Raw genomic sequence first — 72,089 nt, 5'->3', positions numbered from 1 at the left:
CGAGCACTGTTGCTAAGAACGTTGTGGCTTGGCTTGACCGAACTGCGGACGCCAAATAAATAACTCCCTACCAAGGGGGCTCTAATCTATCTTGGATGGCAACAGGAATGGCAGATCGAGACAAAGCTCCACTTGCAGACGCCCAGTAAGAGTAGCTTTGTGGTCACCGCCAGCGTGCCAGCAGCCTTCTCTCTTCCTGCTTTTCCTTCCACGGCAGCTGTGTGTCTCTTCTCACATTCCCCCCACATTAAATATCCTTTGTGTTAAAGCTGCCACCTGCCTACCTCATGGCCCAGATGGCACATGAAATCAGCTCGGGGAGCCAGATGCTGATCTCATGTACAGCGGCATAAATCTGGAGTAACGCCATGGAAGCTGATCCGGATTTTATCCCCCCCCACTTTTATTTTCTTTGTGGGATCTCTCTGTAACTAGCTGCGCAGCTTAGAACCTCTGTGACTTTGCTGTGACGCTGGGGCTTTCCTGCAGCCGGCACACGATCACATGAACTGCGTTATCTCTGAACAGCTGCACAGGGTTCCGACGTGAACCGCAGAGCTCCTCAGTCAGTCGTAAAAAAAGGATTGGGAGGAGTCCTCCTTCAGCAAGCTGTAGGCGAAGGCTGCTCACCCAACGCCCTTGGCTTGGCCATGTCCCTTCATGTCCACTGGCGGGCACTAATAATAGCCAGGTTTCAAAGCATCCCTCATGATTTATTGAGAATGAAATGACTTGTCTGACAACGAGACGGGCTGCTGGCGGGGTGCACGGAGCAGGAATTTTAATGGGGAAATGAAGAGAACGAATCGTTTGTAATAGGGATACCGGGTTTTACTAGCCCATATAAACAAGATGACAACCAGTCTGTTGAAACATAAATCTAAATGTAAGACAGATAAATAAAGTGATCCCCCAGGGCAGCGCATGGCTCAGGGATTTAATTCTGGGCGATGGAACCTTTCGCCTCTCTGGTGCTAGTCTGGATTTAGCCCAACTTGCTCATGGGCAGTTCTTGCTGGAAAGTTATAGGAAATTAGGTGATCTCAGGCTAGCTGTTCTTATTGGGTCAGATCCTCAGCTGGTGAAAAATCAATGGACAAAGCTCCATTGACGTAGTGGAACTACATGGATTCACACCAGCCAAGGCTCCCCCGGTAGATGGCCATGGTGCTTTGTGGGTATAAAATAGGAGCATCCAAATCACAACATCACCATCAACGCTGGCAGAGGTGCCAAGGAGTGAGTGGGACGTAGACATGGAACTACCCTCTCCTTCTGTGAAACTGTCAGGAGGAACAGGCAAGACAGGGAGGGGTGGGAGGCTGCCTGGCTGCTGACCAAGCTACTGTTCTATATAAGTAAGAGCGCGAGAGCAAAAGTTAGAAGAGATGTTTTAGCTCAATAACTTATGATAATCTTGTACCAACTCCAGTCACCTATGGCTGTCACCATCCCGCACACCATGGCCTCAGTAGAGATGAACTCGGAGCCTCCCGCGACAAAGACAGTGGCCGCCACCCGTGAAACAAAAGGAGAATTCTCTTGGCAGCAGGATGTCTAGGAAAACACAGTCCAGCAGTTTTGATTCCATCCAGTGTGACACTGGTGCTCATACAGACGCATTGGCTACACTAGCTGCCAGTATAGTGACACTGGTAGAGCAAACACTCCTAGTGTAGACACAGCTTTTTCCAGCACCTGAATAAAACAGGCTTTCCTACAAAAGCATTTTTAAGCAGCTACACCACTTTTGCACAATGGAACATAAGAACATAAGAAAGGCCGTACCGGGTCAGACCAAATGTCCATCTAGCCCAGTATCCTGTCTACCGACAGTGGCCAATGCCAGGTGCCCCAGAGGGAGTGAACCTAACAGGCACTGATCAAGTGATCTCTCTCCTGCCATCCATCTCCATCCATCTTTCTCCTGCCATCCAGGAGACCACATCTGTACGCAGTATTCGAGATGAGGGCGTACCATCGATTTATATAAGGGCAATAATATATTCTCAGTCTTGTTCTCTATCCCCTTTTTAATGATTCCTAACATCCTGTTTGCTTTTTTGACCGCCTCTGCACACTGCGTGGACATCTTCAGAGAACTATCCACAATGACTCCAAGATCTTTTTCCTGACTTGTTGTAGCTAAATTAGCCCCCATCATATTGTATGTATAGTTGGGGTTATTTTTTCCAATGTGCATTACTTTACATTTATCCACATTAAATTTCATTTGCCATTTTGTTGCCCAATCACTTAGTTTTGTAAGATCTTTTTGAAGTTCTTCACAGTCTGCTTTGGTCTTAACTATCTTGAGCAGTTTAGTATCATCTGAAATGTCATTAAAAAAATAAATAAATAGATTGCCCCCGCATCCGACATTGCAATACCAGCTAAAATTTCTAGAGGGGACCTGGCCTAAGGAACTCCAGGCACCTTTACAAACTTTAAGCCTTACTCCATGTCTGCAAGGCACAGAGAGGCTAAAAGTGACCAGCCTCCCCAGTAGAACCCACCCCTCCCAACATCCAATCTCATGGTTTGAACGAGATGAGCCGTTGTCCCTGGCATTATGCCATCGTTACAGGGCTGCCACCAAGACAGTGATAGCTGAAACTATTTCTTTTAAACAAAAGAAAGGGCCACCACAAGCTTTTCTAAAGAAAAAAATCCTTGCCCACATTAAAAAACAACACCCCATTACCTGAACTTTGCAAACAGACAGAAAAAAAGCCAACAACTAAAAGGGTGAGCAGCTCTTGGGGCTATAGCAAACCCAATCGATTTCATTCCATAAGTTTTATACACCTTAGTATATTTCCTTCAGAAAAGTGGAGTGTATTCACACACACACACACACACACACAGTCCCCTTAAACTCTGCCGCTGGAAGGACTTGCTGGAAGAATGCCAGTGGCGAGCCTCTTGCTTTGCGTTTCATGTCCTCATGCAGTGTGCAAGATGTAATTATTTGTTTGTTGCTGCTTTGCCTTTGTTTGGGCAAACTGACGCCACAGGGACTTTTCCCGAGGGCATTTTTCAGCCCAACAAGATTACCCTGTATAAATACATTGAAATAAATAGATTCCTCGCTGGAAGCGGTTCAGGCTTATCTGTCTATCTCGCTGTCAGTCTAGCTCTCATAATTATAGCGTGCCAATCACCGTCCTCTCTAGGCACTTAGCACTGACTAACACAGACATGTTTAAATATACATTAACTGCTTCACTGCCCAAAGGTAAGACACCCTTGCATGGCAGATATCCTGGCCCTCCACTGAACTTGAGAGCAAGAGTTAAAATTAAAGTTGGGCTGAGTTAAGCAGACAGACCTGCCTCATTGTATGTCTTAGCAACCAATTTTCAATGCACACCGTGCCGCTACATTTGCAGGAACCATCCAGGACAGGAGGGAAGCGGTATCAAAAGGAAGGATCGTCCTGTGTGTAGTGTGCTGTTCTGGGCTATGGGCTTTCTAGTTTAATTCCCTGCTGTATCACTATGTGACCCTAGGCCAGGCAAGGGAAGTTAGGGAACTAAATACCTTTGGGGAACTAGGCCGCAGATCCCCAGCTATGAAACGGGGTTAACTGCAGTTCTCTACCTTGCAGGCATGTTGTGAGGATAAATACACTGAAGGTGGTGAGGCGCTCTGACAGTACGGTAATAGGGCCCATACAAGTACCTTAGCTAGAAGGCAGTTCTTCCAGTATTTCTAGTCCGGCTGGAAGCAGCGAGAGAGGAAAATTTCACAAGCAGAGGATTTGGGCCCCATGAAGCCTGTACCAGCAGAGCTCCTGATATGGGACAACGCAACGGGAAATTTAAAGGCGAATCCAGGCTTCCAGCGCTGATAACAAGAGACAATACCTTTCAAGCCTTTCTCCTTGCAAAGGCAACAGTGACCGTTTTCAATGACTCTGACCAATTGCTAAAAGTTAAAAGAAACAAGGAGCTGGGCTCAGCTTCAGTTAGAGAAGACCGGAGGGAGGGGAGTCATAGAATCATAGACGATCAGGGTTGGAAAAGACCTCAGGAGGTCATCTAGTCCAACCCCCTTCTCCAAGCAGGAGAGTCCTAAACAGCCATCCCCTTGCACTGCCCCCAACCCGCATGCTTTAAGTAAACCAAGTCAGTTAAGTTTGGTGAGTATCCCATAGCATCATCGGGCATGTTCTGTTTGCACAGATGGGTCTGAACCATATTAAAGATCAGGCCCACCAAAGAAATAAACATACCTTTAAAAAAAGCCCACTTTGGCTACCCAAAATGGCAAAAGCTGCCCTAAACTGGCTGGGACACATTACCCTTGTTCCCTCCCGGGTGGAATGAGAACGGCTCGAATGTGTTTCTTAGGTCCCATCCAGCTTTTAGAGAGTCTCTTTTAGCACAAGTGGCGGGCCTGGTCTTATAGCTCACCTGAAAGACAGCAAAGAGGTTGGGGCCTGTGATTTTTTGGAAGAAAAAGTCATCAGAAGTCTACCACTGTAAGAGGTATGTTGTGATCCAGCAGAACCAGGAAATTCAAGGTCCCGATTTTCCAGATTTGAGGTTTAGGTTGTCCTTGGGCAGGTCACCTTAAAATTGTTTTTCCGGACCCACTTTTTGTGCTCCTCACTGATTGCCAGGGAAGGGATTCAGACAAGAAGAGGTTAGAGCTCTTCTTACCACATCCGCCCCCATCAGTCTCCTGCAGGTACAGCTCAGTCGGAGATCCCAAAGGCGATTAGCTATTGCTGATGATGCTGAAGTACAGGGGTCTGTTTGGTGCACTGTAGCTTATCTCGCTCATTCAGTTTGTGCCTGAGATGAAGCACCAGATAAGGGCAGAGGATTTGTGCAGGCAGAGCTCTGCCTTGGCATCGTTAATAATCAGAAAGGAAGAACTGATGTTTTATTTGCTCAAACATTCATAAACAAAGAATCGTAGAAATCGGTCGTTTTCAAAGTGAGTCTTGGAATGGGAAAGGCAGCGGGGTCTGGGGTGGGTCCCACCTTGGACAACTGGCTTCCAAATCCAGAAATTGGAGGCAGAAGGGCCAAGAATTCAGCGGGCCAAACCAAGGGATTAGCCATTTGTTGAACTCAATCTCTTCTGTATGGGCAGGATTTTTTTTTTCTTCCCCCTGATTTAGATCGCATGGGGGAAAGATTGTGGTGGCCTCATTGCGGTCTCCCCCGAGCGAGACATGTTTCTTCAGGGGATTCCATGTATGTAGAAGGGGCCTGGCTTGAGGTGACCTGGGAGAACTGTGCAGGGAACCCAGAGCTGGAGCAGCAGTGATGCTACAGGTCAGGACCGAGGGGCATCTATGTCTTGATGTAGCTATAGCGACAGCAAGAAAACAGTTACTCAGGGGACTGGACAGGAACCAAGAGAACTGGCAAAAAAAAAAAAAAAAAAAAGGCAGCTTTGATTTACTTCTGCTCTCTGGGTTCCAAGTTTTGCTCTGCAAAGGGAGAGTAGGAGAGACATAGGCTCTTGCCTTGTGCAAACTATAAAAGCATTCTCATGTCTGCAAAGCCCTCATTGCCATATGCAGCAATGGGAACCCGGTGAGCAATCAGTTTGCACATGTTCTTAGAAACAAAACCCCACAGGCAACTTCTTTTGTGTAACAAATGGTTAGGACCAGTGATTCCCGGTTCATCCAACACAGGAGAGAATGGGCAACCTGCTAATTACTGAATTTTCTGCATTTGTGACCTATTACCGCAGCTGTGGTATAACACCTTAGGCTGTGAGCTTGTTAGCTGTCACAAACTAAGCAGGATTAGACCTCTTTAGGCTTGAAACCCTCCAAAGAAAACTCAAGTGTTTCAGGAATGGGTGTGGGGGCACACTCTTCCCTCTCAGTACTGAACCAGTGCCCCAGGGAAGGGCGCTGTCTTTCAGATGAGATCGAATGCAACAATCTGTCATCCAGGGATCGTTACTCTAAACTCTGTGGTTCAGTTTCATTTCAGCAAAATGCATCAATATGCCGATATATTTAGAAGACCCGAAACTGCAAGTTCTCTGTGTGGAAATCCCGCAGAACGCAGTGGGAATTCCAGATGTAGAGGTTTTGCGGGTTACTCTCTCAAAGTCATATGTGTAAAAACAACAATGACCCGCCCAGACCTAAGCAAGGGATGGTGCACAAATTACACAACTCGTGCTGAATGCAAGTTCTACGGTAGGATCTCATTTAATGTTAAATGCAGAAGTCTCTGTTACTTTTTCCATGCAAGTCTGAAAATTGCACGGAACATAAAAGACAGTTGTAAAAGATTATATCGTTGCGTCTATCCCATTGCAAGCGCAGGCAGTAAAGGGCCAGATATACAAAAGTCGTCAGGCATGTAAAGATGCAGCTAATCACCTAGTGGAATTGTCAAGAGGTTCCTAAACTCCAGATGTTAGATGAATAGATATTAAAGCGCCAATAGAAAAACAGCTACCAATTTCTCTTGGTATCTGTCAAGAGGGATTTTAATGCTATTTTGTGTTTTAAATCTAGCAGTAGCAAGTAGACTAAATACCTCTTAGTGCTGTAGCACTTCAGTATAGACACTAGGAGGATTCTTCAGTCAACCTAGCACTGTCTACAGGGGGCTTAGGTCAGCTTAACAATGCTGTCAGGGGGGTGGATATTTCATACCCCTGGCCAACGTGATTAAACCAACCTAATTTTCTAGTGTAGACCAGGCTGAAGCGAGAAGCCAAATTCCTCAATAACCTACACCCTGATAATGTCCATAGACGTCAATGGAGTTGCATACCATGTGAGTACAGAGGTTGGTCCAAGCATCTAAACAGTCAAACCTAAACTAAAAGCAACTGCTCCTGATTTTATGTGGGACTCTCTCACGTGTTTCACTGATGGGCGTCAGTAGAAACTAGATGTGGTCAGAAATTTTCGGACAGAACATTTTTCCGTCAGAAAATGCCGATTAGTTGAAAGCGAAGCATTTTGTGTTGATTTTGACAAAAGTTCATTTTGAAAGAAAAAAAAAGAGGGGGGGGGGGGGGGGAGGGGAAGCATTTCAATAACGTCAAAACATTCCATCTGGGAACAGCACGGTTCCAGCGTGAAGCAACTTCTGGTCATTTCAAAAATATACAACATAAAATAAAAATGTCAAATCAGAATGAAATGTTTGGATCCACTCGAAATGATATTTTCCCCCAGAATTTTGTGTTATGGGAAATTTCAAAATGATTTTTGCTTATATTTTGTTTTGGAACGAACCTCCCGAACTTATGGCATGCCCTGGGAAATCCAGTGCTTTATAAAACCCCTGAGATCTAAAACATCGTGTCCTTTCCCAGTATTCATGGAAACACCATTATTGTAGAACTCAAACAGGAATATTTCCTTCACTCTATTACAAGTAAGTGCTTACATTGCTTTTAGATGAAATAACGTGGCATGGAACCATTGTTCCAAACGCTTTAAGTAGGGAGGAGCACTGAATCTTTTAAAAATTATTTGACCGACGTGATTTAAAAAGCCACCAATTTAGATGAGGCTCTAGGCAGCAGAGAGGCTGTCCTGACCTGGAGAAACTGACCAATCCAAAAAGATGAACCCACAAAATATACTGCAGTGACCTCAGTCATTTTCTTATACCAAGCAAAGCAGGAAACACAGCCATGTAACAGAAAGATTTCACAGTGGCAAAAACTAGTTAATACACCAACAGTTTCACAAGATCAGAGTTAAAAAATTGGCATAGATATATCACTGATTAAAGAGCAACCAAAGACATTGTGTCAGCAAGTTCACTAGTGTTAATCCTTCAGTACTGAGAGATGAATGTATCCAGTCAAAGGACTACCAAGAATGGAGCACTGAAACTGCCAGCATCAGGAAACAAAGCCTATTCTTACCCTCACATCCATTTTTGTGCTATTTGGGGTGCTGGGACGGACGCCGAGCCCTGAGCAGGGGGCGGGGCTTGGCTGATCAAGGGGCCCATAAAAGCGGCCGCCCAGCCAGGCAGCCAACAGGGCGGCTAACAGGGGAGTTTGAGAGGGAGTTTGCAGGGGGAGGTAAGGGGGGAGGCAGGAGGGCACGGTGTGGTGTGTGCTCTGAGTCCACAGGTGCTGTGGGCAGGGAGTGCAGCAGGCATGAGCCAAGCAGCAGGAGCAGACAGAATGCAGATGGTGGCATGTGGAAGCTGTGGTATGTATATGGTCCTAGCAGGGGAGCTGGAACACAGGTATGTGTGTATGAAGTGTCGCCTGATAGTGTTACTGGAGGAAAAGATTAAGGGGCTAGAGATGCAGGTAGATACCCTGGTGGAGTTTAGGCGGGGTTTGAGCAGCTGATGGAGGACAGGCAAGGAGGGGCTGAAGGAGAGTGTCCTGCAGCGCAGGTAGAGGCAGAGGACGGTGAGAGGGGAATGGAAGGGGGAGAACATGGGAGGTGGAAGCATGTGACTGTGAGAAGCAGGCCAAGGAAAAGAAGGGCCAGCGAGGGGGGAATAGAACTCAGGAATAGGTTCGAGTGTTTGGATAGCGAGGTGGAGGGGCAGCAGGTGGCGGCTGAAGGTGGGAGAGTGAGGAAGAAGAGAAGAGCAGCTAGTCCGAGAGAGAGAGGGGAGGAGTTGATGGAGACAGCACCAATTCTGGGCCCCGGGAGGAATCAGGAAGGCATAAGGGGGAGCATAACGGAAGATAGGAACAGGCACAGGTCAGGACTAGAGGGACTAGAGACTAGATTACTAGATCGCACTGTTGCCAGGCGAAGGCAGGTGTATGTAATTGGAGACTCTTTACTGAGGAGATTGGACAGGCCTGTGACCAGGGCGGACCCGGAGAACAGAAGGGTGTGCTGTCTACCGGGCGCAAAGATACGCGATGTGGACCTGCGGTTGAAAAGGATCCTAAAAGGAGCAGGTAAGAACCCCTTGATAATCCTTCATGTAGGAACGAATGACACGGCTAGGTTCTCGTTAGAGAGAATCAAGGGAGATTATGCTAGGCTGGGGAAGACGCTCAAGGAGATAGAGGCTCAGATTATCTTTAGTGGGATTCTGCCCGTTCCGAGGGAAGGGCAGCAAAGGGCTGATAGGATTGTGAGAATAAATAGTTGGCTAAGAGAGTGGTGCTATAAGGAGGGCTTTGGGATGTATGGCCACTGGGAGGCTTTCGGGGACAGACACCTGTTCTCGCGGGATGGGCTTCACCTGAGTAGGGAAGGAAATAGACTTCTGGGAGGGAGGCTGGCTCATCTTATCAAAAGAGCTTTAAACTAGGAAGTTTGGGGAGAAGGTTGGGAGATGCACAGTTAATCTCCACGCCAGATTCCAGTATGGAAAAGGTGAGTAAAATGAGAGGAGACATAGCCGGGGAGATGAGATTGGACATAGGAAGGACAGGGGGGACGGACGCAAGGAGGCCCGCAACTTATAGTGCTACGAATGGGAGACAGGCTAAACGACATACATTAGGGTGTTTATACACCAATGCCAGAAGCCTAGGTAATAAAATGGAGGAATTGGAGCTCTTGGTCCAAGAGCTGACACCAGATATCGTAGGAATAACAGAAACGTGGTGGAATGGCAGTCACGACTGGAACACAGGTATGGAGGGGTATGCGCTGTTTAGGAAAGACCGGAACAAAGGTAAAGGTGGGGGGGTGGCATTGTATGTCAATAGTGAAATAAGCTGTAAAGAAATAATAGTTGATGGATTAGATAACACAGAGTCCGTCTGGGCAATACTCACACTGGGTAATAGGACTACTAGAGCCTCTCCGGGGATAGTGCTCGGAGTGTGCTATAGACCGCCGGGATCGACCCAGGATATGGATAAGGAACTATTTAATGTGTTTAGAGAAGTAATTACTAATAGAAACTGTGTAATTATGGGGGACTTTAATTTCCCAGATATAGATTGGGGCACAAACGCTAGTAGTAATAATAGGGCTCAGATGTTCCTAGATGTGCTTGCTGATCAATTCCTTCATCAAGTGGTAGCTGAACCGACGAGGGGGGAGGCCATTTTAGATTTGATTCTGGTAAGTAGTGAGGACCTCGTTGAGGAAGTGGTAGTGGGGGACAATTTGGGCTCCAGTGATCATGAGCTAATTCGGTTTAAAATACATGGGAGGAGTAACAGAATTAAGTCAAAGACTAGGGTTTATAATTTTAAAAAGGCCAATTTTAACAAATTAAGGGGACTGGTAAGGGAAGTGGATTGGGCAAACGTATTAATGGATCTAAAGGCAGAAGAAGCCTGGGATTACTTCAAGTTAAAGATGCATGAGCTGTCGGAGGCCTGCATTCCAAAAAAGGGAAAAAGATTACAAAGCAGGAGATTTAGACCAAGCTGGATGAGCGACCGACTCAAAGGGGCGATTAGGAAAAAACAGAAAGCGTACAAAGAGTGGAAGAGGGGAGGGATTAGTAAAGAAACTTACCTTAGCGAAGTCAGAGAATGTAGAGATAGAGTGAGAAAGGCCAAAGGCCGTGTAGAGTTGGACCTAGCGAGGGGAATTAAAAGCAATAGTAAGAGGTTTTACAGCCATATAAATAGGAAGAAAGCAAAGAAAGAAGAAGTGGGACCGCTGAAGACTATTGCCGGAGAGGAGATTAAAGACAATCTAGGCATGGCGCAATATCTCAATGAATATTTTGCATCGGTGTTTAATGAGGCCAATGAAGGTATTAGGGATACTAGCACCACTACAGAGGGGCATTCAGGATGGGGGATTACCGTATCCGAGGTAGAAACAAAACTTGAATGCCTTAATGGGGCTAAGTCGGGAGGACCGGACGATCTTCATCCGAGAATATTGAAGGAATTGGCGCGGGAAATAGCAGGCCCATTAGCGATAATATTTAATGAATCTGTAAACTCGGGGGTGGTCCCGTTAGACTGGAGAATAGCTAATGTGGTTCCTATTTTCAAGAAAGGGAAAAAAAGTGATCCGGGTAACTACAGGCCTGTTAGTTTAACATCTGTAGTGTGCAAGGTATTAGAGAAAATTCTGAAAGAGAAACTAGTTGAGGACCTGGAGGTTAGTGGCAATTGCGATAAATTACAACATGGTTTTACGAAGGGCAGATCGTGCCAAACGAATCTGATCTCCTTCTTTGAGAAAGTAACGGATTTATTAGATAAGGGAAATGCGGTGGACCTAATATACCTGGATTTCAGTAAAGCGTTTGATACTGTACCCCATGAGGAATTATTGGTTAAACTGAAAAACATGGGGATCGATATGAAAATCCAGAGGTGGATAAGGAATTGGTTAATGGGGAGAATGCAGCGGGTCGTATTAAAGGGTGAACTGTCAGGTTGGAGGGAGGTTACTAGTGGAGTGCCTCAAGGTTCGGTTTTGGGACCCATTTTATTTAATCTATTTATAACTGACCTCGGAACCGATTGCAGGAGTGGGCTGATAAAGTTTGCGGATGATATGAAGGTGGGAGGCGTTGTAAATTCGGAGGAGGATAGGGATATCCTGCAGGGAGACTTGAACGAGCTTGTGAATTGGAGTATCAGGAATAGGATGAAATTTAATAGTAAAAAGTGTAAGGTGATGCATTTGGGGATGACTAATAAAAATTTTAGTTACAAGATGGGGACGCATTGGTTAGAAGTAACGGAAGAGGAGAAGGACCTAGGGGTCCTAGTAGACCGCAGGATGACTATGAGTCGACAATGCGACGTGGCGGTGAAAAAAGCCAATGCTGTCTTGGGATGCATTAGGCGAGGTATATCTAGTAGGGATAAGGAGGTCCTGCTTCCGTTGTACAAGGCGCTGGTGAGACCTCATTTGGAGTACTGTGTGCAGTTCTGGTCTCCCATGTTTAAAAAAGATGAACTCAAACTGGAACGGGTGCAGAGAAGGGCCACTAGGATGATCAGAGGAATGGAAAACCTGTCGTATGAAAAGAGACTAGAGGAGCTTGGGTTGTTTAGTCTGACAAAGCGAAGGCTGAGGGGGGATATGATTGCTATCTTTAAATATATTAGAGGGATTAATACGAGGGAGGGAGAAGAATTATTCCAGCTTAGTACTAATGTGGATACGAGAACGAATGGATATAAACTGGCCGTGGGGAGGTTCAGGCTTGAAATTAGACGAAGGTTTCTGACCGTCAGAGGGGTGAAATATTGGAACGGCCTTCCGAGGGAAACGGTGGGGGCGACGGACCTGTCTGGTTTTAAGATTAAGTTAGATAAATTTATGGAGGGAATGGTTTAATGGTAAAACATAGTAGTCAAGGAAAACCAAGAAATGGTAGGTAAATTGTATAATGGCTGACAGGGGTCAGGCTGGAGACTCTTGCCTATATGCTCGGGGTCTTACTGATCGCCATATTTGGGGTCGGGAAGGAATTTTCCTCCAGGGCAGATTGGCTGAGCCTCTGGAGGTTTTTCGCCTTCCTCCGCAGCATAGGGCAGGGATCTCTAGCAGGAGGGTTTCTGCCGATTGAAGTCACCTAAAACAGGATTGGGGACTTCAACAGCAGAGTCCAGGGAAGGGGTAGGGACGGTTTTATGGCCTGCAGCATGCAGGGGGTCAGACCAGATGATCATAATGGTCCCTTCTGACCTTAAAGTCTATGAGTCTATGAGACATAGGTCACCCTCTGCCGTGGTGCCTTTTGTTTTCCAGGTACTGCACCTTTTAATTTCTTAGAAGTCTCTTTATGTAGAAAGTTTAGTGGCTGTTTTGTTCTCAGAGTTGCTGCACACTGAAATAGAGACATTGGGTCATAAAGTCATAGTATCAGAAGATTAGGGTTGAAAGAGACCTCAAGAGATCATCTAGTCCAACCCCCTGCTCAAAGCAGGATCAACCCCAACTAAATCATCCCAGCCAGGGCTTTGTCAAGCCGGGCCTTAAAAATCTGTAAGGATGGAGATTCTACTACCTCCCTAGGTAACGCATTCCAGTGCTTCACCACCCTCCTAGTGAAATAGTGTTTCCTAATATCCAACCTAGACCTCCCCCGCTGCAACTTGAGACCATTGCTTCTTGTTCTGTCATCTGCCACCACTGAGACCAGCCGAGCTCCATCCTCTTTGGAACCCTCCTTCAGGTAGGTGAAGCCTGCTATCAAATCCCCCCTCACTCTTCTCTTCTGCAGACTAAATAAGTCCAGTTCCCTCAGCCTCTCCTCATAAGTCCCGTGCCCCAGCCCACTGATCATTTTCGTAGCCCTCCGCTGGACTATCTCCAATTTGTTCACATCCTTTCTGTAATGGGGGGCCCAAAACTGGACACAATACTCCAGATGTGGCCTCACCAGCCCTGAAGAGAGGGGGAAAATCATTTCCCTCAATCTGCTGGCAATGCTCCTACTAATACAGCCCAATATGCCATTAGCCTTCTTGGCAACAAGGGCACACCGCTGACTCATATCCAGCTTCTCATCCACTGTAATCTCCAGGTCCTTTTCTGCAGAACTGCTACTTAATCAGTCAGTCCCCAGCCTGTAGCAGTGCATGGGATTCTTCTGTCCTAAGTGCAGGACTCTGCACTTATCCTTGTTGAACCTCATCAGATTTCTTTTGGCTCAATCCTCCAATTTGTCTAGGTCACTCTGGACCGTATTCCTACCTCTCCCCCCAGCTTAGTGTCATCCGCAAACTTGCTGAGGGTGCAATTCATCCCATCATCCAGATCATTAATGAAGATTTTGAACAAAACCAGCCCCAGGACAACCCCTGGGGCACTCCGCTTGATACTGGCTGCCAGCTAGACATCAAGCTGTTGATCACTATCCATTGAGCCCGATGATCTAGCCAGTTTTCTATCCACCTTATAGTCCATTCATCCAATCCATATTTCTTTAACTTGCTGGCAAGAATACTGTGGGAGACTGTATCAAAAGCTTTGCTAAAGTCAAGGTATATCACGTCCACTGCTTTCCCCATATCCACAGAGCCTGTTATCTCATCATAGAAGGCAATCAGGTTGGTCAGGCATGACTTGCCCTTGGTGAATCCATGTTGACTGTTCCTGATCACCTTCCTCTCCTCCAAGTGCTTCAAAATGGATTCCTTGAGGACCTGCTCCGTGATTTTTCTGGGGACTGAGGTGAGGCTGACATATCTGTAGTTCCCCAATTTCTCCTTCTTCCCTTTTTTAAAGATGGGCACTACAGTTGCCTTTTTCCAATCATCCAGGACCTCCCCTGATCACCATGAGTTTTCAAAGATAATGGCCAATAGCTCTGCAATCACATCAGCCAACTCCCTCAGCACCCTCGGATGCATTAGATCCGGCCCCATGGACTTGTGCATGTCCAGCTTTTCTAACTAGTCCTTAACCTGTTCTTTCACCACTGAGGGCTGCTCACTTCCTCCCCATGCTGTGCTGCGCAGTGCAGCAGTCTGGGCAGGGCCGGCTCCAGGGTTTTTGCTGCCCCAAGTGGCAAAAAAAAAGAAAAAAAAGAAGCCGCGATCACGATCTGTGGCGGCAAGTCGGCGGAAAGTCCTTCGCTCCAAGTGGGAATAGCTGGACGTGCCGCCCCTCTCTATAGTGGCCGCCCTTGGCAAGCTGGTGCCTGGAGCCGGCCCTGAGTCTGGGAGCTGACCTTGTCTTTGAAGACCGAGGCAAAAAAAGCATTGAGTACTTCAGCTTTTTCCATATCATCTGTCTCTAGGTTGCCTCCCCCATTCAGTAAAGGTCGCACACTTTCCCTGTCCTTCTTCTTGTTGCTAACATACCTGTAGAAACCCTTCTTGTTACCCTTCACATCCCTTGCTAGCTGCAACTCCAGTTGTGCTTTGGCTTTCCTGGTTACACCCCTCCATGCTCGAGCAATATTTTTATACTTCTCCCTAGTCATCTGTCCAAGTTTCCACTTCTTGTAAGTTTCCTTTTTGTATTTAAGCTCACCGAAGATTTCTCTGCTAAGCCAAGCTGGTCACCTGCCATATTTGCTATTCTTTTCTGCACATCGGGATGGTTTGTTCTTGCACCCTCAATAAGGCTTCTTTAAAATACAGCCAGCTCTCCTGGACTCTTTCCCCCCTCATATTAGCCTCCCAGGAGATCCTGCCCATCAGTTCCCTGAGGGAGTCAAAGTCTGCTTTTCTGAAGTCCAGGGTCCGTATTCTGCTATTCTCCTTTCTTCCTTGTGTCAGTATCCGGAACTCGACCATCTCATGGTCACTGCTGTCCAGGTTGCCACCCACTTCTACTTCCCCTACCAATTCTTTCCTGTTTGTGAGCAGCAGGTCAAGAGGAGCATGGCCCCTGGTTGGTTGTTCTCCAGCACTTGCACCAGGAAGTTGTCCCCAACACTCTCCAAAAACTTCCTGGATTATCTGTGCACCGCTGTATTGCTCTCCCAGCAGATGTCAGGGTCATTGAAGTCCCCCATGAGAACCAGGGCCTGTGATCTAGAAACTTTTGTTATTTGTCTGAAGAAAGCCTCGTCTACCTTATCCTCCTGGTCTGCTGGTCTATAGCAGATGCCCACCACGGCATCCCTCTTGTTGCTCTCATCTCTAAACTTAACCCAAAGACACTGAACAGGCTTTTCTCCAGTTTCATACTGGAGCTCTGAGCAGTCATACTGTTCTCTTACATACAGTGCAACTCCTTCACCTTTTCCCCCGCGCCTGTCCTTCCTGAACAGTTTATACCCATCCATGACAGTGCTCCAGTCATGTGAGTTACTCCACCACATCTCTGTTATTCCAATCACATCATAGTTCCTTGACTGTGCCAGGACTTCCAGTTCTCCCTGCTTGTTTCCCAGGCTTCTTGTGTTCGTGTACAGGAACCTAAGATAACTAGCCAATTGCCCTGCTTTCTCAGTATGAATCAGGAGGCCACCCCTGTTACACCTCCTCTCTGTGTTTCGTCCTAGTATCCCACTTCCCCATTTACCCCAGGGCTTAGGTCTCCATCCCCAGTGAACCTAGTTTAAAGCCCTCCTCACTAGGTTAGCAAGTGATTGCTATGTCCTGTGCTCACCGATGGAGACTTTACTTTTGTTCTTTTTTGTTGTTGTTTTCTTGCATCTTAAATCAAAGCAGGACCAGGCATCGTTTGCTCTATGATTTGCCCATGTAACTGGGACTGTCCTTGGGGTACCCAGGGCTGTGAGTCAGCTTGTTGTCCCCTCTCTCTAGCAAGAGGGAGTTTTTCTTGTGGTAACTGAGCTTTAGCTCTCTAACACCACCAGCCTTTCAGCCACTTAATCTCTCTCCTCTGGGCTATGCCAGCCCTGTCTTTGCCTTGCAGGTTAAGAAGAGGTGTACCCTGGTCCCTGAGTCCCTTTGCATGGTACCCCTGCCATATCCAGCCCTGACACTGGCTTCTCACAGAAATCCCAGATCCTCTGCCCTCAGAGTTGCAGTGTACGAGTTTTACCTTAAACCACCGCTCCTGTAAACCACACAGCACATGTGAGCACTTTTAATGAAATAAAAGTAGGTTGATTTAAGTGAGAATAAAGATTTAACTAAAAATGAGAGAAAGCGGCGGAAACAAGTGGTTACCACATTAAACAAAAACAGTAAAATGCAAACTTGGGTCTACACGTATGAGTAAATAATTCCTGTATAATAAAGTAGATTTCCCCCACAATTTCAGTCAGTTGTAGAGCTGGCTGGTTTCCCATAACCAGAATCCGAGTGTTTATGAAAGCCCCCCACTCTCAGAGGTGTTTCCTCACTGAGTGGATGCAGAGTGCCTTTCCCTGTACTGTTATACTGAAAATGGTCTTTTGTTTCTATTCACAGGCCTGGCAAACCCCTCCCTTGTTGCAAGAGTTTCTTTTCTACCTTTAAGCAGTTTCAATTGTTTGTCGTTGTCTCTGATAGTTTTCCATCGACTGTGGTTAGACGATAGAACCTTGCGGTCATTACCATATATTACCTTCTGATGACTAATTTCTACTCCAAGTCCATGTAGCAAAGGGGCGTGGCCTCCCTCCGAGACTGACAGCGAGAGAGAGCCAGGCTGGTGGGTGGAACCCGGAAGGCCTAGGCCGCCACGCTGGAAGCAGGGGACAGGAATAGGAAGTATAAGAGGTGGGTCCTGCAGCTCAGTTGAGGAGGAGCCCCCGAGGGAGGCAGAAGTTTCCAGCCTGCTGCTGGAGCTGGAACCCGCGGAAGATTTCGACTGTCCCAAGGAGACCGCCCAGGTTCCAGGGCTGCCTCACACGCCCGACGCTGAGGAGTTGCTGGGACTGCCGCTCACAGTGTACCCCGGGGAGACAGAGGACGACCCTGGGACGTAGGTATACCCGAGGGGGAGTATAGGAAGCAGCCCAGGGGAATCAGACTACCGTCTGCCTGTGGTGTCGCCGGAGACGCGGTCAGCGTGTTGCGGGTGGAATCCTGCTGACCCAGTGGCAGATCACTCTGCTGCTGTTAGGGCCCTGAGCTGGGACACGGTGGAGTTGGGAGGGCCCGTGTCCCCCATGCCACTCCACCCCGGGGATGGCAGTACTCCCCCTCCTTAGGCCAGGAGGCCTGCACTCCTTGGACACCCATTGCCGGAGCCCCATAGACTGCTTGCTGGGTGCTCAGTTCCTGCTGCTGTGTGGGCAATGCGGTTTGGTAGAGCAATATGGCGTCCCCCAGGCGGTGTGGTCTCACACGTACCATGCACACAGGTCATGCTGTGCAGAGGACGCCATTTTGCTCTACAAAATAGCATCCTCCATGCTGTCTGGGATCCGGGAAGGAAAAAATTCATTAAAATGGGGTCATGCCAGCAAAAAGTTTGGGGACTGCTGTCCTGGAAGCAGTGCCTCCAAGTCCATGCTGAGGAATGTCAGTGGGATGGCGTGGGAGAAGGTTGCATTGCTGGGGTGTGAGGCTTCCGCTAGTAGAGTGCACGTTGCCTGGCAAGGTAGTATTGATAGGGAGAAAATGATTCCACACATTGTTAGAGAAGAAAGAGTTACAGGTTACATTGAACTGGACTGGCTTCAAGGGGATTACCAAAAATAAAAAAGAGTCTTTGATTTACTTCCACTGTCCATGTTCCAAGTTTTCCTTGGAAAACAAAGAGAAATATGTGGGCTCTCAGCTATTATAAATAGAAAAACATTTTCCCTTCTGCAAAGCCTTCATTGCCGAATTAAATAATGGGGTCTCTGTGAGCAATCAGTTGGTACCTGTTCTTAAAAATAACTAAATCCCAGACAAAACCGCTTTTGTGCAGAAATCAGGTAGGCCACATGGACGAATCGCCCAGGGCAAGCGATGACAAGGAAGTGGCTAGTGATTGTGTTTTTTCCCCCTTTGTGCTATATTACTGTGCTTTGGAGGGTGATCCCAGCAAACCTCCCAAGCTACACTGAGGTTGGCTCGGTCAGGACCTGTATCGGACTCATGAGGCATTCTGTTCAGTGCTCATGCATGAGAAGAGAGAACTAAGACAATGTAACTTTCAGGCTTCATTCCTTCCTCCACATACACAGTGCTCTCTCCTCAAGCACTTCCAGAATGTAGTGTTCTTTAAGTTCCTAGATGTAATCTTATTCATAGGCATACTATACCGTCCACTACTGGGAAACAATGTCCTGTAAGTAGGAGTAGGAGAAGAGTAGGAGTAGGAGAAGAGTAGGAGAAGTAGCATTAATCAGGATGCTTTAACTTGGAAAGGGGAAGAGTCGGTAGAAGTATTTAAGGGCATGTCTTCACTACCCGCCGGATCGGCGGGTAGCCATCGATCTATTGGGGATCGACTTATCGCATCTAGTGAAGACGCGATAAAATCGATCCCCGATGGCTCTGCCATCGACTCTGGAAATCCACCGCGGCAAGAGGTGGAAGCGGAGTCGACGGCGGTGCGGCAGCGGTCGACTCGCCGCCGTCCTCACAGCCAGGTAAGTCGACCTAAAATACACCACTTCAGCTACGCTATTCACGTAGCTGAAGTTGCGTATCTTAGGTCAACACCCGCCCCTCCCCCCGCATACTGTAGACCTAGCCTAAGATTATGGCATGGTGAAAACTGATTATTCCTGGCTTTTTATCTTGTGAGAATAAGGGTTCACATGATTAAATCAGGCTGCCTTGAGGAAAGTGTTACTCAGGAACGCTTTATAGAGTCATAGAGTCTAAGGTCAGAAGGGACCATTGTGATCATCTCGTCTGATCTCCTGTCTAAAACTTCCTCCAAATAATTCCTAGAGAAGTTCTTTTATAAAAACAACCAATCTCGGTTTTAAAATTGCCATGGATGGAGAATCCCCAATGATCCATGGTAAATGGTCCAATGGTTAATTATTCTCTCCATTAAAAATTGATGCCAGTCTGAATTTGTCCAGCTTCAACTTCCAGCCATTGGATTGTATTAGACCTTTGTCTGCTAGACTGAGGAGCCGTTTATTAAAATTTGTTCCCCATGTAGGTACTTATAGACTAACCAAATCACCCCTTAACCTTCTGTTTGTTAAGCAAAATGGATTGAGCTCCTTGAGTCTATCTATCACTGTCAGGCAGGTTTTCCAATCCTTTCATCATTCTTGTGGTTCTTCTCTGAACCCCCTCCCATTTATCAAAATCTTTCTTGAATTGTGGGCACTAGAACTGGACACAGTGTTCCAGCAGCAGTAGCATCAGTGCCAAATACAGAGGTAAAATAACCTCGCTGATCCTACTCTAGACTCCTCGATTTAGGTATCACAAGATCACGCTGCTCTTGTTCACCTGATTTTCCCCCTAACCTTTGAGTCACTGCTTCCCAGGATAGAGTCCCCCATTCTGTAAGTATGGCCTAGCCTACATTCTTTGTTCCTAGATGTTTACATTTAGCCATATGAAAATGCATAATTTGCTTTCATCCAGTTTACCAAGCGATCTAGATCACTCTCGATCAGTGACTTGTCCTCTTCATTATTTACCACTTCCCCAATTTTTGTGTTATTTGCAGACTTTATCAATGACGATTTTATGTTTTCTTCCAAGTCTTTGATAAAGATGTTAAATAGTGTAACGTAGGGCCAAGAACCAATCCCCGAGGGACCCCACTGGAATCCGGCCCGGCTGAATAATGATTCCCCATTGATACTTACATTTTGAGACCTATCTGTTAGCCAGTTTGTAAACCCTTTAATGTGGTGTCATGTTAATTTTATTTCATTCTATTTTTTTTTAAATCGAAATATCATATGGTACTAAGTCAAATGTCTTACAGAAGTCTAGGTATATTACATCAACACTATTGCCTTTATCAACCAAACTTTTAATCTCCTTTAAAAAAACCGCAGGATCTATTTCCCACAAACCCACGTAAATTTGCATCAATGAGATTATCCTCTTTTCGTTCTCTATTAATCAAGTCCCCTATCAGCTGCACCATTATCTTACCCTGGAGCAATGTCAGGTTGACAGGCCTGTAATTACCTAGGTCATCCTCTTTACCCATTTATAAAATTGGCACAAGATTAGCTTTCTTCCAGTCTTCTGGAACTTCCCCAGTGCTCCAAGACATAGTGATAATAGACATTAATGCTCCAGCTAGTTCCACAGCCAGCTCTTTTTAAAATGTATTTAAAACTTTGAATTCTCAGAAAGGGGCTAAGTAGAGCAAAGTGAATCATTTGCAGTTATTCATTTGCCAAAAGTAGCTACCTTCCGTGCCTGTGGAATATCTGTAAGCAGACAATGATTCCTGATTCTTTGCATGTATTCCATGGATATCTTTTTGGATTCTGCAATCTGTGGGGTTATCCCAAATGCTCCAAATGTGAGTTGTGCGGCTCATTGTGGCCAATGGCATAAGTCACCGGGAATTATTTTTGTTCCCTAGTTCAATGGCAGCACAAACACATCAGGCATGGATTCCTGCACATGTGCGTTTCCCATTTGGCTGCCCTGAAAATGCAAACGCCTGGCTCTGAAATTTGCTTTTCTGCAAATGTTTGTGCCAGTAACACACAAATTGCTGGAAAATCTGGGGACAGCGAGCACAGAAGGGTCCTGAGCATGACCAGAGTGAAGGCAAGTTAAAATTCAAACATGGTTTGTGCATTATTCACCCAGCTCTGATACCAACACTGTTTCGTTGGCAACGGCACACCAAACCTTTCCACACCAAAAAACGTAGGTCTAAATGTATTAGAAGCCATGTTACATGTCATTGGTTGGATCGTCTCCCTAAATCTGCAGGGCAGACTGCGTGTAGGCATGTCTCTGCCTGATCACATGGGATGGAAGATCAGCTCCTATATGCCACTACTCCTTGCAGTGCCTGGACTCACAGGAAGCCCTGCATGGGGTCAGAGACCTGCACGTGTGGATGGAGCAACGTGGGGGTAGTGGGTATAGCATCCCTCAGCAGACAGTGGGGAATCTGATGTGAAGTGAATACCTGCTGAACCCCCTTTGCACTCCATAGCCCTGATTTATGGGTAGATCTGGGGAGCAGATATCGATGGGGGAAGATATGCAAATGGGGGAAGGTACAGGGATCAGGAGTCAGTGTGGACACACAGGGGAATCTCAGAGGAGCCACATTTCTGCGGCCTGCATTCCTTGTGGGAGGGGAGATCTGGGTCTAGGTTCCAGCCAAGATACCCATGTAAAGGTTTATAAAATAATGGCAAACATAGGGCAGCCTAATCTACGCGTGTTAGGCCTGGTCTGGCCAGGGAAATGGATTAGGGAAGCACTGGTTTTAAAACAGCCCTTTTATCATAGAGAAGCCGGGGCCAAGTAAATACCAATAACACTTAGCCCATAGATAGTGGTTTTCATCCCTAGCTCTCCAGTTGCTCTGAAAAGGTGGGGAGTTAATTAACGAGAGGCAATACTTTTTACCCTGTGTGGAGCTGACTCATTAGCCCAGCAGGTCACAGAGTTAAACATTCTCCTACGGCCTTTAAAAGGAGCCCAGATAATTTTATGCCCAATAAGAACGTTTGCACGGCAGTTATGGGATAATTGCTAAGAAAGGGGTAATCAGAGCTCATGCCTCAGGGCACCAACTGATGATAATAATTAGCACTTATACAAGGCGTTGCATGCTCAAGCTGCTGCACACAGACATGTACTAATTAATTAGCTGATTGTCTACCGGGGAAGTTTCTGTCCCATGTTTCCTTGTGCCCGGCGTTACCCAATTGGCCAGGTACACTAAGGAGGTTTTTACATGAGCGTATGAAGCGGCCGCGGCTGTGGGGAGGATACCCCAGTTAATGGTCTGATGTGACATTGCCGTGCTGTAGAGAAAGGCCCAAGGTGCAAACCGCAGATGTGGGTCCAAATGCTCCTAAGATTCAGGGGCGTTTGGTTCCAGATTTAGTTTGGATCCCATCTCTTAATCTAACGTAAAACGTCTCAAAAGAGCCATTGCTAAAGCCAGCTCAGTGAATCCCATCTAGGCACTCCGACTGTGGAAGCACCAGATTCCAGGGAAGACGTGTTGAAACATGGGATTTAGCTCCTGGGGAAAATGGTTTGCAAGCAAAATAGTTTGGAAGAGCTTCAGCAGCACATAGCTTCAAGTCAGCATCAGCCAAAGCGAAGCAGCAGCAGCAGGTGAACTCGCTGCAGGTTCATAATCCGCTCAGAGGAAGATCTGAACGTCAGAGATCCTCCGTTCTGATCCGCAGCGGGGCCGACTGCCTTTCCCATGCAACGAGCAAGGCTTTGATGAACTCCACTGTCCCGACACTGCAGTGATCAGCTTCGGCTCTGAAGCGTTGCTCAAACACAGGCATTGGAGTCTGGCACGGGCCAAGCGTTTTTCTCTTGTTGGCTTTCTATTTCTAGGAGACTGTTGGATAGGATCCCAAGCGATATATCTGGCTTCTTTTCCGGGCCTTTTTTGTGCGTGTGAGAATGTGACTAAGCAGAAAATATCCCTCCATTGTTATCCAGGAAAGGGGGAGAGAGAGCTAACTAGATCAGTTTAAAGGAGCAGTGTGATGTGTGATTTTTTTTTTAAACAGTGTAACAAATGTGTGCCTAGCTAGGCCTGCATGATTATCCCTATATTCCCATCACAGCCACTCAAAGCTTCACTTCACCAGCAGGGACACACTTCAGATCCACCTGCTCCCAAGACTTGAATTGTTACCACCTAAAGGAAAGGAGAATCTCTCATTACTTCCGGCAGGGTATGGACCATGACACACAGATGAATAGATGCCAAGTGGCTGGGGAAACTGTAGGTCTGAAAGAAAAGCTGGCAGATTGAGAGGGAATAAAAAAAATAGGCTAATTTTTTAAGTGTGTGTCTATAATTCAGAGCTTAACGGGCATCTAAATAAGTGGCCTGATTTTCACAATCGCAGGAGCTGCTCAGCATTTTTGAAAATCTGGCACTTATTTATGTGCCTAACTAAGGACATAAAGGCCCAGCGTCACTCATTCGTTTTTTAAAAACATGGCTTTAGAGTCCAAAGGACATTCTCCCCCTTGAGGCGGCTGGAACTTTAAGGCAGGTTCATATTTTTCCCTCTGCCCAGGCTAGCTACCCGATCACACACTGGTTGCCATTAACCCGCTCTTTACTGTGGTTTCTCAGCATGGCAAGATGCATCACCCATTATCAATTTGGCCCCTGCCACAACAAACTCCAGGCTTCCAGTTCTAACTCTGCTTACAGATGGGGAGATTGGGATGACCCATGAGGTATGCAGCATGTCCTCAAGTAGCCACTGGGCTCATTCATACTTAAGGTCAGGCTAGTAGTTAGATGCCTGATAGCTGCACTACAAACCAGGGAGGTGTTGTAGCATTGGTGTTTATTCAACATTGGTGAGGCCTCATCAGGAATACTGTGTCCAGTTTTGGGCCCCACACTACAAGAAGGATGTGGAAAAATTGGAAAAGTCCAGCGCAGGGCAACAAAAATGATTAGGGGTCTGGAGCACATGACTTATGAGGAGAGGCTGAGGGAACTGGGATTGTTTAGTCTCCAGAAGAGAAGAATGAGGGGGGATTTGATAGCAGCCTTCAACTACCTAAGGAGGGTTCCAAAGAGGATGGAGCTCGGCTGTTCTCAGTGGTGGCAGATGACAGAACAAGGAGCAATGGTCTCAAGTTGCAGTGGGGGAGGTCCAGGTTGGATATCAGGAAAAACTATTTCACTAGGAGGGTGGTGAAACACTGGAATGCGTTACCTAGGGAGGTGGTGGAGTCTCCTTCCTTGGAGGTTTTTAAGGCCCGGCTTGACAAAGCCCTGGCTGGGATGATTTAGTTGGGAATTGGTCCTGCTTTGAGCAGGGGGTTGGACTAGATGACCTCTTGAGGTCCCTTCCAACNCTTTGGCACGCGTGCCATAGGTTGCCTACACCTGGTCTAGTCTAAAGAAAACCTTGAGTCATCAGTTTACCCATAAATAAATCTAGTGTTCTCCCTTCGAACTAAAAAATTACCACTTCCCAGAAGGAATGATTCATTTACTTTCTTTTTCTCACATACTCAGGGCTTGTCTATTCTGAAAGTTGTCCTGAATTAAGAGAGGGTATAAATTTAATGTGGAATAGCTATTCTTTGATAACTCCATGTGTGGATGCATATTCAAGGAGAAGAGCTATTCACTCCATATGTAGACAGGCCCTCAATACTCTTCTATTTACTGTTATAAAAATGATTTTATTTTAAATGATATTCATCCCAAAATTTAAAGAAGAGATTTGAATGCATGATCTGCTGACTGAAAATTGTATCAGAAGAGGATAGCAACTCCGTTTTCTAATGCTTAGCATACAATATATCAATGACCAGGAAGCATCCTTGCAGGTTCTGTCATAAGAAGGACAGTCTTGCATCTGAAGAAGTGAGGTTCTTACCCACGAAAGCTTATACTCCCAATACTTCTGTTAGTCTCAAAGGTGCCACAGGACCCCCTGTTGCTTTTTAATAGCCTATGTGCTATTGAACAGTTTCCAAATTCCACCCCAGAGGCAACTGCATTCCAGTGCTAGCTGAAGGGGCCCCTGTATATAGAGATTTGTAAGTACTTGGGGATCCTTTGTGATGAAAGGTGCAATTGTAACCCCCTGCTGAGCACATTTTACAGGTCCCGCAGAAGCTCTGAAATTATATAGGGCTGGGGCCCAGGCTGGAGCAGTTCATACTTTTAGCACTGGAGGTCCCCAATTCCATCCCCAGTGTATCAGCCAGCGGGGGAGCCGTCACACTATGTCAATGTCAGTTTATATGGCCTGTGATGGGATGTTGGCCTGTGATGGGATGTTAGATGGGGTGGGATCTGAGTTACTACAGAGAATTCTTTCCTGGGTGTCTGGCTGGTGAGTTCTGACTACCCTCTCAGGGTTTAGCTGATCGCCATATTTGGGGTCTGGAAGGAATTTTCCCCCAGGGCAGATTGGCAAAGGCCCTGGAGGTTTTTCGCCTTCCTCTGCAGCATGGGGCACGGGGTCACTTGCTGGAGGATTCTCTGCACCTTGACGTCTTTAAACCACCATTTGAGGACTTCAGTAGCTCAGACATAGGCTAGGGGTTTGTTACGGGAGTGGGTGGGTGAGATTCTGTGGCCTGCGTTGTGCAGGAGGTCAGACTAGACCATCCTAATGGTCCCTTCTGACCTTAAAGTCTATGATTCTATGAATTAGTTCCAGTTGAAGTGAATAACATTTGTTAAACGAATTGAAGGTAAAAAGTGCTGTTATTAATAATTCCTATGTATTCGCCTCCTATCAATCTCCTCTCAGAAGAGACACCTCCTACCTGATTACCTTTATTTAAAAATTACAACAGTATTCTCCAGCAATCAATCGCCTGCAATGCTGCTGGATTGCTAGGGTGAGCACCAGAGATCCAGAATAAAGTTTGTTACAAGTGAAAGAGAAGCATGGATGGGCACTAGAGAGAATCTCGTCTGCTTCAGTCAGAAGGCTGGTGACAGAGTCCTAGGGTTCAGAGGATGCACAGTGTTTGTACAGGGGAGGAAACATAGGGGTTCCAGAAGGGACGTGGAGAGCCGGCCCAGGGGAAGAAAAAAAATCGACACAAAGAAACAGCTTCTAAAACAAAGCCAGTCTGGAGGCTCAAGGAACATCCCTCTTAGAGTCTGGCTCTTTGCACTGTGTGAAAAAAAAAAATACAAAATTGAGATCTTTGACAACTTGGCCAACCCCCAACGTATTCCTTGTGCAATACATCCAGACGCACCACATGCTGCTGCTACAGGGAGCTAGTTTTCCCACAGCAAACAGACACCCTTGCTTTCTCCTGTTCCCACCAGGAGTGAGTCAGAATCGAGGAGACAGTGCTCTCGCCCTCAGATATCCCTGCGTGGTTACAAATTGGGGATATTGAAAGCACGCAAGTTATTCATTCATCCATAATTCAAGCCACCGAAGTGCTGGCAGGGGTTATCAGATAGGGATCTAGGAAGCATACATGTGTGCATAGTTAGGCTAATGGGCTCAGTGTGAGAAAACCGGCTCACAGTCCTTCCCAAACCACAGGATCTGGATGCTCTGAGAGCCATTTCCTGAACGTGAGATTGAAACTGGGAGCCTGCTAATGCATGCATATTACATACGGCATCCAGCTACGCTATATTATAAGCGGGAGGGCCACCTTGAGCACCCCCTTTTGGCTAGATGGGGCACTGCAGGTGAGCCCCACCTTGCCTTCCCTCAACGGGGTGTCAACCAATCCACTGGCACACATCAGGGCAATGAAAAGCCCAAACTAATTAGTCAAAAGAAGTGTGTCGGCCCCAGAGAAGGAGCAAACGTAATAAGAAATTACCTCAGGATCCCAGTTCAGCTCTCCCACATTAAATCTCCCAAGTCTCTGTGCCTGGTGAGGCTAAGGAGGTCGCGATAGATACCGGCTCTTGCACGCTGTTCAACTTCGAGCCCCCTCACACCTGCGCAGCTTCCTCTTCCGGGTGACATAGGTCATGAGGGCAGAGCAGGGAGTTCCCTTAATTGCACCCAGGCTGTTCTGTTTGTGAGCTTCTGGCTGTCCCGTAAAGGGGCAAAAACACTTCTTCTCATGTACGAATGCACCTGTGTTCTGCAATCAACATAATCTATTCACCCATCACCATGGGATCTCAGTGCTTTACTGTGATATCTGAAAACCTGACCATTTCATCAGTCAGCTGGGGACAATGCTCTCCAGAGGGGCCAGGGCCTCAGGGTGATGACGACTGGCATAGCTCCAGGGGATACAGGTGTCTGGCTGCAGGGTGAAGATGTTTACACATGGTTAGGCCTTCATTCTACTTGGAGGTCAAATTGCTGTGAAAGCCACGATCAGATGTAGTCCTGACCACACTACTGTTTAATCTGGAGAGTTTATCTTGAAAGCAGATGCAGGCCCATACTTCAGTGGCCAATGCTACCAATGGCCAAGCGCTGTCTACTGCTCAGCCTTCTCCTTACCCAGGAAAAAGTACATGGATGGAATCACTCTGGGTGATGAGGTTTTATGGCATAGTGGAAATGCACTTTGTCTTCACTCAGCTTAAGTCTGACCCAAAATACAATGCTGAACAGATTCCGCTGGACACCAGGTAGATTACAAGCCACAAACCTCAAAGTATCCTGCAACATATTGGAGATGCAACCAGTCACATGCCTCTCTGTCTCTCCCATCCCCTGGTACCCATCTATACCCCCTTCTCCAAATCATAAACCGCCCTCTCTCCTTCTTCCTGGGCCTTGATGTGAATGTCCCCTCTACTGGCCTAGATGAAAAGATCTGTCTTCACTGCTCTAATCAGGTGCAAAGGATTTTTACCAAGACAGTGGATCCACCTGCTTCAGGTGTGGAAATGGGATTTAGCATTTGTCTTCATAAAGAAAAATCAGCCTGGACTAGTAATCCCTGTCCTGCAAGCTGTTATCACACCATAAACACTTGTTTAGGGCACATTTTATGGTGTATCCCTCTTGATCTCAATGCCTCCCTCTCCTCTCTCACTTCCTTTCTTTTCTGTGTATCCATCTGGTCTTTATTTGTTATTCTTCCATCTACTGTTTTTATTGCATATAAACTGATAAGGAAGCAGATTACCAGGGGGTGAGATGCCTTAATACGACCCTTTATATAAAGTTTCTCCAAAGAGTCTCTGTCTTGAGTGTGTGTGTATGGAAGTGGGTGTCCATGCAAGATGGATCTCTCTCTATGGGGGATTAGGGTAGGCACTGCATAGGGAAATGAGTGTGTGTGTGCGCATTGGACTGTGTTATATGAAGATAACTGTGGGTAGATGGATACCTGACTGGGTGTTGTGTGAGGCTGCTGCTTTCCTTCAGTTTGTAGTATGTCAAACAGTAACAGCCAATTGTGGTCCACGTTCTGTGAACAACTGCTGCTACCAAAACAATGCGATTCCATTGTTCACTGGGGAGAGAGGGTCCACTGTGCAAACACAGTTTTCTTTCCAGGTCAAAGCTGAGGCACCTTCGTGTGGGGGGCTGTACTCTGACCTTTAGATCTTGCACTTTTCCCATGAACTCTTCCTGGTTTGTGAGTCCTGTTCCTGAACACATCTTCTGTTCTCGTCTCTGCAATCCAGCTGCCATTGTAATCCCCTTCTGGGGTCACTACATGACCTTCACTAAACCAGGAAGGGTACTCTGGTCAGACACGGCGTGCTGACCCAGCCAGCAGCTCTCAGTATCCAACTTGGCACACATACCAGACAACTGCCTTCAGAACTTGCAATATTCTACAAGCAAAGGGACAATCTCCATACCTCAGTCAAGTACAGATGATTCCTATGGAAATAAATTTTGACCTCCCTGAAGTTTTGTCTCCTCCCATATGGTTGAGTGCAGGAGAGGAGATGGGGATTAATCAGAGAGCAGGAGAATATAGTATATCCCAACTCACTATAAGCCCTATAATCTTCACGGCAGCTAGTTGTCCTGTCAGCAACACAATAGCTAATATATGGAAGTATATAGATGATTTAGTGGGTGTTGGTCCTGCTTTGAGCAAGGGGTTGGACTAGATGACCTCCTGAGGTCTCTTCCAACCCCAATCTTCTATGATTCTGTGAAAGGTGTTGTGGAAAGTGCAATGAAGCTGGACGAGAGAGCTCTATTTCTCTCTCAGCAACAGTCAGTGGTTTGTGGGGTGGGGTCTTTGAGATGCCTGCTTGGAGATCTTGGGGTTTGTTGGGAATTGTGAATGGGGTTTGCATGCTCTGAACTTGACTCCTTCCTGAAGCCTGTGCTTAATACTGAGCTAAGAACTCCTGCAAATAGTGGGTGAATTGTTATGGAAACACTGACTGACCCTCAAGTTTAATGCCAGTTGCTGCTTAAAAACAGCACCCCAGGATAGATGACGGCAAAGCCAGTTCTGACTAATGCCAGAGATGAAAAGGTTGTTTTATAAGATATTTCTTCCCAACACAAAATTCAGGTCATGGTAACATTTGTACCACAAAGGCCAGTTCCCTTCTATAAGAAAAGCATCCAGTGAAGTTAGTCATGACTTTATCTGCTCCAAAGTTGGAGATTTTAAAGCCTTAAAAGGGGATCATTTTATGCACCATTAACTGGATAGCCAGATTGGTTTTTTTTTTTTTAACTGTGTTTATGGATGGGTTAGGGTACCGCAAATGGGGATAACAATGAACATATTTTAGGTGACAGGAATCAAGCCTCCCAACACCTAAAATAATGCCCAAGATTTTCAACAATGACAATTGATTTTGAATGCCTCCATTTTTGGATATGCAAATTGAAGCACAGATTTTTTCAGAAACTGTACCCCCAAACTTGACCCCCCAAAATCACTGGACATGTTTAAAAATCTTGGCTAATATGACTAAAGGATGCCATGGGCTTTTGCCTTTACATCATCCTTTCAAATCAGGCCCAGGTCAGCAGTGGTTGGAAGTCATCCTCAATAATGTTTTTTGTAAAGTGATTTAAAATAGCAAGGAATCACGCAGAAGTATTTTTCCTAGCTGAAGGGTGGTAGAGGTCTTAAAGTAAAGAAAGAAGGAGAAAGAAAGAAGGAAGATGTAGTGATCTGAAATAGCTTCTGGGTCTGTGGTAGTTTAGAGTATCTAATTGTTGATAATGTGTTTCTTATTATTGTTTCATAGAGTTTAGGGTCAGAAGAGACAATGAGATAATCTAGTTTGACCTTCAGTATAGTAAAGCCCAGTAAATTTCATCTAGATACCCCTATATTGAGCCCAATGCCTTCAGTTAGACTAAAGAATTTTAGTCTTCAGGAAACGAAACTGTTGGAGACCAGGCGAGACCGAGGTGCCACCAATGCCCGAGGGAGTTGGCAGGGACTTGATTAGGTGATGTATGCCCATATGGTCCTAACAGGTGATTCACACCCTATACTACAGAGAAAGGCAAGTTCCCCTTACTCCCCACCTCAGGTCCCAACAAATGCAAAGAATAAGATCCTTCATATGGTCTCAAGAACTCCTTCCCTGAAGGCAGATACATTTGTGTGTGCGCGTGCAACTTCTTCTCTCTCCCTTTCCTTCATAGTTGCTGCTGTTCTCCAGTTAGGTGGAGAGGTGAGTTTTGCTCTGTGCTCTGAAAGCACCGAGGAATGTTGACATGCTCACCTCCTTCTGGGCGGCATTCCAGAGCTCAGGGCCTGGTACCAGGAGAACCCCTGCCCCAAGCTCTGACAAGTTTCCCTGGACACAAACGGTTTTACAATTCTTATGGAATATTGCTGTTGATAGGTGTGTGTGCATGGGACCATGTATTGCATATGAAGATAACTGCCGAGCTGTGGGTAGATGGATACCGGACTTCGTGTTCTGTGAGGCGGCTGCTTTCCTTACTGTTTCCTATACTGCAAGCTAAACAGCCAACTGTGGCCCAAATTCTGGCCAGCAACTGCCGCTACCAAGATACATTTATTCTATGCCTCACTCAAGGGAGACAGGCCACTTTGCAAACATCCAATGTTCTGAGTGAAGGGTGGTGGCCTAGGTGGCCTTTTGCCAAGGCCATCTGAATCTGAATCCATCAGACATCGCTGAGGACACGGACAAGGCTCCACCAGCCATGCTGTTTGCAAGAATGGCTATTTTATTGTGTTTCTATAGCTTGTTTTACGAAGGCAGGTTGTTGGCCTATCGCTCAACCTCTAACCTGGAGGACCAATGCACTGCTTTTTGTCCCTACTCTTTGACCTGTCTGGCTTGGGTGGCCTTCCCACAGGCTTCTAGCTATCAGGGTCATTGGAACACACTAGTGTTCCCACCGCATCAAGGTGCCGTCCCCAGGGATGGGTGGCCATGCCATGAAGGGCCTTGGAGATGAAGACGGGGATCTTGAGTTTGACCTGGTGAGCCAGCACTGTGAAGCACCAGGGTAACGTGCTCCCAGGGACCAGGACGGTTGAAGAGCAGTTGAAGCTGCACGTTCGTTCCAACAGTAAATATCGTGAGATGCAACAATCCACACGGATCACGATAGCTGTGTCATTGTCCAGCACTCTGAGAAGCAATCTCCTGGCCCAGCCCAGACGGAAGAAGGGATTCTGAGTGGCCACTGGTGTTTGTGAGCCCAGCAACTGTGAGGACTACAGAAAGCCTCCAAGGCAAAGAGCATCCCAGCTATTTGAAGGCACCCCCTGTTGATGAGTGATGCTATGATGGTGGTTAGGGCTTCAAAATATTTTCCTCCTCCCATCAACATCAACTCCATCCTGCCAGGGTTCAGCGTCTTTCCCCCACACACTAATCTCCGCCAGGCAACAGGCAAATCCCAGGGTGATGGATGGTAAAATAATCTAGATTATGTCCCATATCTGAAGTCAGATTCTGCCATTTCCTTACTGATTTTCATACTGAGGCTGTCACGCACAGACAGAGACCTGTAGATGGACAAGAGGGTTGTTGGGTTGGTGTTTTTAATTGAGTTAACCAGTGACCTGGTGACCTTGACAACATATCAACAGCTGGAAGCAGCTGAGCTGTATGTCTCCTCGGGATACAGGCTATGATGACCTCTCAGAAGTGAGCCAGGGCCGAGGCAATGACCACATGACATGAGGGTAACCTGGAGAAAACCTCCAAATACTTGCCTTAAGGGAAAAACGACAGTGTTTAAAGGGGGCTGGTTTACACAGAGTGTTTTAAACTCACCCCAGAGATAAATCATTAACTTCGCCATGCAAGCCCCGTCCATTGTGTTCAGGAAAGTGCAATTTACCATGGAAATAACTCATCGGTTCACTTACCAGCAACATTTTAATTAGCATACAATGCAAGGCACCCTGCCAACTCCATTCGAGCCCAGGTGCTCTCTGCACCCTTGGAATTGAACGGCCCTATGGAGTCCTAGCTGTGCCATCGAGCTGCCTGGCCTTAGGGCAAATCATTTCTCTTCGCTGTGCCTGCATCCTCCTCTCCCCTTTACCTGTCCTGGTGGTTGGATGTGAAGTTTTTCAGCACAGGGGGAGATAACCCCTCATAGCCATGAGTATGTACAATGCCCAGCACAATCAGGTCTCCATTTCAGTTGGGGCCTATAGGTGCTACTTTAATACAAGTCGATAAGAAGAAATCAGATGCTGTTCTTGGCTGCACCTCTGAGGGGGCAGCAGGCCTGTTCAGTAACCCCTAGCGACTGTGGCTCTCCAGGTTAGGGGTGGACAGAGTGTCTAGGGCTTGTATTTCAAATCTCTGTGTCTATGTTTTTTTTACTCCCCCGCAGGCTTTAAAAATGCCTCATAAAGGCATTTACGAGGCTGAAAGCATGCAAGTTCTGGCCTTCACTGTAACTCACTTCCTGGGGAGCGGAGAAATCAAGAGGCAGCCAGGACCTGGCTTTGCTTTGGCCTCACAAATGTCTCACCGAGTGGGAAAAGCCAGTGAAAAGCGTAAATCCCAAAGGCTGCATTGAAGCATTTTGGGAGGGATGGGTCCTCTCGAATTCCCAAACTGAAAACTGCTTTAGGATTCCAAAGTACTTGGAGAGATCAGGACAAATGTAGCCTTAGAGCTTGTCTACACTACAGAGCCGTTTCTGGAAGTAGGGACTCAGCCTAAACTGACAGAAGGACTTCTCCAGGCATCGCTGTACCACCTCCCCAGACAACATTAGCTAAGCTGACAGAAACACTCGGTTGACGTAGTTGTGTCTAGACCTGGGGTTTTGGCAACACAGCTATGTCGGCGAGGGGTGTGTGGGGGTTTTCACACTCCTAGCTGACAGAGCTATTCTGGCAGAACTTGTAGGGTGGAATAAGCCTCCCCACAAAGTCAGTGGAATTTCATCAGCAAGGAATTTTTTTTTTTTTTTAAATGGAGCTATACCTATCTCATAGAGCTGGACGAGACCCTGAAAGGTCATTGAGTCCAGCCCCCTGCCTTCACTAGCAGGACCAAGTATTGATTTTGCCCCAGATCCCTAAGTGGCCCCCTCAAGGGGGTTGAGCTCACAACCCTAGGTTTAGCAGGCCAATGCTCAAACCACTGAGCTATCCCTCCCCCTCTACACCAATGTGGCCCACTGTATCTTTGATCTCTGGGTTCCCTGTCAACCACTGCTCGCTGAGCCTGCTAACCTTGACAAGAAATCTCAACTAATAAAGAGTGAGCCTGGTACAAGCGTCTTCTACCTCCTCCTTACCCTAGGTTCCCAGACTGTTACACGCCCCAGCACACTTTTTGAAGACAATTGTAATGACATTTTTTCCTTGTCTATCACCTCCCATCTGAGGACATCAAAGCGTTTTACAGATGATTAATTCATCCCCATTACTTACGCCCAGTGAGTGAATTATTATTTTCTCCATTTTACCTATGGGAAATTGAGGCACTGATGAATCAAGGCCCCACATTTGCACAAGTGCTTGTACAAAAAAAAGCACACTTACTTTTGTGCAACACAAAAAGGCGCAAAAGTCACCCAAATGCATGTGAAAGTCAGGGTTGCATGAGCACAAATTGCTTGTACATCAGGAACTTGCATGCCTGCAGTTCTCTGCATGCAACCCCGAATGCCATGTGCGTATTTGGTGTTTTGCAGGCACAACGGTGCACATGCACGTTAAAAAATATGGGCTTAAATGACTTAGTTAAGGTCACACCAAAGTCTTTGAACGAGCCACAACAGAACCCAGGAGCCCTGATATCCAGGCCGCCACATTAACTATTTGACCATCCTTCTGCCCTAGGAAGAAGGGGGAGATAACCCCGATGTCCTTGCAAACATCCCGTCAGTCAACAGCTTTTAATGTCCAAGCTGAGCCTATAACAGCTGTCACCTTTGCATGCACGGTTCTTACAGTAACAGTGATACGACGCTCAAACACCCTTGGAGACCTGCTCTTTCGGACTTACATATCAAAGAAATCTAGGGGTATTTGGTGCTTCTCTTCAATTGCTGAGGCTCATTTGATTCAACTATTTTAAATTCAAAACACGGTTGCAGAAAAAGCAATTATTTACAGCCAGATTCTTCCCGTTAATCCATACACAAACGCTTGGCTTCCCAGATAAACCTTATACTGCGGGGATGGCTTTGTTATTAATAAGATGGCGGTGTTTATGTAGTTTTAAGTGATGTTAAAATTAAAGTGAAGTTATGATTCCGCTGACTTAGACTTTCCTCGGCGCCCTTCGCTTGCACGCAGCTTCCTTGCACTTGTTTGCCTTGGCAGAGTCCACCCTCAATAGTAACAATTTCATCTTCCATTTATAGGCATGTGTACCCCATGTTCCTCCTTTAAATCACAATGCTGCTCCGAGCTGAGAAAGACATACAGAGCGGTGCTAGGGGATTTAAAGTTACTAAAGACCTGGGATGTTTGATGCATGCAATAGTGTCACCCCCCACCCCTGAAAGCAAAGGGTCTCATTTCCCACTCCTGAACCTGGACCAGCACAGGAAAATGACGCAAGCCTGCAATATTTTATATTTGATTTACCCTGCGTGGCACAATCCCAGGGCAACTGTTGGAAAGAAGCGGTCGCCTGGTGGAGCTGGACAACTGGTCAGGCAACAGAACAGAGTTTTCATCAACAGAATTCTTTCTCTAAGGTTTTATGTTTCAGGCTATAACAAAAATCAACAAATGTGTTCCACATGAAGCCAAATGGCATTGCCTGGGCTACAGCCCAGTCTTCTAGCCTCTGCGTGTGGAGTTCTGCCTTTTGAGGGGTACCTCAGCCCCATTGACTGCTCAGAAGCTCTTTCCATGGGTTTTCTTCTGAGTCCCTGGTGGGACTTTTAGTTCCCAGCCCTGCTTTTTATCATAGAATACCAGGGTGAGAAGGGACCTCAGGAGATCTAGTCCAACCCCTGCTCAAAACAAGACCAATCCCCAGACAGATTTTTACCCCAGTTCCCTAAATGGCCCCCTCAAGGATTGAGTTTATAAGCCTGGGTTTAGCAGGCCAATGCTCAAACCACTGAGCCATCCCTCCTCCCATAGCCTGGTCACCTCTGGGACATCCAAGCAGGGGCATGACACCCGTGGCAGCTGGGCTTCTGGCAGGGCCTTTGCATTTTTACTCTATTCTGAAGACCCCCGAAGCTAATGTAATTATTGGATAAAATCCTGGCCATAAGCAACAGAGGGTCCTGTGGCACCTTTGAGACTAACAGAAGTACTGGGAGCATAAGCTTTCGTGGGTAAGAACCTCACTTCTTCAGATCCTGGCCATACTGAAGGCAATGGGAGTTGAAGCCTGGAATTCACTGATTCTTAAGTCATTGATACCAGTTTTTACCTAGCCTAACTCCCTTGATTTTGATGATTTGCATCAGTGGGAGTGGAGAATCCGGCCCAATATCTTATATCTTTTTGGTACCCTTCATCCCAGGAGATCCTACTACCCTTTATAAATTACAGCCCTGCTCCGCCAAGCACTTACTCATGCACTTGCTGGAGTAACTCTCACTGGACAGCCACAAAGGATCTTGCCAATATTAACTGGCTCAACCTGATCAGGAGGTAGGCAGTTATTAATTTACCCCATTTTCCAGAAGGGGAAATGGAGGCACAGAAAAGCAAAGAGACCACCCCAAAATCCTACACTGCGTTAGCAGTAGAGTCACTGAACGCTCAGTACAGGAATCGGTTTACCCACTATTGATATGCAGCCACTGCTAGGGTGAAACTCAGGAGCCAATTAACAATCCACAGCAACACCCCACACTCAGTTTAGACAAAGGAAGGGGGTAAAATGCTGTATCCAAATGAAACGGCAGGGGAGATTTTATACCAGCAAAATGTAATTGCCCATACAGGAACCTGGCCAGGACACTGAGGTTATAAACATCCCTGCATTTCAATAAGTACCACGGGATCTTTAATGACCGTAAGTTGGCAGGATCTCCGTATCACAGTTCATTGGAAACACAGACTCTCTCTTGCCAGCCACACCATCCTGCCTTGCACCAGGCACTGGTACAGTGCTGACCAAGAGGAAAGAGAATCATCTCCTGAGTCACCCACGCCACTTCTCCCCCGCCCCCCGTTTTCCTTGGAATCCTCCCAGTCTAGCCCGGAGCAGACCCTAGCTCCTTTCACAGGACCTCAGCCCAAGTTAAATGGCTGCAGAATAGGCCATGTTGAGAAAAGGATTCTCTCACCACAGGCAAATTTGACAGAAGAGGGATATTTCAGCCAATCAGAACAGCGTGTTAACTGCCTGGACAGTTCTGCTGATTTCTTTTCGTCTCTCTCTGTGTTTGAGTTCATGCTCCAAGACAGAGAGGCTCGGATCGTGGCCCTTTACAATCCCGTCTGGCTACGCTCATGGCAAGCACTCCCTGTGCCCACAAAGATATGCTTAGACCTTTCACTTTCGTCAAGAATTTGGACCCCCCCGCAGCTGCGACGAGGCAACAATGATGTCACAAAAGCATTCTGGGTAACAATATGCAAATAGCTGGAGTCTGGGGGTGGAGCTTAAGTAGTAGTACCACTACTTCCCCTACCAGGTCTGAGTCCTGGTATCTGTGAACGAGTGTGCGTGTGTGTATTTCTTTAAGTATGCGGGCACATGTTTACGTATCGCAGGGTGTGTCTTTCCTGGTGGATATGGATCTGCCTGTGTGTTTATGATGTGACGCTGTGTATGTGTGTGCAAATTGACTTTCCCACATCTGCGAGGCATGTGCTCGGAATCAGAATGCTCCGTGTGTCTGGTTGACCTTCCCTGGGCCGCTCAGCGGTGACGCTGCTCTGAGGCATACTGGATTGCAGCTTGTGAAACTCACACTGCAGGCATTGCCCACAAACTGAACATCTTCCAGTGGAAGATTTCTCTTTATAAGTGTGTAACACTCCCTTCCCCAAATTACTAGCTATCCAGTTACTTATGCATAAACAGGAACTTTGTCCCTGTGTAGCCCATCTTCTTTCCAAGTGCTTATTAAGCCACTAGTTGGCTTCCCATCCTATCATCTTTAAGATGGTATTATCCCCTGGAACATTAGAAATGGGATATCCCGAGGCCTTGCTCTCAAGAAACCATATTTGCTTTCACTCTAATGTTTCCTCATCCGGAGTTAACCCACCCATACACCCTATATTCACAAAATAGGCAACACCCTAATTTTCCTCTGCTCCCCCAGGGTAGGTTGCATTTGTACTGATTTGTCTGAGTCTCTAGGATAAGCTCCTCGAGGCAGGGATAATGAGTTTCGTACAGCACCAAGCACTAGTATTGGCTCTACGTCATAACTTTAGGTGAGGCACCATAATAGGTCTTAGCAGTGGCTCACATGGGCTTGTTAAGCGAAGGGCTCTGTTGTGGTTGATACGTGCGAAGCCTAGTTTCACCGCTAATTGCTCTCACCGTGGAGTGGGTAAATAGCACTGACAGGTCATTTTGTTTGAGGTGTTGGCTCTTAGAAATTTACATCCTCCCTGAGGATGCTGCTTTGTAGATCAGCCAGCAGAGAGCAGTACGTGGTATGGACACCCCGTCCCCAATATTCTAAGCTTCGTTCTACACAAGACCTGGAAAAGGGGGGTCTTTGATGCACAGTTTCCCCTCATGCCATGTAACTGCTGGGGGCCTGCCTCGATCTGTCTGGCCTTTCCGGCCATTCCTCCTCCTTATCATCAGAGCCTCTCCTGTTTCCTTCCTCTTCGGCTCGATGGAACAATCCATCCCCTCTTTGGTTGGACGAGAAACCATTCTCATACGTTCCCACGTCTAACCCCATTGTTCTGTCCTTGCTCACCCTTGTACCCCCATGACCTCTTTCCTCCTCTCTCACTCCATCTCCAGTGTCCACCTCCAAGCTGCTTTCACCAGTTCCGGCCAGCATCAACGCTTTCCCTCACCCCCACTCAGTGCACTCTCTTTCTCTCTCTGCTCCTTTTTGCACACCGTATTTGACCTCAGCCAGGAGGCGGAGCTATACTTGCAAGCTCAGATCTGATTGGCCATGTCAGAAAGTCCTGCCCATGGGAGGGGTTTCTGAGACACTGATTTTCAAAGGGGGTACTGCCTTTTCGGGGTGAGAACAAGGATGCAGGCCCTTGAAGGGATTTCACTTCTCTACCCCCTTACCTCTCAGACCTCCCTTTGTCATGGCAAAAAACTAGGGAGACAGATGATACTGCATGAGGAAATTGCAAGCTGCCTTCCAGAACCGAACCAAGAAGCACAGGGTCAAAATAATAGGAAGTGGAATTCAAAAATTCTTTGCCCTGGGGAGAGAGTGAGCTGTGGTTTTGAAAAGGATTAGACATGCCATTTATTACCGTAGAGAGAAGTGACAAATTGTGGCAACATGAAGCAATACAGCCTAGAGCCCAGAGGAGAAAACAAATAAAGAGATGAGTAAACACCCCAGATCTACTGAATACAGAGAAAAGAGGCATTGGACATCGCCAGGTGGTCTGGATCTAAGGAAGAAACACAGTAGATTGCTGGCACTGTTCTTCATTTCCATCAGCCAGCGGGGGGCGGGGTGGAAGAGTGCTGAACAACGTGACAATGCAGACGGCCCAGGTGTTGAGGCCGAATGGTACCTATCGAGCATCACCCTGACACTGAACCATTTCTCTGCTGCTATAGTTAGAAAGGCTGCTGGGAAGCAGACCAAAAGGTGTAGGATAATGTCATTTTGTCTCACTATGCGACGATCTCATTTCACTTTGAATTAAGCCACACAACGTCCCCGCTGTGAGTTAGAAAAAGTGTTATTATTCCCCTTTTACAAGGTGGGGAAACCAAGGTACAGAGACCTGTGACCTGCCCAAGATCACACAGTAAGTCTGTGGTAGAGTTGGAAACTGAATGCAAGTCTTGTGGCATGGAAGTCTGCACCTTCAGCACACGGCCAGCCTTCGTCCCTGGGTGCAGTCTCTTTCCAGCCAGTCTGTGGCATCAGTACAGAGGGACGAGAAAAGACCAGCTCAGTTTCATAGAATATCAGAGTTGGAAGGGACCTCAAGAGGTCATCTAGTCCAACCCCCTGCTCAAAGCAGGACCAATTCCCAGCTAAATCATCCCAGCCAGGGCTTTGTCAAGCCGGGCCTTAGACTCCACCACCTCCCTAGGTAACGCATTCCAGTGTTTCACCACCCTCCTAGTGAAATAGTTTTTCCTGATATCCAACCTGGACCTCCCCCACTGCAACTTGAGACCATTGCTCCTTGTTCTGTCATCTGCCACCACTGAGAACAGCCGAGCTCCATCCTCTTTGGAACCCCCCTTCAGGTAGTTGAAGGCTGCTATCAAATCCCCCCTCATTCTTCTCTTCTGGAGACTAAACAATCCCAGTTCCCTCAGCCTCTCCTCATAAGTCATGTGCTCCAGACCCCTAATCATTTTTGTTGCCCTGCGCTGGACTTTTCCAATTTTTCCACATCCTTCTTGTAGTGTGGGGCCCAAAACTGGAGACAGTATTCCAGATGAGGCCTCACCAATGTCGAATAAAGGGGAACGATCACGTCCCTCGATCTGCTGGCAATGCCCCTACTTATACAGCCCAAAATGCCGTTAGCCTTCTTGGCAACAAGAGCACCCTGTTGACTCATATCCAGCTTCTCGTCCACTGTGACCCCTAGGTCCTTTTCTGCAGAACTGCTACCTAGCCATTCGGTCCCTAATTTGGGGCATCTCATCCCTGGGAAGATGCAGACAAACTGGAGGCAGCTCAGGGAAGAGTGACTAAAAGGATCAGGGGTTGCAGGGATGAATTTAGGAGGTAAGGTGCACAGAGCTAGTTCCGCCGAGCTCGGCTAAGGGATGGCTATGAGAGTGGTGGAGTCATGATAAACCTCCCGCTATCCAGAGGGCATAAACACCAAGAAGTGTGAGGGATTATCATGTGAACTCGCCCAAGGCTTCAGCGTGGTTTGAGGACGTTACTGAAGGTCCTGCCCCTCCTCCACTGTCACTGGCTCAGAGGACAACTGTGCCGTAGCTGGGTCCCCTGGCATGGCTGTCATTCAGCGCAGATGGACCCTTAGCTGGTCTCCTTTTTTTATTGCCCGTGGAAGTGGTAGGTCTGAGTCCTGCCCCGCTGCAGCACAGTTGTGCTGTTGAGAGCCGTCCTTCCCCCAGCGCACCTGCACTACACATGGCACAAGAGGGATTTGTCTTGGGTACAGACTAGAGCCCTGTGCGGGACTCGTTTTTTAATCCCACTCCTGTCCCACCCCGCAATACCCACTCTCGCCTGCGGAAAAACCTTAGATCCTGTGAATCCTGAGAGAGAGCGAGAGAGAGAGAGAGAGATTTCCCCATGCTACTAAAAAACCCCAAACCAAACAAATGGTTGGTTAATAGAGCGTATTATATCTTCTATATAAAATTGGAATTCAGACAACTTTTACCACTAAAAGAATAAAACAAATCTTGCTTAAACCACGTAAAAATACTGTAACTCCTATTATAATAGACATCAAATCCCTTTCTATCCCTCACTTAAATTTAAATATTAAAACCTTTTTTTTTTTTAAAAAAAAGAAAAACTTGTTACACATTGCTGAAATTCTGTTTATGACAAACTGGCGAGAGATTTAGTGTTCTCCCCAAAATTACCGCAGTCTGTTTTTTTTGCCCACCCGATCCCGCCCGCAGCAAAGTACATTTCACCTGCTCCCACTATTATGGGAGTGGGTCCTGTGGGACCCCAGTCCCCGTGCAGGACTCTGGTACAGCCCACGTACCAAAACCGAATGCCATCACCTGGCGTCACAGACTCCAGGCCCCAAGTCGTATGTGTCTGAGCTATAGCGTCTGAGTCTGGGATTGTGAACTCCTGGGTGCAGACAAGGTGTCTTCCGCTCAGGGCCTGCTCCAGGCTAATGGAAAGGGCCGGCACGTCCGGGTCTTCGGCGGTGGGTCCCTCGGTCCCTCTCGGAGGGAAGGACCGACCACTGAATTGCCGCCGAAGAACGAAGCGGCGCTGTAGAGCTGCCGCCGAAGTGCTGCCAATCGCGGCTTTATCTTTTTTTTTTTTTTCTTCACCGCTTGGGGCGGCAAAAAAGCTGGAGCCGACCCTGCTTCCGCTGTGTGTGTGCAGCAACCAAGAACACCGTCAGTGCCCAGTAAATAACACCCGGCTAGTTCTAATGTTGTTATAATGACTGCTGCTGTCGCCAGGTGGCTATAAAGCCTGCGTGAAGCCCATCGGAAGTACAGCTAGTTCATAAAGTCAATGAACAATAGCTATGGAATGATCTGGTACCTCTCAGTCCTATTGCTAATAGGGTCCAATCCCGGTGCACTCCCATTGGCTTCAGCTGGAGTAGATGGCGTTTAGCACCTTTCAGGAGGCACTCAGCCCCTTTAAGGATTGGGCCATGCCCACAGCCTGGGAGTCCCAGCAGAGGGTCCTCCATAGTCTAGCTACATGGATTGCCCTAGCTTTCAACTCCTGCGTCTGGTCACGAGAGCAGTGACCTGCCCCTCCAAAGGGACCTGTGCCGTCCGATGCTGTACTGCGGACAGCAGGCCAATGGGACAGCAGCTAGTCAGAGCAGAAAGATCCGCACCGTGACGCTTTTCCAGAGCCCAGGGTTCTGTGTTCTGCCTGCCGAAGTGGGATGAATTCCTGCTGTTTAAAATAATGGGCCCTTTATAGCCTGCCTTCCGATGCTGCCCCTGCACATTCAGTTGAATATGGGATTCTGTTATGGTCTAAATCCTGGTATATTTCAGAAGCTCCATTTCAGTGGTGGGGGAGTGGATCTATTTCTGTGCATGAACTGTAGCTTTTGGGGTGAACTGAGTGATATAAAATAAATGTAGGATGTTTTCAGAAAACATCACACCCCATACAGAAAAATCCATGTGTCACTGGGTGTTTAGGGGCTAAATATTAAGATCCTCTTCTCCTCCCACATAGAACCCTCTGCTGGGGCTTCCAGAATAGGAGTTTGGGGGCCCCTAAACAGGATTTTGGAGTGAACACTGCAATAAGATGCATGGGGCAGGTCATTCCTTACTGGGCGGTTATTTCAGGCTGTCTGCAGACTCTGGCAGTTATGTTCAGTTCACATTTTCAGTCTTTCAACTTCACAACCATGAGGGCTAGAAATGTAGTTAAAAAAAAGGAATCTGAGAGTCTGATATAATCCCATGATTCCAGGAGCTGGGGCTCTAGACATGAGTTTGTTGCACCCAACCTTAAACTTGCCATTAGTGCTTACCAACATGAAATTCCCAATGCGGCGACCGAGATCCAGAGCCATATTATCCATCACCTGAAGTCCCCAGGGACGCAGGGATTTTGTATAAACCCAGCGCTGCTTTCTCTATGATGCTGAAGTTTGCAGGTAAAGATCTCACTTCTGCAGCCCAGCACCTCTCTCTCCATGCAGCTGCCTTATATCAGGGCGGGAGCACTGCACAGAGTTGGCCTTGTAAACTGGGCGGTGCTACGCTGCAGACGGGGAGAGGTGACTTCAGAAACATTTGAGTCTGATGAGCTGAACTAGCCAATGCTACAATGCAGATAGTGAACACATGGTGTTAGACACTGCAGCAACCATATGACCATTCTGTCTTCTCCCGAGAACCTCACCCTGTCTTGTGTCAATGCAAAGCACAGTAATAAACTGGGCAACTCTGCTCACCGGCTGGAGCCTTTGTGTTAAAACTGCCAGAACCTTGGAGAATGGACCTTTTCTGGCCCCAGAATCACAGGTATTTTAACGTCCTTCCTGATCTCTGTTACACGCGTGTGTGCCCTCTGTGTTTCATGGGGGTGAACATGCGTGAAAGTGAGAGCAGGGCTTGGTTCTTCATAGCCCATACTTTCCATAGCTTTCTCTCGGGGAAATTTTCTGCAGATGATACTGATACAAACCCAAAGCATTTCCAAGTTTACAAATAAGAGACAGTCCTGTTTATTTTATCTCTGGTTTGCACAATTGCTAATTTTTCAATCAGACTAGCAATGAAACTTTCCCTACCCATCAGTGCAGCCATTATTAGACATCTAGCATGTCTCCCCTTCACCCCCCAAACCCACGCTACTCATGCCATCCATTCAATCTGGGAACGCTTGGGAGAAAAGGGGAATCCTGCAGCATATCTTGAAGGTCATCAGAGCTGAGCCGTAGCATGAGAGCAAACCAAACCAGAGGACCTTCAAGCCATGTTGCAAGACCAACCCTTTCTACCAAGCTTTCCCAACATGATGGAGTGGCATGAATAGTGGGTATTGGGGTAAAGACGTGCTGGAGACCTGCTCTGGGATGAAGACTGCGGCTGACAACAAATTCTGCTTCTCTGGCCCAATGGAAATCTGTGCAATAAGTGTAAAGTTCGTCTGTGCGGGACACGGCGCTTCAAAACCAAAGCACTCCACCGTGCACAGTTCTCCCCCTGTGGAGAAGATGCGAGAACAAACAAGAGACAGATGCGTAGTCACATTGCTTAATGCAAGGCTGGAAAGCACTCAGATGTTACGATAAGCGTGCTAGATAGAACAAAACTGTTTAAACCTCCCATTAATGGGTTCATTAGCAAATGCTAAGTCTCCCTGTCCAGGTGATCTGCCAGCAAGCCTCAGGCATGTTATTGCAGATACGTACAGATTAGAGAAGGAGCTGTAAAACCTGCCAGGATGGTGGGAATTTGGAAATCTTCCCTCTTTCCAAGGCCCCAACTCTTCCAACAATTCACTACCTGTGTGCCTTGCACTCCAAGGATGAGAATGTCTGCCCAGCATATCAGAGGGACTGGTCTCTCGATCCTAAGTGTGTGCATCTCTTGAGTTCTAAAGGCTTGGATAAAACCAACAAGTATATACGGTAGGCATGGGAAAGTTAAAATAAAAACACATGAAGAGTTTGCTAAATGGTCTTGAACTTCAGGTGACGTTTTAGGCCTATGATTTTATCTGTCTCAGGTTTGCCCATTCCCAGCTATTGAACATGATAGTGCTTGACTTGACTTGGACAGTCAAAGGATCAGATTCAGACCAGGTTTATTTTGCTTCAACCGGCATAAACCCAGGGGCAAGGCCACTGAGGGTATGTCCACATTAGGGTGACCAGACAACAAGTGTGAAAAATTGGGACAGGGGTTGGGGGGGTAATAGGCGCCTATATAAGAAAAAGACCCAAAAATCGGGACTGTCCCTATAAAATCGGGACATCTGGTCACCCTAGTCTACATAGTTCATGGAAGCAAGTCTCCCAGCACGGGTCAACAGACTTGGGGTAGTGGGGCTTGTGCCAGCACTCTAAAAAAACCCTGTGTCAACAGATCTTTGAAGTTGCATCTCAGGTCGGCACTCGGTCCCCTCCCTAGGCTACAGAGCCCAAACTCCAGCCTGATGCGCATCTTCCAAGCACTGTCTACATGACTATTTTTAGTGAACCCCACTACCGTAGTCTGTGGGCCCGGGCTGGGAGGCTCGCTTCCGCGTCAGACATACTGAGAGGTGGAGAATCTGTTGAAGAACAGACTGGTTTAAGAGGCAGAAAGAAGCTCAGGGCAGCTTCAGTCAAGACTATTGAATGGCGGTTGTGAGGGATACGTTTGGTAAGTCTTAATCTAGTTCCTTGTGGGACAGCATCCACATCAGAAAGTCAGCCATCCCAGCTGAACCTCTTCCTGGTCATCTCAACAAAGAGGCCAAGTATAACTGTGCCAGAGAGACTGAACTTAACAACCCGCATAGTGTGTCCCTCCAGAACAGCGGAGAAGCAAACTGACAAGAGGCAGCCCAGCCTTGGCTTGCTTTGTGCTCTTCAAAAGAGAGGGACCACAATCAATCAAAGATGTTTCACAAGCCTTAAAATTCTCTTGAAGTTAAAGAAACAAAATCTTTGTAAGTACAGCAGAGAGAGAGATGGGCTGACAGTGGAGTCAGTCTCCGGATTTGGAACCAGGTCAGAATTCAAGGGGGAGAGAGAGTTTTCATCAGTGAGGCAGATCTCAGTTCTGGGTCTGCCTGTTGCAGCTGCATTGTCCAAGCTAAACTGACGGATCGGCCCTGGAGTGCAGGGCTGCTCAGACCCGAGCTGCCCTCCCAGAGGACAGGCATCCCAGCAGGTTTGCCACGCTGGGAATGGCACAAGTGGAAGCGGCTCGTGGAGTTTGGGAGATTTCTGTCCTCCCTCCCCACCCCTGGTTATAGAATCATAGAATATTAGGGTTGGAAGAGACCTCAGGAGGTCATCTAGTCCAATCCCCTGCTCAAAGCAGGACCAACACCCATTAAAATATCCCAGCCCGGGCTTTGGAAAGCCGGGCCTTAAAAACCTCTAAGAATGGAGATTCCACCACCTCCCTAGGTAACTCATTCCAGTGCTTCACCACTCTCCTAGTGAAATTATTTTTTCCTAATATCCAACCTAGACCTCCCCCACTGCAACTTGAGACCATTGCTCCTTGTTCAGTCATCTGCCACCACTGAGAACAGCCGAGCTCCATCCTCTTTGGAACCCCCCTTTCAGGTAGTTAAAAGCTGCTATCAAATCCCCCCTCACTCTTCTCTTCTGTATACTATTATTCCCAAACATTATTCCGAAGCATCTTCTCTGATCCTGCGGGTGTGCATTGTACGTGTATTAAAGAGAAACAAAGGGAGTGGGGGAAACCAAACCAAACTTTGCGGCCTTGTACGCGTAACAGTTTAGTCTTTGCTCTCAGGGACACAAGCTTTGTAGTAGCTCACATGACAACAGCAATAACATCAGGGATAATTAGACAAAATGATGGCATAAGTTCAACCCTTCCCCCAAACCAACCAGCTCCCTCAACCCACTTGCAAACAATGCATCTTTTGTGGGCTCCAAGTAGCTTCTAAAAACAATCAATTTCTTTCTTCCCTGGCACAGAAAGGAGTTTGGTGCTTGGCTAACTAATGTTGAAATGTCTCGAGGAGCAGGAGGGGGACATCTCTGCCCCTCTTTATGGTGGCCCCTGCCAGATGACCCCGGGAAGATATTCACTCCATCTTGTTAGTACAACTTTAAATGTTCTTCCATTCCAGCCCCACAGCCCACAACAGTGTCTCCTATTGTCCAGCTGATCGTGGTGTATGTGATTCAGACATGGACTCTGGCTGTTCCAAGACCTTGTCAGGTTCTGGATAATTGGTCATGCTTCATCCACCAGATCAAACAAATGCATGACATTTCCCTGCTGCCTCCTGCCTTGGAGTACGACCGGCGGGTGGGGGGCACCGCACTGGATTTGAATGGAAATTATCTAAGTGTGTGGTGCTTTCCCCCCCTTTTTTCCTTTGAAAAATGAGTCTGAAATGGAATCAGATTTACTTTAATGAGGGGGGGACTGGGCAAACTCAAAAAGACTTGGTGGGTGATCTTGATCCCTCACCATAAACAAATTCAAGCCAGTCTGTAGTAGGGCACAGAAAACTTAGAGACAGAAGGAACTCTGTTTATACCCGGCACCTATTCCTGCTTTTTCTTTAACACATGTCTAAGGTTTGGTGTCTACACTCTTCCACACCCCATATAGATGTAATCTGGGAGGCTTGCCAGAGGGTAGGAAGGTGTTAGTTAAGAGGCTTCTGAAGGGCAAAGACAGACAGGTTTCAGGATGAACCAGATTCACTTTGTCCCAGTTCAGGATGCATTTACTCAATGTAAAATGTGAGTCACTTTAAAATTACCAAACCACTAACCGCGGGTTGTTTTGTAGACCTTACAGATTCTTAAAACTTAAGCTCAGGGCAGTATTGTTAAAGCTCTAAATGTTTAGAGTCTGCACATCACATCACTCCATTTATGGCTAAGGAAAAGTAGAAAGTTCATTCACAACTTTGAAACTGCTTTATAACCACACTGAGTTTCCTCAATCTTGGCTTTGGTTTTAAGTCTGGAGGAGAGCCACAAGCAAACTACGTTTGAAGAAGCATTGAAAAGGGATGGATACTTAAAGGTTGGCAAACCAATCTTGAAAAGTGTGCCCTATTTAACATATATATATGCACTGCAGCTCTCTTTAAGTGGGAGCCTAATGTTAAAAATCTAATGTGCATGCTTAATATGCAATTTTCATATATCAAGATCTATTCTTTTCTGAACCAAGGAGTGTCACTGTTCTCCCAGAAGGCCTATGTCATAGAAGATCAGGGTTGGAAGGGACCTCAGGAGGCCATCTAGTCCAACTCCCCCCACAAAGCAGGACCAATCCCCAGACAGATTTTTGCCCCAGATCCCTAAATGGCCCCCTCAAGGATTGAACTCACAACCCTGGGTTTAGCAGGCCAATACTCAAGCCACTGAGCCATCCCTCCCCCCTTCAAATGTCATGTTGCATTTTTCTTGTAGCTCTGTCTAAAATAGTGTGAGTGTATTCCAGTGCTTCTCAACCAGGGGTCCGAGGCCCCCTAGGGGGCCACAAGCAGGTTTCAGGGGGGCCGCCAAGCAGGGCTGGCATTAGACACTCTAGGGCCCAGGGCAGAAAGCCAAAGCCTTGCCACAAGGGACTGCAGCCCGGTACCCTGAGCCCCACCAGCCAGGGCTGAAGCCGAAGCCTGAGCAACTTAGCTTTCTGATGCCCCCTGTGGTGTGGGACGCCAAACAAATGCTCTGCTTGCTACCCCCTAACGCCAGCCCTGGCTTTTATATACAGAAAAAACAGTTGTTGTGGCATGGCTGGGCTGTGGAGTTTTTATCGCATGGTTGAGGGTTGAGAGCCCCATGTGTATTCTTCCCCTCAGTTGAAAATAGCTAAAGGGATTTTGCTTAAACTTTTCAAAATTCATCATCCATGGGAGAGAACAAACAACGTTTCAGGCCAAAAGCTGACTGTTTCAGATAGTTATGAGCTTGCGAAGCCAACGGATTATAAACTATGTTGCAAACTTAAATACCAGGTTAACTATACATGGAGTGATATCAGCCACTCACTACAGCATATTTATTGACCTCAAATTCATAAGAGTCAAGTATCAGGGGGTAGCCGTGTTAGTCTGTATCTACAAAAACAACAAGGAGTCTGGTGGCACCTTAAAGACTAACAAAATTCATAAGTGGTTATCTTGTGCGTTGATATTGAAACAATGTCCTGGTTTTTCCTATTGAATCCCATCCCCATCTCAGCTAAAACACAATATAACTCCGTGGCCTATCTGTGCCCCATCCCAAGGTGGCCGCATGTCAGTGGTGGTCTGAATATTCACAGGTAGAAAATTCATAAAGCACTTTGGAATCTTTTGGGCTGGAAGGGACAATATAAATGTCATACATGTTATTGAAACACAGAATCTGAACTTGAGAACCAGTAGAGGCATCAACAAGAGATGCTAGGGCTATAAAATGAGAAACCTAGACTGGATTCACCTCTCTAATAACATGCTCCTCAGGGAAAGAAATAACCAGACAAATTACTGCACAAGCACAGGCTAGGAGAGAGGAATTCCTGATTTCAAATTCTACCTCAGTCACAAATTTGGTCTGTTGGCTTGGCCAAGTCACTTATTTAGGTGCCTAGCTTTAGGTATGGAACTTTGAAAACGTTGCCATTAGCTTCTCCATGTTTCAACTTCCCTACCTGCAAAATGGAGTGGAGAGAGTGTGCTTATAAAATTTGTGGATGACACCAACCTGGGAGGGGTTGCAAGCACTTTGGAAGACAGGATTAGAATTGCAAACGACTTTGCCGAGTTAGGGAACTGGTCCAAAATCAAGAAGATGAAATTCAGTAAAGACAAGTGCAAAGTACTACACTGAGGAAGGAAAAAATCAAACGCACAGCTACAAAATGGGGAATAGCTGGCGAGGTGTGAGTACTGCTGAAAAGGATCTGGGGGTTACAGTGGATCACAAATTGAATGAGAGTCAACAAGGTCATGCAGCTGTGAAAATGGTTAATATAATTGTTGGGTGTTGTAATGGGGTCCTCTCAGCTCTCGTGAGTGCCCCCATCTCCATGCATGTGCCTGCGCTCTCTCTGTTTGTGGTCTTTGCCCTCCGGCCAAGTCTCACACACACAGTCTGTGTGATAAAATCAAAGCAAACACCTTCCAGGGTACACGTCCAACAGGGGGCCTATTTTAGCGCCCTCTGTAAGGTACTTTGATCTGCAGCCCTATCCTGAAGCTCACTCTTTAATCAGTCCAGCAGGGCCTATCCCAGAACCCTGGCTAAACTGTCTCTCAGCCCCTCTGGGCTCCCTCAAACTATCCCTTCTTTTTAAGCAGTCCTGGCCCTGGTGGGGGGCCACAACATCCAGGGCTCCCTCCCTGGAGACTCTTCGCCTCTCTGGGCCTTTCTGGCTCTAGCTCTTCCGCTGGGCCACTAAAAGAGTTCAGTTCCCTTTCTGGGGTGCATCAAAGTCCAGGCCACTTTCCCAGTGGCTGGTAGCGGGGTCCCAGCCCAGGAACCCTATAGATAGCAACCATCTGCCATGTCCCTTTAAATAAACTGTGTTGCTGCTACAGTTCCCTGTGCCACTTCCCCATGGCTCCCACACATTCTTCACCCTTCCCTCAGGGCCTTGTCCTGGTGGAGTCGTAGCGGCCAGCTTGGAGCACCATCCACTCTCCTCCAGCTCTAGCAAGGAATTGCCCTAACACTGGCCCTGCAGCTCTTCTTATACTAGCCTGCTAGGCCCTGATTGGCTGCTTCCCACACAGCACTCTAGGCAGCTTGGAGGACCTCTCTACTGCCCTTTTCTGGGACAGGGTTTGGCAGGGCCACAAGGCCTCCAGCAGGGGGCCTCAGGGCCGAGTCCACCACGTCACTGGTGGATTAACAGGAGTGTTGTATGTAAGACACGGGAGGTAAATGTCCTGCTCTACTTGGCCCTGGTGAGGCCTCAATTAGAGTACTGTGTCCTCTGAGCACCACACTTAAGGAAAGAAGTGGACAAATTAGAGAGAATCCAGAAGAGAGCAAGAAAAATAATACAATGTTTAGTACACCTGACCGATGAGGAAAGGTTAAAAAGCCAGGGCATGTTTAATCTTGAGAAAAAAAGCCTGAGCGAGGACCTGATAGTCTTAAAATATGTCAAAAGCTGTTATAAATGGGACGGTGGTCAATTGTTCTCCATGTCCACAGAAGATAGGACAAGAAGCAATGGGCCAAGCAAAGGAAATTTAGGTTAGATATTAGGAAAAGCTTTCTAACTATCAGGGTAGTTAAGCTCTGGAATAGGCTTCCAAGGGAGGTTGTGGAATCTCCATCACTGGAGGTTTTTAAGAACAAGTTGGACAAAGACCTGTCTAGGATACTCTAGGTGGACTTGGTCCTGCCTCAGTGAAGGGAGCTGGACTTAATGACTTCTCAAGGTACCTTCCAGCCAGACATTTCTATGATTCTAAGAAAATAAGGACAATAATACTTAATCCTAACTGCCTTGCAAGGAGGCAGAGAGGATATTTGTACAGGGCTTTGAATAGGTTAAGTGCTGAATGTTATTTAAAAAATGTTTATATTTTGAGGTCTATGAAATGCCAGGGCAGCAGACCCTGTATCTCTGCTGAAGGCCAGTATCATTGCCATAAGATTAAGTTGGGGGAGAAAAAACACAAGGAAGCCGTCCAGAAAACTCAGTGTTATCAAAAGGTAAACAGGAATAATCAACGGAGGGAAATTAGAAAAACTGTCCTACCCACAAAGTTAATGGTAGGATCAATCCCAAAGAATGCCGGCCTGGTTCCTAGAAGCCTGGAGCTAATCCTGACAAAAGGGAGGTTGATATTGAGGGCTGTGGTGGTGCTTTTGAAGCCAGTGCTACATTTAGGAGACTGCTCAGCCCAACAGATGCAGTCCCTAGATGCATTCTACCTACAATGGTCAGCGGCAGCCAGATTGCCTCGGGGGGAGGGGGGGCACTGGCAAATTGCATTATGGGACACAAACCACTGCACCCTTTTCAGAAGCTGCAGCCTGCATTCCCCATAACACTAGTGCCTGGTGGGTGGGATTCTGTGCATTTGCCAACTTTACCCATTGGAAATTCGTATTCTGGTGGGGTGGTTTGCCGGGGTGATTTGGGGATCAGCCTTGTGTCACATCCTGTGCTCCCGGCTGGTTGAAGTATTTGGGCTAGTGGGTTCTTTAATGTTTTGCATTGGTTTTAGGGTACATCTACACTGCGGGTGGGAGGTGTCATTCCCAACTCGGGTAGTTGTAAACGTGCCAACTCAGCTTGCACTAGTGTAGTCAAAATGGCTGTGTGGCCATGGCAGTATGGGATGGACTAGCTAATCTTGTCCAAGATCTTAGGTACGTACTTGGGTTCCTAGCCCAAACTGCCACCCATCCCAGCATGGACACACTGCTACTTGTAGTGCACTAGCTGGATCAAAGCTATTGAGTTTATGCCTACTGTGCTGGGAATCACAACTCCCAGGTGCAATGTAAACATTCCCCTTACAGGATGACACTTAGATGCGCTGAGAATGGAGCCTTCTAGATGTATGACTCACCGTTATCTCATTAAACAATCAAAACGTTAAGTCTACCAGCTGCATGCAAATAGGAGTCAAGTATCAGGGGGTAGCCATGTTAGTCTGTATCTACAAAAACAACAAGGAGTCTGATGGCACCTTAAAGACTAACAGATTTATTTGGGCATAAGCTTTCATGGGTAAAAACCTCACTTCTTCGGATGCATAGAGTGAAAGTTACAGATGCAGGCATTATATACTGACACACGGAGAGCAGGGAGTTACTTCGCAAGTGGATAAACACATAAACACCACCCTATACCGGAAACCTACTGACTGCTATACGTACCTACATGCCTCCAGCTTCCATCCAAGACACATCACACGATCCATTGTCCACAGCCAAGCCCTAAGATACAACCGAATTTGCTCCAACCCCTCAGACAGAGACAAACACCTACAAGATCTTTATCAAGCATTCGTAAAACTACAATACCCACCTGGGGAAGTGAGGAAACAGATTGACAGAGCAAGACGGGTACCCAGAAATCACCTATTACAGGACAGGCCCAACAAGGACAATAACAGAACACCACTGGCCATCACATACAGTCCCCAGCTAAAACCTCTCCAGCGCATTATCCACAATCTACAGCCTATCCTGGAAAATGATCCTTCACTCTCACAGACCTAGGGAGGCAGGCCAGTCCTCGCTTACAGACAACCCCCCAACCTGAAGCAAATACTCACCAGCAACTACACACCACACCACAGAAACACCAACCCAGGAACCAATCCCTGTAGCAAACCTCGTTGCCTACTCTGTCCCCATATCTACTCTGGCAACAGCATCAGAGGACCCAACCACATCAGCCACACCATCAAGGGCTCATTCACCTGCACATCCACTAATGTTATATATGCCATCATGTGCCAGCAATGCCCCTCTGCCATGTACATTGGCCAAACCGGACAGTCCCTCCGCAAAAGAATAAATGGACACAAATCGGACATCAGGAATGGTAACATACATAAGCCAGTAAGTGAACACTTCAATCTCCCTAGTCATTCTATTACAGATTTGAAAATCACTATAATTGAACAAAAAAACTTCAGAAACAGACTTCAAAGAGAAACAGCAGAACTAAAATTCATTTGCAAATTTAACACCATTAATCTGGGCTTGAATAGGGACTGGGAGTGGCTGGCTCATTACAGAAGCAGCTTTTCCTCTCCTGGAATTGACACCTCCTCATCTATTATTGGGAATGGACTACATCCACCCTAATTGAATTGGCCCTGTCAACACCGGTTCTCCACTTGCAAAGTAACTCCCTGCTCTCCATGTGTCAGTATATAATGCCTGCATCTGTAACTTTCACTCTATGCATCCGAAGAAGTGAGGTTTTTATCCACGAAAGCTTATGCCCAAATAAATCTGTTAGTCTTTAAGATGCCACCAGACTCCTTGTTGTTTTTGCAAATAGGAGTGGAGAGGAAGAAGTGGGAGGTGATCACTGGCTTGACTCACTTCTGATGTCACAGTACTTGTGGGGGGAGGGAGGGAGGAAGATAGAGACGGGAAGATGTTGATTGGTGGACTTACTTATGTCACAATTCTGACCCTTTCGTTCCATAGATAATTCTCCAGGAACCATTTGCCAAACTTTTCAAAGCTGCGCCTTCAGGGGAATGAAACCCCGCTGCGTCTTCCTCCAAGCCCACCATGTGTTGCTAAAGGCTTCCCAAATATTCCCCACACCCCTGTATTCAAAACCCTTAGCGAATCCTTCATACTCACTAGTATCCAGCCCACACTTCAGGAAATACCAGTCGAACTGGGCTTCATTAGGCACTGATTTAAGAATGGTTCCATCATATTCCAGCAGGAGGCAGAGGCACGTGGACACAAACCAGTATATTAGTTACCCCGTGTGAGGCGGTGTGTCAGGTCATTGCCCAAGTGTGGGCTCTTGGGGTTAATAGGGGAACCCAGGCCCGCCCACTCCACTGGGTTCCAGCCCAGGGCCCTCGGGCTAGATAAGCAGGATCAAGATTCCTCAACTTTGACAGTGCCCTAAGCTCCTTCTGACCTTCCCCTGGGCCTCTGCAGGCCCTCCAGCCTGTCGGTCAGTTCAGGGCTGTTGTCTCTGGGCGGCTTTTGGTAGTTTGCTGGCAGGAGCTCCTTTCTCCAAGATGCTCACTCCTCTGGTAGCTGCCCTGCCCCTCTGCTTCCCAGCCCTTTTACCTTCCCAGCTGCTGCGAGGCTCCCAATCAGCAGTGGCCGGCTGTGCCTGTATTAACCTTTGGTTGCTGGGCTAGCGTGGGGTACACACGCTCCATGATGTGCGTGAAGCTGTCCTGAAGAGCTTACAGTACCAATAGACACGACACACAATGAAAGCCTTTTACCTCTGTCGTCACCCTTTGTTTTTATTTCCCTCCTCACACCCTGCCCTAACGGGACATGGGACTCTAATGTCATCTTCAAGTTACAATTTCAAATGGATGAACTTCCACGTGATTTGCCATGCGGCAACATACCTTCACCCATCCTCCGTTGTAAGCCGGTGGTCAAGATTTGAAACACTAGACATTTTATCTGGTGCAATTTCTAAATCCATAATTAGATCCTTAAATAAAAGTAGCTCAGATTGACTCTTTAATAAAGAGTCTTTATCCACATGTATAAATATTTTCCTCAAAGCCCTAACTTGTATTTTACCCTGGCACCACTGAAGGCTAGATATTTCAGAGGAGTGGTGAAGATGTCTAACATGTACTAGGTGGGGACAGTTCCTCACATCCCCGAGACAAAAGGGATTTAGCTAAAGGTGTCAGAAAATATTAGCAAAAGGTACAAGCAGGAAGAGACTGAGCAACCTTGATTATACCCAGCCTGGGGTCCGACTACTCTAACAACCGAGCATTGAACATACAAATGAGCTTCCTTTGGAAGCCACAGCAGACAACCTCAGTTCCATAACCATATGTGGCCATCGCCATAAAGTTCATGATAGTTGGTGTAGTTGATAAAAGCGTCCCAGGAACATTCACTAGCTGTTGCCAGCAGATACCATCACAGGAGGCAGCCCCTCTATGACGTCATAGTAGCCAGAGCCTTTAATTGCATGAGCCTGGCACAGATCACCTCATAAGCTCACCAACCATCAGAGCAGACAGGTTGGCTTGGCTCAACCAAGAAATGAAATCTCTCCTCCTGGGCCCTTGAAACCAGCAAGCTGAAGCAGAGATGGCGAGATGCCCAGGCCAGCACCGCCGCAGACCCCGACGTCGGAGGCGTTCCATTCGAAGGAGAAGGCGGACCAGGGGGAGGTGCAGCTGTAGAAATCCACCAATGAAAAGGAGGAGAGGTAAACATAAACCAGTTTCATACTTAATTCTTTCCTTGTAGCTACTTAATATGAAATAGAGGGTATGAAGGGGTGGTAAAGGGAATTATATGCTAAGAAACTAGCATTGGGCACAGTAGATTAGAGGGTAATTTGTCCATTTGCAGGTTTCTATCTGGGTTTAATTCCTTGTGCACTAGTTAGTAATGTCTTTATTTTCACACAAAACTTGTATTGCTCATGGTTACAAATTCTTTGCCTGGTGGGATTTGCAGAGAGTGAAGTGTTCTCTCTCTTTATGACAGGGTACGTGCGTGTTATGACCACCTACTACTATAGGAGATGATCTGTGACACCTGTCCGTGGGCCTGTCTTGAAACGTGCATCTCATCAATAGTCCATCAGCCATCTGCTTCTTGAGCCTGAATACCAACAACGCCCATTACATAAGACACCAAAAGAAACGAGCAAGCAAATGGGTGACTCTGCAAGACCCAGGAGCCCTTCTGCCACAGGAGACATGCCGCCAACCTGCCAGTAAAGTTGTAAAATGCAGCTCTTGCGTGGTGTGTCATAACATCCTTGTAATAGTGTGGGCCATCCCGGCATGCCCCCTGGTGGCAAGGTGTCAGCCCCAACTAGACATCGACACGTTTGCTTTCACAGATTGAGGCAATGAGACACCAAAACAAATGAATCCAAATAAGTATGAAAAGCTTCATGGAAGGAGCGCTTGGACTAACAGTTCAAAGGCCCTCACCTCAGTTCAGCATTCCCCAATTTAGAGTCCAAAAAGTCTCTGTGTCTGGCCACACTAATCTTCACGCGCCAGAGAGAGATGACCACCCCTTATAACTCCCCTGTTCCGCTTCCTGTTCCCTTTTAAATAAGCCAGCCCACTGGAAGGGGAGGGAGCCTTCTTAATTACACCCAGGCTGTTTTGGTTGTGAGTTCTTGGTTGTCTCTTAAAGAGGTAGTACACTCCTCACAATCCTATCGACGTTTTCAACATAAGAACGGCCACACTGGGTCAGACCAAAGGTCCATCTAGCCCAGTATTCTGTCTTCCAACAGTGGCCAAAGCCAGGAGCCCCAGAGGGAATGAACAGAATAGGTAATCATCAAGTGATCCAATCCCTCTCGCCCATTCCCAGCTTCTGGCAAAGAGAGGCTTGGGACACCATCCCTGCCCATCCTGGCTAATAGCCATTGGACCTATCCTTCATGAATTTATCTAGTTCTTTTTTGAACCCTGTTAGCGTCTTGGCCTTCACAACATCCTCTGGCAAGGAGTTCCACAGGTTGACTACGCATTGTGTGAAGAAATACTTCCTTTTGTTTGTTTTAAACCTGCTGCCTATTCATTTCATTGGGTGTGTGTGTATGTGCACACAGAACCTCTATACAAAACCACCACGGGACACCTGCTCAGAATGCTGCCCACTCGCTCTGCACAAAGTCCCAGCCAGGTAGACACACTGAGAAGTGACGAAGTAAATGAGAAACTGTTTTCTCGCTACAGAAATGGACATCACTGTCCTGGATTTAGCTCAGGTTACTGTTTTTCGGGAATAATTTTTAAAAATCACTGTCAAAGGCCCCTTCCTGAATGGGAACAGTAAAATACCAGAAGGTTTCAAATGCGTGAAAAAAAATTACACACATGAACTAAGCACTTTAAAAGAATTAGTCCTAACTGAATTCAAAGGGGATCTTCCCCTAGCCTCACTATTTGAACTAAGCCTCAGAATTGTACTGCCATCTTTCACTGAAGTGTAAAAATCCAACCGCTTTATTAAAGGGTCCAAGGGACATTTCACTATAGTCCTGGGATTTCTGGCTAAACTAAAAAAATGGGGATATATTTATCCCTGATGTGATTTCATTGGCTTAGTTGGGATAACACGAGAGATGGACTTGGTTTATGAGGTATCTTCTACCAGCGGCCTATTTCATTAAAAAATAACAACACATAGGTAAATGTAATGCCATGGACTCTAGGTGTCTAATTCTGAGCTCACACCAATTGTGACTGGGTGTGTACTGGACCGTCATTGTTGGCAATGAAGTGACGTGAGGTTTACAAGAATGTAAGTGAGAGAAGACTCTGTTAATGCTGATAAATTTCCACTATTAGCAGTTTAATAACTGTGGAAGAAGTGAGGAGATCTTTTGAACTTATTTTATGAAGTTTTCTAGAACAGGGTAAGATCATGTGCATTGCAGTCTTTAGCCACTGCCTGGAACTGTCTTTCTCGTGTTCTTTCTTCACATTCAGTCTTTCAGACTTGTTCTATCTAATCCAGAGGAAGAAAATTCTGTCTCTGAAGTCGACTGCTCACTGAAGCTGGTTTTCTACTTCAACAAACTCCACCTTTGGGTGCTTGTTCAGCAACTTCCACCAAGTCAGCGGTTTGACTGTGGAATCTGATAGGCCCTCTGGATTCATAGATTGTAAAGCCACAGGGAACCATTGTGACCATCAATCTTAAAAGTTTGGCCTGATTCATTCATCCACACCCCTGGAATAGATGGTTGGACTGACTGTTGGCAGATTAGTAGAACATTTTCGAGTGTAAGGGAGGGGTGTTGTGTTAAACCCAGGTGTCTTGGTCAAATTCCAAATTTCTGTTACAGGACCTAGGGCTATCTCTTAGATTGTCCATAGCTCAATATGGAAGTTGAAGCTAAACAAATTCAGATGGGAAATAAGGTATACATTGAGAATGGTAAGAATTTGAACAATTTACCCAGGGTCATGGTGGGTTCTCCATCACTGATCATTTTTAGATCAAGATTGACTGCTTGTCTAAAAGGTCTGCTCTATTAATTATTTTGGGGAAGTTCTATGATCAGACTAGATAATCACAATGGTCCCTTTTGGACATCAAATCTATGAATCTATGTATATTTTAGACATGATTATGAGAAAACAAATCGACCCTCATGCTGACAGGGCCAAAAGAGCTAACAACATGGTTTTTCCAATTGTGGCTTTCACATATTGAAGAAGAAAAGCACCTGTGTGTAAAACATTATGAAAATGTACCTGATGGATCACAAAATCCTTTAATACCAGTAGAACATGTGTTCCTTACAATCAAACACTATGGTCTTAATGACAGAACTAATGAAAAAAATATATCTGTAACAATTGTAGTACGTATTTGATCTATTATTAGTAAAATAGCTATTCAGTGAGTGATGATTATGTTGTCAACACCAGACAAAAATAAAGTCCGTTGCCTCTGTTTATCTTCATTACTTGGTATCTATGATGTGATATAGTCCTTTGTCACCGTAAGTTTGATTGTCTCCTACCAACTATATGAAATTAAATCCCGATTTAAAAATGGTTGAGTTAACTTTCTGTGTGTTTAGTTTTTAAAGGGCCAGATTGTGCTACCTTTCATAGGTGCCTCATTTCACAAAATGTCATCACAGAAATCAATGTTAGGGCTGGCTGGAAAACAACAAATCCAAAAATGTCAAGGTTTCAAAATTTCATTCCAATGCAGAGTGACAACAAGAGTCTTGACTTTTTTGGTGAAAAGACAGATGCATGAGATTCCAGAATAGCTAATACCCCAGTGGTCATGACACTCACCTAGAATGTGGAAGACCCAGGTTCAAGTCGTTGCTTTAGAGCAGAACTTGAACCCGAGTTTCCCATGTGAGTGCCCTCGTCTTTGGGCTATTGGCTATTCTGGGGTTTGCCTCTCTCTCAATATTCCTGATGAAATTTTTTCCCCACTCAGCTCTAATCAATATGGTTGTGTGCGGAGTAAGTCACTACCCTGCATGACCCAAATGGACTGATGAGTTGAGAGGGGCTGCTTTTGGGAGACAAGGTTTTCAATCTGACAGAAGGAAGGAAGCACAGAAGATTGGACACAAAAGCCAGATCCAGCCTCAAACTGCATTCTGGAGAGATCTGGATAGCTTCAGATCATTAGTCAGATCTTTTTCAATGGGTTCTGCTCAGCATCCAAACCTTTCGGTGGTGTCACATCCTGACTTGAAATGACACCCCCATGGAAGCTTCTATTGGGAGGAAATCAGAAAATAGCTCCTAAGTTCACTAAGGCCTCTGAAGACCATCATTAGTATGACCTGGTATGGTCACTTTAATTTCCTTGTAGGCCCTGTGGAAATCATGGCCTCTTCAGGTCACATTGTGCAGCAAGAACTTGTGGGTCCTGTGGCCAGTTTCATCTTCCCATGAGATGTAATGACAATTCTTTGGATAATTATGGACAGGGTCGGCTCTAACTTTTTTGCCGCCCCAAGCAAAAAAAAAAAGAGCGCCGCCCCCCTGTAACACCCCCCCTCCCAGCGCTGCGCCGCCCCGCTGTAACACTCCCCCCAAGCGCTGCTGAACCCTCCCCACCGAGTGCTGCGCCGCCGAACCCCCCCGCCGAGTGCCGTGCTGCCGCACCCCCTCCACCGAGTGCCGTGCCACCGAAACTCCCCCGCCGAGCGCCACTGAAACCCCCCCGCCGAGCGCCGCGCTGCCGAACCCCTCCCCCCTCACCGAGCACCACCCGGCTGAAACAAAAACAACAACAAAAAAACCCCGAGCGCCCCCGCAACTGCAAGATTGGCTACCCCCTTACAAGGTGCTGCCCCAAGCACATGCTTGGTTGGCTAGTGCCCGGAGCCGGCCCTGATTATGGTCACAATGTGCACATGGCACGTGAGCCTTAAAAGTAAAGAGACAAGTGCACTGAACTTTTGGGAGTTTGCTCTTTATTTATTTATTTTTGTTGGGGGTGAGGGCGGTACGGGATTTTACTGAAGTTTAATTGTGGCACCGCACACAACATGCTTTGATGAGAAGTCACTTAACTGAAATGAGTTAGAAACCTCCATCTCCTCGTTTTCACTCCTCGACACTCATCCCTGTGGTCAGTCATGCTACTTCCCCTTTCTTTCGTGATTACTTTTCCTTTCATTTTCCCACCAAAGAAGAGCTGAATAGGAGGAAAGGACCAGTAGAGGATGGCGCTGCATGTATGGGCCTATGAGCGTTGTGCTTTCCTATGGGCTGGAGATACCAGAGATCTTAGTTTCCATGTGTTTTAATTCCTCCTCTCTCATGTTATTACGCAGGTGAAGGCCAATTGCAAAGCAGTTTCCATAGCAATGGGAAAGCCAGTGGCTGGATATGGTTATTTCCATATACAGCCAAAGCTGACCATTATGAGGTATGGATCACAAACACAAGCTAAGCCTTGTATGTCATAATTGTTGGCCTCTTGAGATACAGGCCAGATCTCCTTCAACTCTCCACCTGAAGCAGGCCAATAGCATCAACCAAGACAGGCACCTGGCTCCATCCAGAGGCAGCGATCCAGCTGCTGCAGAGATCTTGAAAAGAGACGATGGTGAGATACAGGCGTTACCACAGGCATCGCAGCAGGAGAAGCGCCCGTTTTAGAGGACATGTCAGGGACAGGAAGCAAGGAGCAAGGAGAGACAGGAGGAGGAGAGGGAGAAAAGGAGGTACCACCTTATACAGGATTTAATATTATGACTGGCTACTGTGTGTATGTGCATCCTCTGCTGGAAGGAATCAGAACTTTTGAACTGAGTGTCATAGGCCCCGTACTGCTAATAGTTGCGTCAGACTCTCTTCTAGGTTGAGCAATAAGGGTCTGTACTTTTAGCCAAGTAGGCGCTGAGATTCTATTCCTGCTGCCACTATGACATGTGCAGTGACCATGGTCTGCAACACTGTGATGACCACAAAGTCGTAGGTGGCCACAGGTTTGTTACAAGGTTTAATCTTTTATTGTAGCTGTCCAGGATAAGCTGGGGAGCCTGTGAAAAAAATTCAGCACCACAGAATCCCAGCTCCCAGCTGCCCGTTGTAATAGGCAGTCTGGATAGAGAATGGTGCCATCTGGACAATCTGGAGACACTTCTGTTTACTCACAGAACTTGGGCGCTGGCAACGGAGATGTTCTGATTGCCTTTGCTAGCCACTGAGTCTCCATGTCCCACCAAATCCTTAGTCTCCCAGGGGCACTTTCAGCAAAGGGGCCATTTCATGACCGCTGGGCTTGAGGCCTGTAGGGTGTGACCACCGGCCCACCACATAATTAAAATACTCAGATGGTCCAATTCATTTTTGCCCTTGCCAGCCTGGGCAGCATTTGGACAATGTTAGCGCTGAGTGGACTTTACCAAGCTCTCCTTTCTATGTTCTTATCTGCAGGTCAAAACCACTACCACTATCGGAGACGTGTGACGTATTAAACCATCAGCTGCATCCTGTCCTAGATACCGTAATATAGCAACAAGCTGCCACTGCAATGACCTTAGAATCTCCACCTCCAGCCTGTGAAACAATCCCATAGGAGCCATTCTGATTTCTGGGAGCAGAAGGAAGAAGAGCCGCTGGCCATAAGGGCTGCCTTGTAGTAAACTTGGTTGAATGAATTGTATGCTGTGATTTTACTTTGTATCACATCCTCTCCCAGGGATCTTTACCCTAGATGCACAGGCAACTTTTCTAGCTTTTTCCAGGTTTAGGATGATTCATTAGAGAGTCTCATAGAATCAGAGAATCATAGGACTGGAAGGGACCTCAAGAGGTCATCTAGTCCAGTCCCCTGCACTCATGGCAGGACTAAGTATTATCTAGACCGTCCCTGACAGGTGTTTGTCCAACCTGCTCTTAAAAATCCCCAATGATGGAGATTCCACAACCTCCCTAGGCAATTTATTCCAGTGCTTAACCACCCTGACAGTTAGGAAGTTTTTCCTAATGTCCAACCTAAACCTCCCTTGCTGCCAGGGCCGGCTCCAGCGGAAAAAAAATAAAATAAAAGCCGCGATCGGCGGCACTTCAGCAGCAGCTCTACCGCCGCCGCTTCGTTCTTCGGCAGCAATTTGGCAGCAGGTCCTTCCCTTCAAGAGGGTCTGAGGGAACTGCTGCCGAATTGCCGCCGAAGAGCCGGATGTGCCGCCCCTTTCCGTTGGCTGCCCCAAGCACTTGCTTGCTGCGCTGGTGCCTGGAGCCGGCCCTGTTTGCTGCAATTTAAACCCATTGCTTCTTGTCCTATCCTCAGAGGTAAGAAAAAAAATTTTTCTTCCTCGTCCTTGTAGCAAGCTTTTACATACTTTAAAACTGCTATCATGTCCCTTCTCAGTCTTCTCTTTTCCAGACTAAACAAACCTAATTTTTTCAATCTTCCCTCATAGGTCATGTTGTATAGACCTTTAATCATTTTTGTTGCTCTTCTCTGGACTCTCTCCAATCTGTCCACATCCTTCCTGAAATGTGGCACCCAGCACTGGACACAATACTCCAGCTGAGGCCTAATCAGCGTGGCATAGAGCGGAAGAATGACTTCTCGTGTCCTGCTTACAACACTCCTGCTAATACAGCCCAGAATGATCTTCAGCTGTGTGTCTCGAACGCACATATGTTCTGCACTGCTATTGTGGAGGCTGCTTAAGAAGTGTAGGACATGAGGAAAGACCTGCCTGCAGAAAGGATAGAACATTTTGACCATTTGTGTGGTAGAATTGTAATAATCTCTCGCAATTTAGTAATACTTTGCACTTGAAAGTGCCTTACAAACATTAATGAATTAAGCCTGATTTGGTACCATTTTACACTTGATTTGCACAGGTGAAAATGATTATACAAGGTGCAAGGCAGCAGTGAAGAAACAGGTCTCTAATGTTGCTAATGTTGCCACTAAACTGGGAGGAGTGGTAGATATGCTGGAGGGTAGGGATAGGCTACAGAGGGACCTAGACAAATTACAGGATTGGGCCAAAAGAAATCTGATGAGGTTCAACAAGGACAAGTGCAGAGTCCTGCATTTAGGACGGACGATTCCCATGCACTGCTACAGACTAGGGAACGAGTGGCTAGATTCATAGATTCATAGATTCTAGGACTGGAAGGGACCTCGAGAAGTCATCGAGTCCAGTCCCCTGCCCGCATGGCAGGACCAAATACTGTCTAGACCATCCCTGATAGACATTTATCTAACCTACTCTTAAATATCTCCAGAGATGGAGATTCCACAACCTCCCTAGGCAATTTATTCCAGTGTTTAACCACCCTGCAGCAGTTCTGCAGAAAAGGACCTAGGGGTTACAGTGGAGGAGAAGCTGGATATGAGTCAAGAGTGTGCCCTTGTTGCCAAGAAGGCTAACGACATTTTGGGCTGTATAAGTAGGAGTATCGCCAGCAGATCGAGGGACGTGATCATTCCCTACCCTCCAGCGTATCTACCACTTCTCCCAGTTTAGTGTCATCTGCAAACTTGCTGAGAGTGCAAACCACGCCATCCTCTAGATCATTAATGAAAATATTGAACAAAACTGGCCCTAGGACCGACCCATGGGGCACTCCGCTTGATACTGGCTGCCAACTAGACATGGAGCCATTGATCACTACCCGTTGAAGTCAAGGAATAACACGTCCACTGCTTTCCCCTCATCCACAGAGCCAGTTATCTCATCATAGAAGGCAATTAGGTTAGTCAGGCACGATTTCCCCTTGGTGAATCCATGCTGACTGTTCCTGATCACTTTCCTCTCCTCTAAGTGCTTCATAATTGATTCCTTGAGGACCTGCTCCGTGATTTTTCCAGGGACTGAGGTGAGGCTGACTGGCCTGTAGTTCCCCGGATCCTCCTTCTTCCCTTTTTTAAAGATGGGAACAGGCTTAAGCTACTGTTTGGTATTCCTGAACTACTGGCTAGGGTTGCTCTACACGTTTCGACAGCTGTTGGGCCAGATCCTGTGCTGTAAAACAACACAGTTCCATGGACTCCAATAGGACTAGCTGTTGATTTACACCGGATGAGGATCTGAGCAGATGTGTTCCACTCCAGAGATGGCTGCATTAAGTGTGAACCATGTATCCCTTCCCTGCTTCACAAGGATTTGTGAGGCTTTCTTAGAACAAGGGAGCCCTTTGAGGTGAAAGTCACACTATATAAGAGCAAAGGTAATTATTTTCTGTGCGATTTCTTTCCCCCCTTGACTCAGGGTGAAATGCACGGCCTTTCACTGACTTCATTCTCTAGCTAGTTCATTGTCCTCTGAATATTTCTCCAGGTCTTCCCGTTTACCCTATTTCTAGAATCAGCTTTCGGAAATGTTTCTAAGTTCCCTCTTAGATCACCCCCCATGCTGAATGAATATTAATCATTTTAAAGAATATAGACCTGGACACGATCAATGTTTGAACTGAAATGGGGTTAGGGGGTGGGGGAGATTTTCCCTGCTACCATGGAGTTCATTCTTTTCTCTAGATCCTGATGCACAAGTGCAGCTAGGGGAAACTTTTCTACCTGGCTCATAAAAATAATTTGGAAGAGCACGTTATTTTGAGTTCCCGCTTGGCTCCAGATTGCACGCATTTCCAACAGCAAAAATCCCCAGCCAGTAAAGGCTCGGCTGCAAGGGATAAATACTGTGTATTGGTTACACTTGGCTGCAATAAAACGCTTTAATTTGTCATTTCTGGAGCGCTCGAGACCTGGATAAAGGAAATTACAATACTGTAGCCTTAGAGTGAGAAACACATGGTTTAAAATGCATCAGGTCAACCTTCAAAATCAGAGGGAGGGAGCCACAGTCTAGCAGAGTTCCTCTCAAACCTGGGAAAAGCCACTGAGAATGAGAGCTCAGTTTCTGGAAAGAAAATTTTCAGTGCCAAGGATGCATGGGGTTTATTAGAGGAGCAACCTCACACAAGCCCAGAAAGGCAGAGAGCCAGCATGATGGAGCACTCTGGCTAGCTAGCCAACTTAGCTAATGTACTGGAGAAGGTGCGGCTGCATTTTTAATAAAGGACACCCACAAACAAGGTCCCCTCTGTCTCTGATAAAGCCACAGCCCCATGGGCATGTGTGAGCTGAAAAGGAAAGGGTCAGAGACTGAATCACAACCGACGGAGGTAATTCTTCCGGGCAGACAAACTTCTTTTAAATCAGCCTTGCTGGAAAAGTTCCTCCTTTGTTCCTGAAAACTAGCCTGAGCATACAGGTAGCAAAGCCTGGCCCCGTTATGTGGTTTGTCGAGCAGAGGAGGGGATCCCTACAGTGTCACTGAGATCAAATTGTGGCCATGGAATTCCAGTTGTATATATTTTCCCACCCCTCACATTTTTAGAAAGTTCCTGCCATTTTGTGCAACCCAAACTCCAAAGCGTTACCTTTCACCAATCTCATTAGAAGCCCCCCCGAATACATTCTCTCTAGCCGGGGTGATATAGCAGCAACCAGAGAGGGAGGGATTCCATCAAAGGCCGGCCCCAAAGAGTTTACAATCTGCATGGACAAGCCATAAAAAGGGTGGGAGGGAAAACTGAGGCATGAAGCAGTGGAATAACTTGTCCCAAGTCACACAGTGAGTCACGGCCAAGACAGGACTAGGATCTACGTCCCAGTCCTATGGCCTTTCTTTTCACTGCATCATGCTGAATATAACAGGAGACTGCTGGATTATCCACGCGGTACAATACCGTTAGCATAACCTGGCATCTCTCTCTTCAGTTTCCCCTATAAAACTCCAATCCTATTCTTGCTCCTGCCTTTTCATTTGGTTTATAAGCATATCCAAAATACCTCAGTATATTCTGTACCAAATCATGCAGCACCTGAAGGCCTATAGCGAAATCTACCCCCCGTGGTCTGATTGCCAAACAGAGTCATTTCTCCTCTTCACTTCTTTCTGATTTCACCATTCCGCCTGCATCCTGACTCAGAAAAGCGTGGGTGTGAGTCTTTTTCAGAGATGAAGCCATCCCAAATAAGAGCCATTTTGCTTGGAAAAGGCCAAATCCTGCAGTTCTGATGCAGGATGTGACCCTAAGGATCAGCGCGAGTGTTATTTTCCTCTGTCTTTTGCTACGACTTACCTTTTGTTAACTATATCCAGAGAGAGAAGCAGAAAGAGAGCCTGCGAATGGCCAGTGACGTGGCGTAGTATGGTGTGGAAATCTCATTGGTGTCAGTTGGGAATGGCAGCATAGTGGCAAAGGCCATGATCAGTTTTAATTTTACTGTAGCTAGCTACAGAGGGTACTGCACCCAGGGCCGCCCCGGGGGGGTGGGCAAGTGGGGCAATTTGCCCCAGGTCCCAGGCCCCACAGGGGCCCCCATGAGAATCTAGTATTCTATAGTATTGCAACTTTTTTTTATGGAAGGGGCCCCCAAAATTGCTTTGCCCCAGGCCCCCAGAATCCTCTGGGCGGCCCTGACTGCACCTTCTCGAGGCACCTCTGAACAGCTGAGAAACCAGCCAATGAGATTGGGCCACAGCCATCTTCCCAGATCCTCATAGTCACTCACCCATTTACGGATCACCAGCCCCTGCACAAGCGAGCCTGCAAAAGTCAGCAAGTAAAGCACAGTTTTAGAACTAGAGATAATGTGAGAAGAAAGAGCCTATTAGGTCTGACAAAATCTCAAGCTATCTAGCTGTTTATTTGTCTACTTATATGGTCCTCCTCCCAGTTTGCTTTTGCAAAGCATGCCCAGTTTTGGGGTTTGTTTTCGGATTCACAGCCTGTGGGAATGCGGAATATTTTTAACATCCCAAGTTCCCCCTGTTGTATGCTGACACTCAAACTTAAATAATCATTTCCTTCTGCCCCTTTAAATAATTTTTGCCTTCTTCTAAGAGTTCAGGGCGGAATAAAGAATAAATGCACAAAACCTCATTATTAACACAGAAAAATACATATAGGAACATGTAGTAAAGCCAGGCTTATGATAGCAAAAGTACGTGTATGTGAAACAGGCCTCATAGAAGTGCAAGATAAAAAGTGATATGTAGCAGAGGTGGTGAGGCATTTTCCAGCTAAACCCTTTTTCTTGGGAAATGTTGATTTGTTGAAACAGTATTTTTTTTGCTAGGAAGAGTCAGCTCTGAGAAATCTCCTGCCTGGAAATTTTTTTTTTCGGGAAAAAAAAGTTTCAAAACTGTCCAAATGTCCGATTTTGACCTTTTTTAAAATGAAGTTTCATTTTTTGATTCAAAATGACTCTTTGTTTTGACATTTTAGTTAATTTATGCAAGAAACATTTTAAAAAAATACAAAGTAGGAACAGAAAAAAATGAAACATTTTGGCTGACTTGATCCAATTTTTTTTTCAGATGATTATTTTGCAATTTTTTGGGTTTAGTTTTGAGATTTTAATTTTTCGTCCCATTTCGGAATAGGAAAACAATGTCAAAATCTCAAAAACTCCCTCAGGAGAGAAAAAAATATATCCCACCCAGCTCCAATGCGTAGCACTAAATCAGAATTCTTAGCCACACCTGCCCTGCTCAGGGGCAAATACAACTGCTACTGGCTGGGCACACCCCAACTCCAGGAGTCCCAGGGCCCCCCAACTTCCAGGGAAATAATGGAAAGGTTCCAGTTTTCCTAAGGAATCCCGTCTCCTGGGCTGGAGGGAAAACAGAGGAGAAAAGAAGAGGGTGAGGGGAACCCACAGGACTGTTTTTCCAGGATATTAAGGATGAGTATATGTGAAATACAGCAAAAAGCTTATTTTTAAAGGACAGCAGCGATCTGCTGTATTTCATTCATGGTGCCAAACCACACCTTGGGATCAATGTGTGAGTTTTCGTGGGACGCCTGCTGAAATGCCAAACAAAGAGTAATCTGCATTGACTTGAAACAGGCCACAGGACATTAGACACTGGAAAAAGGACATCCTTTAACATAAGGGGATAGGTGGGTCTCCCAAGGTAGGGGAGAGGGTGGGAAAATCTTCCTACCTTTGTAGTCTTCTGGGGGGTAACCCGAGGTGCCTTTGGCCCCATCTCCCCTGTGCTCTTCAGGGGAGGCAGCTTTTCACTCCCCCATCTTCTTTCTTCAGGGGAGTGGCCAAAGATGGGGGCCACTTCCCTCTAAAGCTGTCAGGAAGTTGGCTCTGCACTCCACCAAGCGAGGTTGTCTCTAGCCTAGTGCTTTGGGTTGCTGGCTCCCTTCTGGGAATCCAAATGGTCTTGGGCATGACCTTTAATAGGTGTGGCCACAGGAAGCGCCACCTCCCAAGTGGGTGGGGTTTTTAGGTCTCTCCTTGGTCAGATTTTTTCCCCATGGAAAGACATATTTGGACAGTTATTATTGGCCTTGTGAGGCTGGCTATCTCTAGGGGTGCTGGTAAGAGGGCTTTGTGGCCATTTTAGTCTAGTCCAGCCAGGGTCTTATCCCATCCTCATCACTTTCCAGTCACAGTGACTAATGCCGCCCACCACAATCTGTGCCTGTGTCTCAGGGTCAAAATGCAACCTTAAATGCACGGAAAAATTCAGCCTCCCCTGCTGGCTGCTCGGAGGATGATAACCTCCACATTCCTAATCCCCAGCATGGGTTGGCTTCATACAGTTTGTCCCATGTTACCTGTTTGGGATGTTGAGAGTTATGGTTTCCCAAGTGCTGCCCATATTTGGGCCTTTGTGGAAGCCAAAGGAGTTTCATTTCACCCCTTTGGAATGATTATTCCATATTATGCACTGCTGAGTTCCTTGCCAGTGTTCTACCTTCCCAGTCCCAACGCCCAAAGTCATGAGCCAGACCACAAACCAAAACCAAAACCATGAGACAAATACATTTGGGGTTCTTTTTATTTGCTTTCTGAGGTTTGAACCTCCAGGGGTCACATTTTTAAGCTCTTCCCTGCAATCCTGTGTGCTATGAATTTGTTTAAAAAAATGAAAACAGAGGTGTATCATCTAATAACATGACTCTAGGAGCTGGGGCTTTAAGGAAGTCACCAGATATCACAAGAGTTGGCCACACTGCTGTCCTCTGAAGCAGCTGTTGCTGCCACTGTTGGAGACAAGGTACTGGACTAAACGGACCGTTGGGCTGATCCGATCTGTCAGTGCCCGTGTTTCTATGATTTTCCCTTGGATCATGGGAGGAGAGCATGGGGGGAAGCATGCGGGGCAGAAGGAGGGAGGTTCTTTGCTTAAAAAGAAAGTGTTCCTTGGCTGAGATTTTATCTGCCAAGTTCCTGCCCAGAATGAAATATTTATAGCCATGGGAAAACCCCCCAGTCAAAGAGGTTTACACTAAAAATGCAGACTAGGCCTCAGCTGTTGAATCATAAAGGCACCGAAAGTCAGCCATGTCCTAAGTGGGGCTTATTTGTGGTGCTTCAGCTAAGACTGGTGTGTGCTTTTATTGTGATTCTTCTGTTATAAACTTTCCTCTCCTGATGGGGCTCAAGAATGCCTGGGAGAAGAAGAGGGGGAGGGGGAGAGAGAGGGTTGCCAACCCTCCAGGATGGTCCTGGAGTCCCCAGGAATTAAAGATGAATCTTTAATTAAAGATGACGTCATGAGAGGCAACCTCCAGGAATATGTCCAACCAAAACTGGCAACCTTAAGGAGAGGTGGAAGGGGAAAGGGGCAAAGGAAGAGGGGTGGACAAGTTACAAGACAGAGGAGGAGGACAGAAAGGAAGAATGGTAAAGGAAAGGAGAGACGGCAGTGGGAGGAAGAGGGTGATAATGGCTCCTTCCTTTCATGGCCAGGCCCAGCTCGTCCTCCTGGGCAACAGGAAATCCATTCCAATTCTGGAATGCCTCCAGTCCCATTGGCTTTGGGAGCTGCAGTTTGCTTACAGGAACTGAGCCTTGGCTGGAACGGGGCGGAGGGAGGAGCTGGCCCTTGTTACCGCCGAGAGAGCTCCACTTGTTCGGGCCGTGCTGGGTGTGAGCGCTATAAACAAACCTCCTCCCAGCCCACGCCTGTTGCTCGGTTGTTGGGGGTTTGTTGTTGTTCCCAGAAGTGTCTCCAGGAAGCTGCTGGTGTTGAATCCCCTTCGCGTCCTTGACCTATGCACAAGGCTCAGTGATGAATGTGATCAGACTCGTCGTGGGTAATCAAAAGCGCTGCATCGTGTCTTGGCCAGCCAACCTGCGAGGACGGCTCAGGCGTCCGGGAACTTACCCCGACGGACAAGGTGGGTGCGGGAATATCTTTTATTGGATCAACTTCTGCTGGTGTGAGACGCACGCTTTCCAGCTTACCCAGAGCTCCTCTTTGGCTTGTCTCTTTCTCCAACAGAAAAGAGATTACCTCACCCGCCTTGTCTCTCTAATGGCCTGAGACCAAGTAGCTTCAACAACCCTGCATATAACCTTATCTGGGGCATTCCTTCTCATGCCTGATTTGGGATTGCTTTGGGGTCTAAAAACCCCCCAACCCCTGCACTGTCTTCTTGGGAACATTCCCAGTGACTATTAAATAAATCCCCTGATGTTGCAGTGTTGGTGCCCAGGACCAGCTGTGTATTCTCCATCAGAGAGGCTCCTTATTTCACGGGAAACAACCATTTTACAGATCTCATTCGTAACCCTGCTCGCCCTTTCCTTTGGCACCTGCTGCCCTCTTGCCTTTTCCCACCGTCCTTCTTCCAGCAAAGCCTCACCCTTTCCCTGCCGCCAGGAACCCACCTCCCTAACCTTGCAGATGCGTTCGTCCCTGGTCCCTCTTCTGTAGTGCCCCCTGGCAAGTCTGTTGCCTGCCTTCTACACTGGGGGGGGGATCGATCTAAGCTACGCAACTTCAGCTACGAGAATAGCGTAGCTGAAGTTGACGTATCTTAGATCGACTTAGATTGACTTACTTCGCGTCCTCGCAGCGCGGGATCGACGGCTGCCGCTCTCCCGTCGACTCCGTGTCCACCTCTCACCCTGGTGGAGTTCTGGAGTCGACGGGGAGCGCATTCAGGGATCAATGCATTGTGTCTAGACGAGACACGATACATCGATCCCCGATAGATCGATCACTACCCACCGATCTGGCGGGTAGTGTAGACATATCCTGGGGCTTGGCAAAGGCCAGCTACTTTGGGATACTGAAGAGCTGGGGCAGCAGGTCTCACACAGGGTTCATGACTGATATAGGGAGGGTGGCTGGCTAATCATGCATGAAGTACCAGTCAGTACTAGTACATGTGTAACCCACACATCTCCTGGGTGTGGTGTTCTGTCCTATCTAGTGGCACCCAGACCCCTTAGTGAGAGTTAAATGAGTCCGCTCTACAGCCTTAGCTAGCAGCCAGTTGGCTTTTAGCAGCACACAAGCGACCAGGGAGCTTTTGCGAACAGGAGCTGCTAACAGGGAGTTTCGCAAGGGAGTTTGGAAGGGGAATGGGAAGGGAGCAGCGGTCCCTTGCCAGTTCTATCTGTTTTCCCTTTATTCCCCTTAAAACCTATAAACCAACTACATTCAAAACTTCTTGCTTAAACAACCCTTTCAGCGGACAGGGGGCTGCAGACGGGAGTTGGACAGAGGGAGGCTTACGATGGTTAGGAAGACCCGCAACACCTGTGCCAGCACTGCTTCTGTCTCCTCCACCTGTGCCTGTAGCCAGACAGAGTGCCTGAGCATGGATGCTTCTACCCAGATCCTGGTGTGGTTTTGCAGAGACTGTAACTTGCAATTTCCACTTACTGATATCCAGGCTGGGGGGACCATCCAATGTGAGAGGTGCCTGCTGGTGGAATCTCTCGGGCAGCAGGTGGGAGAGCTACAGGAGGAGGTGGCTAGGTTGAGGAGCATCCGAATCCACGAGCAATTCCTCGACAGTGTCCATGTGGAGACAGCTGAGGTAGCTGTCCCAGTACACAGGACTGCTGATACACCACTAGTGGAGGAGGAGATGGCTCAGGGTGGACACTGGCAGCTGGTTACTTCTGGCAGCAGGCAGTGCTCCACCCCTGCTCCGAACCCTCCCGCCATGGTAATAGGTAACCGTTATGCTCTTCTTGATACAGGAAAGAAGGAATCACTCCCTACAGTAAAGGAGGAGAAGCCTCGTACCCCTTAGGCTAGGAGGTCTGCTGCCACCACTGCGAATAGGAAATGTAGGGTAGTGGTGGTCGGAAACTCTCTGCTGAGGGGAACGGAGGCACCCATCTGTCGCCCTGACATTTCATCTTGGGAGGTATGCTGCCTGCCGGGAGCCCGTATCCGAAATGTTACGGCGGCATTGTCGAGGATTATCCAGCCCTCTGACTACTACCCCATGCTACTCATCCATGTGGGCACAAATGATACT

The sequence above is a fragment of the Trachemys scripta genome, chromosome 11 (assembly GCF_013100865.1).
Source record: "Trachemys scripta elegans isolate TJP31775 chromosome 11, CAS_Tse_1.0, whole genome shotgun sequence".
NCBI classification, from domain to species: domain Eukaryota; kingdom Metazoa; phylum Chordata; order Testudines; family Emydidae; genus Trachemys; species Trachemys scripta.
This window is presented reverse-complemented; position numbering follows the sequence as displayed.